This window comes from Triticum aestivum, chromosome 1A (assembly GCF_018294505.1).
Source record: "Triticum aestivum cultivar Chinese Spring chromosome 1A, IWGSC CS RefSeq v2.1, whole genome shotgun sequence".
NCBI lineage: Eukaryota > Viridiplantae > Streptophyta > Magnoliopsida > Poales > Poaceae > Triticum > Triticum aestivum.
This window is the reverse complement of record NC_057794.1, coordinates 9,844,003-9,916,091: the sequence shown is the minus strand read 5'-3', so window position 1 is coordinate 9,916,091 and position 72,089 is coordinate 9,844,003. Positions and strand designations below refer to the sequence as shown.

Here is a 72,089-nt window from a genome sequence, read left to right as displayed (position 1 = left end):
GATTCAGCTCTCTGCCTTATCCTTCTTCCTCCAGTAGAGACCCATCTCTCTTGATACCTTATGTTGGTAAGGACCTCCACACTGTTTGTATTCTGTTCAATAGAATCTGCTTGCTTATTTATGTGAAATTCGTGGAGAAATGATCAGTTTGTGGATAATTCTTGGAGAAAGATATTAGGATCGCCGGTGATTGCAAGTATATATAGTTGAACGTGAATTTTCTTCCCTTGCTTTTAGCACTTTATGGACTCTATTCGGAGTTTGTATTAAAATAAATTTGCTTGCTTCCATTTTTTGATTTGTGATGTTTTCGAAGAGAGTTGAATTATTTATCCACCTAATTAATTAGGTTTTTATAAGTTTATTTTCAATTTAGTTTTTGTATCGACTTTAAACAAAACCAAATTGCTAACATTGTATACTTATTATTTTGATTTTATTTGTGAAATAGAGTTGTATTCTATAAATCAATCCACTATTTCCCATATAAAATCATTCAAAAGTTTTGTTATCAGTCGACGCTATAAGGATTTCATTCAGAAAATCAGTATGCGTGCAATTATATTAAAAATGCTCATTGTGTATATAAAAAATATTCAACATGTTTTCTAAAAGTGTTCGTCGTGTCATATAAAAATCAATTGGTGCTCTGGTTGCTCTTTAGATGGTTTAATAAGCATGGACCGTGTTGTTGGATGAAGCCAAAGGGGTGTTGTATGAGCAGATGAGGAAACTAGTTATAAAGCAGGAGATGGCATCTGGATCAAGTAAGGCAAGTGCAATTCCTGGAGCAAAACCTGTTGCTTCCAGGGCAAGAAAAAACAAGCAATTTTTTTTATCAGCAACATCTGCAGTGTAACCTTCTACTCACATCAAGCTAACCAAGACCATACCTAAGGCACAAGAAGGTGAAGACCAGTTTGCTGAGAAGGTGAATAAGACGAGAAGTAAAACAGTCGAAGTAAAGAGAGTTCGTGAAGCGAACGGTTCTGATAGTAACAAAGATGTTGGAAATGAAGAAGATCACCCATCAACTTGTATTTTTATTGATCCTTAATTTAACGATTTGGTAAGGAATCATGTCAGGAAATCTTTTCAGAATAATCAAGTGGGGTTCAAATAATGGCGACAAACACGGTATGCGTCACTATTATGTGTTTATTAGAAATGTATTTTGATGTCTCCATTTAAGCTCAGAATAAGCTTTCTGAATGGCTCAATGTCTGGTGTCAGAAAGACGTAAGGAAGAACCATGTGCTGAAATGGGTTAGCAGCCATTGGTAAGGGCTGACCACTCAACCTGATCCGTTGGATATCTATCAGAAGGTACCCGACTTGCTAGAACACTCCCCTTCAGTTCCTCTCTCCACATCGTGCTATCCAATATCCGTCCTTAAAATTTGTTTCAAAACCGTGCGAAATGTTCTTTACATTTCATGAACACTTTTTAAAATTGTCATGACTAATTTAAACATTGTGAAAGCTTATTGTTATATGGATAACATATTTTAAAATATCATGATGCATCTATAAATCTGTGTTTTTTTATATGTTCTCAACATTTGATGAACATGTTTTTTTAATGTAAGGAACACTTTTTAAAATTGTGACCACTTAATGTTGAATGGTAAGAATATTTTTAAAATGTCAGTATTTTTTTCTAAATTGATTCTCATTTCAAATATATCACGAACATTTTTATTGGTTGTGGAAACAATTGTTTAATCTGCATGAACAAATGTGCAGATACACATTGGAGATTTTTAGCAAAAAAATGTTAAACAGGTCTCGTTCATTTCTAATAGTGGTCATATTACTTAATATTTTTTATTGTGTATATTAAAATTGTTCATCTTGTTTTTTTAAGTGTTCACTTGTAAAATCAGTTGGTTCTCCAAGTGCTCTCAAGATGGCCGAATTAGCATGGCGCGCGAATGCAGAACACTACAAATATTACATAAATTGGGAACACTTATTAGTCCCATGCTCAAACACCGAGGATGCAGAAACTAGAGACATGCCAATTAATCTGAGTGTTAGGGCCCTAGATATCTATTTTCTTATGTTGCTCTATGCAGAATTTTTTTTCTTGCCTTCTCTTCTGGTGCTCTTTGGTCTGCTCGTCTATGGCCTGCTGCTGCACTGTCTTTGCAATGATCTAATAGAAGGAAGAGTCATGTACTTGACAATGTCACCCAGGACATGCACATGTTTTGACCGGGTTCCCTATCGTGAGACAACAGAACAGAACTCGGAAAAAGAGCTTCTCCCGGTGCAACATGAAAAGAAAACTTAAGCTCAAGTGAACAAAGTCTCACAGGAATGCTCTGCCGTCTTCCTTTCTCAAAAAGAAAAAGATGCAGAAACTTCACGTAAAACGATGCATATATCCCTAGATCAGCTGTACGCATGAGCTATTTTGACAACAATTCTTTGTCTGAATTATATATTAGATGTATCAACATGAACTTCTTTGCAAGAATTAGAAAAGAAAAAAAGGTAGTAGAATCTACAATTTTTAATTAAGGACATAAGTATTCATGGATTGGTTGTCATTCATGGAGTTGATGGTGACTAAAATGAAGATGGGCTTCAACGTTGTGTCTGGCTCCGATGCAGTTGTTTCCTTTCCCCCCACCCTTCTCAGTTGCTTCCCCTCTATCCAACACTCTCTAGATCTCACCGTAATCCTCCATTAATTCGTGTGCTTACTGCACCTCCGGTCCTCCCCACCTTCCCCATCTTGCAGCGCCACCTCCTGATCCTTCCTGCCCTCTCTGAAGCCGTGGTCCACTCGTAAGGAAACTCATGCCCGTGCGTGCAGCAGATCTGGTTGTGCGTTAGGTTTCTGCACGGCTCTCTGTCTTATCCTTCTTCGTCCAGTAATGACCCATCTCTTTTGTTTTATGTTGGTTAAGACCCTCATACTGCAGGCAGTGCGCCGAAGAGCCTGTTCCCCGAGAGGCCAATGAAGGGGAGGTGGCGCAGCGAGGCGAGGGACTCGGGAAACGGGACGGCTACATGCGGCAGCTGCCTTCGCAGGGAGCGAGAGGCGGACATGGCCACCATGGCGCGTGCGGCGTCCACGAGCGGGAGGGGGCTGAGCGAGTGGATGTGCACCGGCTGGCACATGACTGTACATGCAACGGCTCACACACAGCGGTGGCTGGCTGGCTAGCTAGCCAGCACGCACGGGCGCGCAGCGACTGGCACTACGAGGAAAAGGCCTGCTAGTGGCGCACCTGTGGTGCGCCATTAGTATCTAGTATACTAATGGCGCACCACATAAAAGTGCGCCATTACTAACAATTTTTTTTAAAAAAAATTCAGATTTTTTTTCGTTTTTTTCTTAACCTCAGGTCACTATGGCTTAATCTCGGGTCAATATGCTTAATCTCAAGTCAAATCGCACTCTATGGTCAAACTCCCCGGAAGGTCACCCATCCTCACACTACTCCAGCCCGAACACGCTTACCTTCGCAGTTCTATCCAACCCCAGCACCAGCTCACTTCACAGGCACTTGTTGATATATCTATCATATCAATCCTATTAAATCTTATTGATGTCTAAGAATTTGTTCATGTTCATGAGTGTGATGAAATTTTGAAAAAATATTTTAAACTTCCCGGTCATATTACGTATCATATTTTGAAAAAAAATTCCAAATTTTTTTTGAAACCAATTTTTTTTTTTCTGTTACTAGTGGCGCACCTAGCAAATGGTGCGCCACTAGTAAGTTTGATTTTTTTTTCATTTTCCCTCTCTACATCTTAAAAGCCCCGTATCTTTCGTTTTGTTAACTTTTCGAGTAGATGATTTTTCATATAAAAAACTTTTTAATCCGAGTTCGTATGGAAAAGTTATGCCCATTTTACTAAATTCCAGAGGGATTTTGCAAATAAAGTCGAAATTCATACTTGTAAATTTTCTCAACAACTAGACCACATATCACATGGAAAACTTATTTTATTTTATTTTTTTGACATTTCCATCATTTTATTTTATTTTTTTAAACTGAAAAGGAGGTCGGGGGGGGGGGGTGCATTTAGCACCAGGGTTACTAATGGCGCACCTAATGTGTGGTGCGCCATTAATAGTTTTGAAAAAAAATAAAAAAAATTGTTAGTAATGGCGTACCAGTGGACAGTGCGCCATTACTAGTTAGTAATGGTGCACTGTCCACTGGTGCGTTATTACTAACAATTTTTTTCAAAACTACTAATGACGCACGATGGGTGTGGTGCGCCATTACTATGTCAACTAGTAATGGCGCACGATCCCATGGTGCGCCATTACTAACAATTTTTTTTCAAAACTACTAATGGCGCACCACACACCAGGTGCGCCATTAGTAATATATTACTAATGGCACACCTGTATCTGGTGCGCCACTGCTATATAGCAGTGGCGCACCACATACATGGTGCGTCATTAATGTCCATATCATCTATAGCCCTTTTCCTAGTAGTGTGGCTAGCTAGCACGCCCGCCGCAGCCAGAACACGAGATGCTGGACGATGACGAGAAGTAGTACAAGCTGTAGCCCCACGCTCCCACGCCGCCATGCCCCAAGCGTCGCAGCCTCGTGCTCCCTCCTTGAGCGCCGCAACCCCGTGCCACCGGGACGAACGGTCGTGCGTAAGCACTTGGCTGCAGGCGTGCGCGAGACCCTTGGCACTGGTCATGGTGGCGCTCGCATCAGGCTAGAGAAGGAGCGATGGCGGCGCACTGCAGCGTGGCCAACTCCAACCTAAGAAGCACCTGAGTGGCGGCGGCCATGGTTACCATCTCCGGATCGCATACCCCGGAGCTCCTCGTGTGCCACAAAGCTCCGCACTACTAGAAAAAGGCCTACTAATGGTGCACCTAATTTGGCCATTAATGGCGCATTAGTGGTGCGCCATTAGTAAAATATACTAATGGCGCACCCCAGATGCGCTATTAGTAAAATATACTAATGGCGTGCTACTAATGACGCACCACTGGTGTGCCATTAGTATCTGGTATACTAATGGCGCACCCCAGATGCGCTATTAGTATATACAATAGTGCGCCATTAGTATGCCTCCCAGGGGGCCATGTATACCTAGGTGCTTCGGCATACTAATGGCGCACGACAGCAAGATGCGCCATTAGTAACTTTGGCATACTAATGGCGCACTCTTTAATGATGCGCCATTAGTATACTTTGGCATACTAATGGCGCACTGATGTGATGCGCCATTAGTATGAATATTAGGTTTTTTTTATTTTTTTATTTTCTGTTTTTTGCACAGGTTACAAAATGTATAATTGGACAAAATATAGACAGCACACATCAACAACAGATTCATCGAATACAATAGAAGATTAGTCTCTGAATACAATTCATCATTTTAGTCTCCGAATACAAGTCATCATATTAGTCTCCGAATTGAAAAGACCGAACAAAGATAGAACATTATATTACAAGTCTCGAGACCGCGAGTTTGTCTTCACATTACAAGTCAATATCGATCATCTAAACTACCATCACATAGAAGAGAGCTGCGGTCATCACGATGAGCATCATCACGATGAAACTCATCTTCATCCGGTTCCTCCAACGCTCCCTCCCCTCTCCCGCTAGATAGCGGGCGTATCTAGATTTGGCCTCGGCCCTAGTGGCGTACCCTTTGTAACTGTTACCGCTGAATCGGTGAACCTGTCTCCGACACTCCTCCCAGTCGTCGTAGACTCCGGGAACCTTACCCTTGTACACGACATACCACGGCATCGCTATGCAGTAGCCAAACGAAACGTTAGTACCAATTCACAGACAATACATAAGCAATATATAAGTATGCAACAGAACGATCGGAAGAGAAAATCAAGACATTAATAGCATCGATTACATCTTAAGTTGAACGACTCTCGAAACCAAAGAGACATACTACAAGTTCACTAAAGTTTAATTACAACATGAGACTCAAGGGACCGGAGCGTGGATGAAGCCGCCGTCTATCGTGGGAGTCATGAAAGAACGGGCATTGTCAGCCTGCATTTGTAGGATTGTGTCGATGTCACTGTTGGATGGTTGATTTCTGAGGTAGAACTGCCCCGCGGTACGAAGGACATCTTGATGGATGATTTCCGCAAACTCCGACTGGATACGAAAGAATTCTTGTCTGATGTCCGCGTCCTGGATTGCCGATACGCTCGCGGCCCAATCTTTGAGTCTACTCGGTAGCAGAAGTTGATGATGGTCCCGTACGATTGCCCGCATGTGATGGATGGCGTAGTAGGCACCCTTCTGACCGCCAGGCGGCTGCTTGACGCAGCAGAACGTCGTATTGTGGGAGAACACGTGCTTGCCGTACTTATGAATAGGCCTGGTGAAGGTGCCTCCAGATTTGACATAGCCGGGGAGAACATCATCAAGAACCTTCTTGATATTTGTGTAGTCTACGTTCGACTGACGGTCCGGGTCGAAATACGTGGCCATGGAATATTTGGGGCTTAGGAGGATGAGCGTGCAACGTGTGTCACTGCAGAAAACACGGAATGCTAAAGAAAAACGATCGAAATCTAAGAATTCATATGTTACGGGGCGGTTGAGGGGAGGACTTACTCGGGAAAGTAAGGCACGAGGAAGTTATCCTTATCTTGGTTTGCCAGAATGACGCCTTCGAGGTAAGAACTCGCGACTTGCCGGTCCCCAGCGCTGCCCAAGATCTTGGCACGCATGTAGAAGGGGTCGACTATCACGATGTCCGGGGTCTTGTCGCGAATGATCCGCATCTCCATACTTAGCGAAAATAGCCGAACGAAGGTGTAGTGCAGCGGATGAAGGTTCAACATAGCATGGATGTCATCAAACCGCAGGACGATCGTACCCCCGATGGAGTTATCCACAAAGCCCTTGCCCTCTGGCACCTTGTCCGCGAAAACCGGGTATGCCACATCCTTCTCTCCGAGACGCCGCTTCTCCAAAGAAAGAACACTGTCATGCAGACTCCGCATAGCACCGGTTGCAGCATCGAGCATATTTCTCGGTAGCATCGGCCTACCCGCCACATGCACCCTCCTCGAGATATCCTCAGGTGAAGGTGGCCCGTCCTGAGCACGGATCGTACTCGGTGCCGGCTAGCCCGCACCCTTGTTAGTCTTTCTTTTGCGTGCCTTCTTCTTCTCCTATAATGGGACCGAGTTCTGCTCACAGACCGCCTTCTTGAGTGTGTTGGGGCTGATCATATTTCGCACCTCGCCTATCTGAGGCTTGGTGAAGTCGGCAGCTGGAGGCGTCTCCTGAGAGTTGAACTGCAGACGACGCTTGTTGCAACTTGGCTTCTCCGCGGTACCAGCTAGATCACGCACGTCTTTTGTTGGGTTGGGTTCTTGAGAAGGAGGCCCCATGAAGTCGCCATCGTACCCATGATCGGCAAAGTACTGATCGACGTTGGCAAATGTATCGTCGTCGTTGTCGTTCTGATACTGTGCCATATGCATGTTTGGATCCAGTGGCATAGGGATGTCCGGCACCGTTGCGGTGGTCTTGCCATGGGGCCGACTTGGTGCCGGCACGACTGGCGGTGTTGTCTTTGGGGTGGTGTCCCCCGCCCCCAAACAAATTTGGCTCTTCGGCCAAAGCAGGGGCCAGCTCAGGCAGGCGCTGAGGGTCATCACGTCATCATCGTCGGCCCCGACGGGTCGAATCGGAGGTAACAACTCGTCGCAGCCTGGCAGTACCCGAACCAGTTGAACCCTAAACAAGTTGGGTGGCATCTGGGTACCGTGGAACAAGGGGTTGCCCGGTTGAACGATTTTGCCCTTGGCGACATCGACCAACTCGTTGTTCACGAAGTGCAGGAGAGTGCACGGAACATCGGCGGCGCCCTGCGAAAACATGTAGGGCGTCAGGGATGCCCAGTCAAAGGCAAGGAGATGAAGTCCTCGACTGAGAGAGGCTTAATTAGTTACCGTGATGATGGCATCATGCTCGGCTAATGTCGAGGCACCGCCAACAGCGGGCGTGCAGTTGACGGAAGGGCCGCTTGCTGCAGAGGTGCCGGCTGACATACACTCGGGTGCATTAAGCTCCCGTGCCGGCATCGGAGACACCAATACCGCCTCCGCCGGAGACACCAATGGCCCCGCCATCGCGTTCTGCGAGTTGCTGGCCGTGAAGATAGGAATCGGGGGCGGCCCCTGTTGGCCGCCCGCAATCCACGCACTAATCCCCTGGATCAAGGTAGGCACAATGGCGGTGATCGTAGCTCCGAGTTGTTGTTGCACTTGCTCTTGGACAATCTCCGGAATCTGCGCCACCTGTGCCCTGAGTTCTTGAAACTCGCACGCCTGGCTTTCCGAGCTGGTCTTTTTCTCCTTTCGCCCACCAGTGTTATAGTATGACGACCATTTTGTCGACAAGCCTTTGCCGGCCACACGACCAGCTAACGTCGGCTTACTGAGCTTATCCTTGTTCTTCATTACATTCAACGCCCTATTTAGAGTGGTGTCCCAAGGGTTGCTCTTAGTCGACCCCGCGCTACTGCTTTCAGTCGCCTGCGGAAGGAATGTGAACCATTTAGAAATTTGGCTTCATTAATTAGAATGCAACCATATGGAGCTAATTACGCGGGGGTGTATTCCTTACCAGAACAAGCTCAAGCGCCCTGGTCTTCGGATCCGTGGTAAGCTCCTTTGTTTTCGGGTCCTTCTTGTACCGGGCCCTAACAAAGTTCCTGGTCTGCTTGTCACCATATTTATCGAAGATGGGCGGTAGGCCTTGCTCGGCATGGTCCGCCTCCTCCTTGTCCCATATAGGCTCCGCCACTCTGTAACCGCCGGGACCGAGTGTGTGTTCCCCTAAGTTCAGCTCCCGCATTTCTTTCCCCCACTTACTTGATTCGGAGCTTGCGGTGCTCGAGCAATTGATCTTGAAGTCGTTGTAGTCATCTTCGGTGATCGAAGGATTTTTCTCCTTGATCTTCTCATAACTCTCACCTTTCTCGATCATTCTCTTCACATTGCTTTTCCAAGTAGACAGGGCCGTGCTCATCTTTGTGAGGGCAGCATTGTTCACTTTATTCCCTTTGAGGCTTGTGTTTTCAAATTCAGCGAGGAACTTGTATCGTTCGTGCAGCTTCGTGAAGAGGAGGTTGCGCAAGTTCCGTCGGTCAGGATGCCTGAGGTTCTCGGTGTTGATCGAGACGGTGCTTCAGAAGAATGCACCCGAGCTGAAGCGAGTACCCCTTGACTATTCGTTCGGGCGCCGTTGGATTCCCGTTGGAGTCCACTTCAGTAACTTCCTCCTTGAGGGTGCGGAGCACGGTCGGGCACCGGTCCTTCCGTTGCCTCTTCGGTTGGCTGCCATCTGTGCGTGCGCCGCCATCATCAGCGGTGGCATCCTCAGCGGCACCATCAGTGGTGGCATCAGTGGGGTCATCCTCGGCGGTACCATCAGTGGTCTCAGGATCGGTGGGGAAGGCGGCGTCCTCATACAAGTGAGGTTGTTCCTCCATCTCCTGGGACAGCTCCCAGAATTTCTTGCCGCCCGAACCCCCGGCCTCATCGTTGTTGGCCATGTTTCTCTATAAATAGGAACAAAGTTTGGTCAAAAAGTTGGTTATTGTCAAGGAACAAGATCATGGTCTCATCATTTAGGGTTTGTCGACACCGAGGCATCCTAAAAGCTAAGCTTTTATCATTGAGGGTTTTTCGACGCCGAGGCACCCTAAAAGCCTAAGCTTTCATCATTTCGGTTTTTATCGACACCGAGGCACCCTAAAAGCCATGCATTAGTCACAAGTACGCCGGGGCACTTGATCCTACTTAATTAACTACTAAGATACCCCGGCCCATGCATTAGTCACAAGTACCCCATATGTCCTATTTTTAGCAAAGTCATGCTAAAATTCACGGAAAATTTCAGCATGACCTTTGCTGAAAAATAGGACATATGGAGTACCCGAATTTGCCGGAACGGAAGTTAATCGACATTCCAGCAAACTCAAGGGCCTTTGCCTAACAGTTCTGAACTCCTGCCAAAACTGAACACAACATATATATACCAAGCATCTTGCCAGCTAGTAGACCAGCTAGTAGACCATCATTTGTCAGGCCAAATTGAGGCCAAACAGAAAACCAATGTGGGCATGGCACAAAGTCCATGACCCAGAACATGAGACATACCAAGCACTAAATGAGGACAGCAACAGAAAATAGTTAAACTGTTAGGCATTATGTGTCACAGGTACTGCTACAGTTTTAAATAAGAAGATAAAAAAGAAAGCTGATGTACAAAACCTCAAAACAATGCAAAGTGTTGTGGGCTAAAAAACAATTACAGTAGACTAAAAAACAGGAATCATTATCTTCTATATGAAGCTGAACTAGGCAGACTGGAACTGATTTTGATTTTCAAGTTCCAAAGTACCATCAAAACCATTGGTTTACGTATCAAGGTTCAGTATGGACTTTTTACTTATGAAATGATTCCCCACCCCTAGCAAACAACTATCTTCAGACAACCTTCTAGCATCTGTCCATAAACCCAACAGGCACAATGTTGTGCCTGTTAACCACGTACTGATTTAATCCAACAGCAGTTCATACTATTTCCTAGTCTTAACTCCTAACTGAAAGTCTGAAACAGATTATCAAAAGTTCGGAACAATTACAGTAGGCTAGAAAATAGGAACCTATGTGAAGCTGAACTAGGCAGACTGAACTGATTTGGGTTTTCAAATCCAAAGTCTTCCACTAGCAGCATATCGTATTAAAGCACAGTAGCATCAAAACGAATAGTTCCCATATCAAGGTTTAGTGTGGATTTTAAATCTGTCCATAATAGCATCAAAGAACTGATTTGATTCAACAACTTTTACTGAAAGTCTGAAACACATTAGGAAAAGTTTCAGACCACATAAACTGTTTTTCAGACTAGTAGTTTCGAATACCCAAACTTTTACTAAATTTGGAATTTGGAGGTCACCGACCTCTTCATCCCTTTTACTGTCAAAAAACTACTAATAGCACAAGTGACATGAAAATTCAGGAGTACGAGATCACAAAGGCCATGTCATGCTTGGCAATATTTGTTTACTGAAACTAAATGAACATTTTACTGGTAGTGTACTGATAGTGTAATCTAGCTATTGTACTGATATTTCTGTTTCTTTGAACATTTTACTGTCAATAAAAATGATGTACTGCTGCTTTCGGTTAATTCAAATTAGCTAAAACCTTTTACTGTCAAATAGTGCTAATGTTTACTCTATGAAATAAACTACTCCTCCTCTCTTCTCTTCTTCAGTTAATTAGGAATAGTTTTAGAGGTAACTAACTGAAACTATTTATCATGTTGACAACAGTAGCATGTGGACCTATCATGGTGATTTCATATCAAAATAGAGGAGTACTCCTGTTCATTTGGAGAACTCATACAACAATTGTTATGCATCAAACTTGGGATCAACAACAGCAAGAATCAAGCCCAATACAGAGAGGAGAGGAGCAGCAGAAGTGGACAGCGTAGCGCTGACCTCGAGCTCTTGATTGGAGTGGGGGGAGGCGGCCGGCGAGGGATCTGTGGCTCCGGCGACGGTGGTGTGGACGGGGCGGCGTCGGGGTGGCGGGGTCGCGTCGAGGCGGCGGGGCAGCGTCGAGGCGGGGTCGAGGCGGTGTCGGGCGGCGTCGGGGCGGCGGGGCAGCGGCGTCGGGGCGGGGTCGAGGCGGCGTCGGGGCGGCGTCGGGGCAGCGGGGCAGCGTCGAGGCGGCGGGGCAGCGGCGTCGGGGTGGGGTCGAGGCGGCGTCGGGGCAGCGTCGAGGCGGCGGGCAGCGGCGTCGGGAGAGGAGAGGGGAAGGGGATCGAGGGCGAGGGCGAGGGAGAGAGAGGGGATAGGGAGGGACCGGGGAGGGAATATGGATGGGGCATGGCACAATACTAATGGCGCACCACCCCTCGGTGCGCCGTAAGTACATCCATACTAATGGCGCACCTCACCCTGGTGCGCCATTAGTATTTTTTTTCTTATAGCAATGGCACAATACTAATGGCGCACCACCCTTCGGTGCGCCATAAGTACATCCATACTAATGGCGCACCTCACCGTGGTGCGCCATAAGTAATATTTTTTTATAAGACAGTAATAATTTTTTAAAAAATATCATCAAACAGTAATGCCTGTGGAGCGGGGGAGGGTGCGGGGGGTGCGGGGGTCGGCGGCGGCGGTTGAGTAGGGGAGGGGTGCGGGGGGTCGGCAGCGGCGGTTGAGTAGGGGAATCGAGGGTGTGGGGGGTCGGCAGCGGCGGCCGGTGGACCGAGGGGTGCTCGGCGGCGAGGGGGACCGGATCTGGCAAGGTGGGATAGCGATCGAGATGGAGGGGGATCGAGATCGAGTGTCCATGAAATTTAAAAATATTCATGATAGTTCAAAAAGTGCCCATGAAATACAATCGAGAAATGAAGGCTACGATTTAAATACAATCGATCTTAGCTAGCTATCTGTTCACAATCTTCTTGCCCTTCTTTTTCGCAAATGGAGTTCTTCTGTGGAACGGACGTCCTTTAGGTAGGGTGGTCCTGCTTCTTCTTGTGGTGTATGCTGCTACTTCATCATCGTCGTCATGTTCGATCCTCGGGTGGCCGTACTTGTCGAAGTCTTGCTCATTGGCTACTCCATCCATTCCGATGATCTTCCTTTTGCCTCTCCTCACGACAACACGACTGGGCTTTGACGGGTCGGTAATGAAGAAGCATTGGTCCACTTGGGAAGCCAGTACCCATGGCTCATTTTTCGCGGTGACGTTTGCGCCCGCGGTTTTGGATTTGGCTTCGGGTATAACCATGGTGGTGAAATACCGGTCTTCTTTTAGGACGCTCTTGGCCCATCTGACACGGAAAATCGGGACCTTCTCTCCAGCGTAGCTCAGCTCCCAGATCTCCTCGATCCTTCCGTAGTATCTGTCCTTGTCGTTACCGGTGTAGGATTCCATCGTTACCCCGGAGTTCTGATAACCATCGCTCTTCATGTCCTTGGCCTCGGTGTAGAATGTGTAGTCATTGATATTGTACGCCTCATAGGTCATCAGGTTGTGCTCGGCGCCCTGTGACAAGGCGAATATGAGTTGTTCTTCCACGGAAGAATCCTCATGTAAAGGGTATGACAGAAGCTTCTGCTTGAACCAACGCATGAAACATGAGTTGTGCTCTTTGAGTATATCTCCGTCCGTCCTCTGTTGGCCTCGGTCATTGTACGTCTTCTTAATAAAGGTTTTGTGCTGTACCACCCAAGGATCGACCACGTCTATGTGTTGTAGCGCGACTAGGTTTGCTCTTTCATAGTCGGCGAGTCGACCCTCAAAGTCGACATGCATTTCGGGACGACCCTCACGGTGACCCCATCCAGCGAGCCTACCGAGGTGCCTGTTGACGGGAAGACCAACGGGGTTCTCGATGCCTAGATAATTCGTGCAGTAGGAGATGCACTCTTCAGTCAGAAAGCCCCTGGCTATGCTTCCCTCTGGACGTGACATGTTGCGAACGTATCCTTTGATGACACCATTCATCCTTTCGAACGGCATCATGCTGTGTAGGAACGTCGGCCCGAGTTGGATGATATCGTCCACGATATGGACCAGCAGATGCACCATAATGTCGAAGAATGCGGGCGGGAAGTACATCTCAAGCTCGCATAGTATCACCACGATCTCTTCTTGTAGCCTTCTGAGTTGCCTCACGCCAACAGACTTCCGAGAGATGACGTCGAAAAAGTTGCATAGGCCAAATAGGGTTTCACGGACGTGCGCGTCCATGATCCCATAGATTGCAACTGGAAGTATCTGCGTCATCAGCACGTGACAGTCGTGAGACTTCATCCCGCTGAACTTCAGCTTCGCTGGGTCTAGGTATCTGCTTATCTTGCCCGCGTAACCGTAAGGAAGTTTTACTCCTACGAGGCAGGTGAAAAACTGCTCGATCTCCTCCTGACTTAGAGTGAAGCACGCGGGAGGGTAGTCATTTCCGGTCTTCTTGGCCTTCTTGCCTTTTGCGACGACTTTTCGTGTCCTGCTTCGCCTCATCATCATCATCATCATGATCATCATATATAGCATGAAGCTCCTGCCTGATGCCCATTGATTTCAAGTCTGCCCTTGCTTTCGGCCCATCTTTGGTCCTCTCTGGCATGTTGAGCAGGGTACCAAGCAGACTCTCGCACACGTTCTTCGTGATATGCATGACATCAAGGCTGTGAGGCACACGGTGGATCTTCCAGTACGGCAAGTCCCAGAAAACAGACCTCGTTTACCATACCTTCAGCAGCGGCTCTGGCACCTTTCGCTTCTTTCCCGGCTCTGGCGCCTTTTGCTTCCTTCCCGGCAGTGGGCAGTCTTTCCAATTTTTCAACAGCTCGTCTATTTCCTCGCCGCTCCTCGTACGCGGGCGTCCTCGGGGTTCAGTTTCACCAACGAACAGATCCTTGCGTTTTGTCCACGAGTCATCGTCACGAAGCCACCTTCGATGTCCCATGAACACGGTTTTCGAAGACCCGGGATCTCTATCTAGCTAGCGATACGTTGTGTCATCCATGCACCTGACGCATCCAGAAAATCCGTGGACCACCTGCCCCACGAGATATCTGTAACCGAGATAGTCGTGCACCGTCATGAGCAGCGCGGCTCTCATAGGGAAATATTCTTTTTCTGCGGCGTCCCACGTATTGGCTGGCGTTTTCCACATCGTGTCAAGCTCCTCTTTCAGCAGCCCCAGATACAGATTGATGTCGTTCCCTGGTTGTTTCGGTCCTTCAATTAGCATACTCATGTGAATGTACTTCCTCTTCATGCACAACCAGGGGGGAAGGTTGTACATCCACACAAACACAGGCCAGGTGCTATGTGTGCTTCTCTGGCTGCCAAACGGATTGACTCCATCGGTGCTCGCGCCCAGCACGATGTTCCTTGGATCGTTCCCAAATTCTGGGTCTTCGAAGTTCAACGCTTGCCACTGGCTCGCATCCTTAGGGTGACTCAGCATCTTGTCTTTTTTATCTATCTCCGGATCATTTGCGTCATCTTCTCGCTTCTTCTCCTCCCTATCCGCGTGCCAACGCAGGAGCTTTGCTACCTTAGGGTCCGCGAAATACCGCTGCAGACGAGGAGTGATCGGAAAGTACCACACCACTTTTCGAGGAGCTTTCTTCCTCTTCTTGTATTGAGTGACGCCGCACACCGGACATATGGTAGACTCCGCGTGCTCGTCCCGATAAATGATGCAATTGTTCATGCACACATGGTATTTCACGTGCGGTAAATCCAGAGGACACACGATTTTCTTCGCCTCCTCCAAACTGGTCGGGCACTTGTTCCCCTCGGGAAGACGTTCGTGCCAGAATGACATGTTCTCGTCGAAGCATGCGTCGGTCATTTTGTGTTTTACCTTCATCTCCAGAGCCATGAGCGTTACTTTCAGGTGGGTATCCTCGGGCCTGCATCCTTCATACAATGGAGTAACCGCGTCTAACTCAAGTTGATCCATCTTGGCTTTCTCTCGGGCGGCAGCTCTTGCGTTATCCGTCTGCTTGAGAAGCAGCTCTTGAATATGAGGGTCCTGCACCCAGCCCATCGATGGTCTAGCGTCGTCTGCTCCGCCGGCATCATCATCTTCATGATCATGCCCGTCGACTGCTCCGGCATCTTCCTCATCATCATGTCCTGCATCTTCTACATGATGACTGTGTACAGCATCACCGTCGTGATCATCTCCTGGGGATTCTTCGTCTTCTCGCCCGCCCGAGCCGCGGTGGTTGTCTTGCTGCCCTTCCTCATTTCTTGCCCGGCCCCCATGGACGACTTCGTAGTCATCTTCATCACCTTGCCACCGATAGCCATCCATGAAACCACGCAAGAGCAGGTGGTCCCGCACCTGCCCGGATTCTGGGTCTGCAATAAGGCTCTTCAGCTTGCATCTTCGACACGGACATCTTATCTCCGTCTCGTTCTTTTGAAGCATCTCGGCCTTCGCGGACCTCAAAACCTATTCACGATGCCTTCGGTCATCATGCGGATCATGGTCGCCTGCGGGGTAGAGTAAAACGATATTTTAGAACCAAGAAAAAATTTGGCATGACTTTCCCTAAAAATAGGACCAAAAAGAATGCTTAATGCCAAAATTCTCGCCGAAACGGAAATGAATCAACATTCCGGCAAAATATTGGCAACTATCGAATTTAAAATACCGGTACACCTCCAAACACAAACACATATGCAACACCACAAACATATGCAACACCACAAACATATGCAACACCACGAACATACATAGATCTAGCTAGGCCATAAAAAGTGCATGTGCACATTGTTGTAGGGAGAACAACATAAATATAGCTTCCCCCCTTACTTACCTATCAAAACAAGGTAATTTAACCACTTAAATTGAATGAATCTATGGTGGAAATTAGGTGAAAAAGAGGAGGCACCCGAGACAAGGAGGAGGTGGAGAGAATGAAGTGGGGAGAAAGTGAGTGTGGGTAGGAGAGGCTGTCCAAAATATCTTGTTGCTGCCCACTTACTAATGGCGCACCAACTCTAAATGCGCCATTAGTAATCCAGGTTACTAATGGCGCACCTCCTGGTGGTGCGCCATTAGTAGTTTTGCAAAAAAAAAAATATACTAATGGCGCATTGTCCCACAGTGCGCCATTACTAGTTTAAACTAGTAATGGCGCACGGTGGAACAGTGCGCCATTAGTAGTTTTGCCAAAAAGGGAATAAAAAATATAATAAAAAAATATATTAGTGGCACACTTTCTGGCAGGTGCGCCTTTACTAGTTACAACTAGTAATGGCGCACTGTGTCTGGATGCGCCATTAGTATGTTTGGATAGGCGCACTAGTTAATTTTTTTTGATACTAATGGCGCACCCGGGGCCAGGTGTGCCATTAGTAGTTTCAACTCTAATGGCGTATCAGAAGGTGGTGCGCCATTAGTATATACTAATGACGCACCGCTTGTCTGGTGCGCCATTAGTGTCAATCCCATCTATAGCCCTTTTTCTAGTAGTGCCGCCAGCACAACGAAGGCGCTGCTCCAGAGCTTCCCTGGTGACCAGTATGGCGGAGGCACTGCGGGAGGGGTTGCGGCTGCGCACGCGTGGACGATATGCGATGGTGAAGATCTAGGCAGGGACCCAGACTCAGGTCGTGTGGTGGCTATTTTATGGGATCGGAGCGGCCATAGCGCGCTACGAGATCGTTCGTTTCTCACTATTGCAATTTTCGTATACGCCGGGTGTCGGTGTCTTCGCCGAGAGCCAAAACACGGGCACTCAGCAAAGTAAGTAACGTCGATAGATGCACTCGGCAAAGGGAATAAATAGGCAAACACATGATAATGCCGACAGCATTGCTCGGCAAACAGGCTATACTCGGCAAAGGCACTATTTACAGAGGGCCATCTGGTCACACACGGCAAAGTTTTGCCATGTGGCACATTCGGCAGCAACTAGGCACAGTCAAAGTTGCAACTCTTTGCCGAGAATGGCTCTCGGGAAAGATTTAGTCCCACCTCGCCTACCAACTAGCAAAAAGACATGTTTAAATAGTTCAATAGTCCAACGGCATTAAGCTTCGGTCTTCATTGGTAAACTTGAGTTCAGTTGTACCCTAACATTAAGCATTTTAGGGAACTCTGAATATCTACCTGATTATTGGCAAGATGAGATATATTTGTTTTCTTTTTCAGGTATTTTTTGTTTCCAACTATTAGTGCATACTAGAAACATACTGCATTCAACTCTGAATAACTGCAGCAAGTGTGGATGATGAGTTCAGTGACACTAAAAGCCTGACATTTAGCACTTTCAGTCAATAGCTGCAACCGCACAAGAAGTAGAGTATGAAATAGATAGCCAAGAATATGTGTAATATAGTATAGTACATGCATAGAGTTTCATTGGTAATGGGTTTCAGTGACACAGAGCAGCAAAGAATAAACTTGAGGTCAGTTGTACCCTAACTTCAGTTTCAATTTCAGTGACAAATTGCAGCAAGTAGGGGGCTCTGGATATGTGATACAGAGATGCAAGATCAGGTATCTGTTTTCCTTGTTTTCGTTAAGGTATTGTTTGTTTCCACAAATATATTGTTAGCAATGTGCTGCCCTACAAACATTACTAGTACAAACATTAGTCTCTGTGGAGTTTAAACTCTAAATAACTGCAGCAAATGCAAATGATGAGTTCAGTGACTAGGACATGTAGTAGAGAATCAGCTTCACTGACACAAGCCGGACATTTAGCATTTTCAATCTGTCTGAATGTTCAGACTTTTTGTACAGACTTGAAAGAGGCGCGTACTTTTCTTGACGTTTGGGCGAACCCTCGAACTAGAAGAAGAAGCAAGATTTGATTTGGAACCCCGGTTTCATACCTTTAGGAAATTCGGTGAAACCAGATGCAAAATACTCGAACAAGAAGCGAGGTTCGAAGCCAGATGCAGAGAAAAATAAGGGGGGAAACAAACTCGAAGAGATTTATTCAAGAAGAAGCAGATGCTTACTCATGACTCCGCAATGGTAGCACGGTCCCTCCTTCTTTACCATGACTCTGCAATTGTCACCGCCGACCCATTTTCGCCCTGGCGGCCGGTCTGCCGTGATTTTTCGAACATAATTCAAACAAAATACAAACATTTTATATAGTTCCACAACAAAAAAATATATCATAGTTCACAAGAAAAATAAATATATCATAGTTTACTAGCCAAATAAAAAGTTAACTATCTAAAATAAATTTTAAACAAGATATATCTATTGGTTGCCAACATGAGCCCACATATGCTCAACCAAATCATTTGCAGTTGAATGTGAGTTTCCCGATCATGCATTTGATGATGAAATTGGGTGAACTGTGCAAACATTGCCTCTCCTCCATGCTTAGGCAAAACATTGTCACCTTGAAAATGAATCCCTTGGTCATAGATACATTCGGGGTGCTCATCATCTACATTCATATTGTGCATGATCACACAAGCAATCATCATCTCCCACAACTTCTTGGTGCTCCAATTGGAGGATGGTTGTCTTTATTACAGGAGATGCATCTAAGTGGGGCAGATCCAAGGAATGCGCGGCGCCATCGTCCAGCCTCTCCACGCCAGCATGATGGGTAGGCATTGTAGCAAATAATTGTTGGACATGACATATGGCAAATGTCTAACATGTTCAGCATTTTACAACAGATATCACTTGTCAGGCAGGACCAGTGGGCATGTAGATAATGGAACATTTTATAAAAAATGCAAGTAACATCTTTTATAATCATGACCATTTATTGTTCACTAGTAAGAATTTTTTTTAAATGTCATGATTTTTTTATAAATGAATACTTATTTTAATACATCATGAAGGGTTTCATTAGTTGTGGAAACACGTGTTCAAACTGCATGAACAAATGTGCAGATGCACATTGGACATTTTTACTAAAAAGTCTAAGTAGTTTTTGTTACATTACTAAAAGTGGTCATATTATAATAAAAAATGTTCATTGTGCATATGAAAATGATCATCATGCTTTTAGAAAGTGTTCATCGTGTAATATAAAAATCTGTTGGTGCCCCATGTGCTTTCCACATCATTAAATAAGCATGGACAATGTTGTTGGATAAAAGCATTTGGGTGTTGTATGACCTGATGAGGAAATTTGTTACAAAGCAAAAGATGACATCTTGATCAAGCAAGGCAAGTGCAACTGCTGGTGCCTAACGTGGTGCTTCTAGGGCAAGGAAAAACAAGCATAATGGCTGATTAGCAACACCTGTGGTGCAACCTCCTACTCGCGTCAACCTAACAAAGATAATTCCTCAAGCTCAAATGCTGAATTTTTTTGACTTAGAAGGCTAAGAGCGGTTTGAATGAGAAGCTAAAGAAGAAGATAAGTAAATAAGTCAAAGTAAAGAGCATTCATGATGTGAATGGTTCTAGTAGTAACAAAGATTTTGAAAATGAAAATGATCACCCATCAACATATATTGTTATTGACCTTAATTTAATGATTTTGATAAATATCATGTCGATAATCCTTTCTAGAGTAGTCGAGTTTAGGCTCCAAATGGCGACAAACACGGTATGCATCACTATTATGTGTTTACTAAGAAATGTATTTTCGCATCTCAATTTAAGCTCAGATTAATCTTTTTGAATGGCTCTAGGTCAAGCAATAAAAGTGGGTTTTTCGATAGGGTTTCATCTGGTCAAAGAAATATGTTAGGAAGGAACAAGTGCTGACATGGGCCAGCAGCCATTATAAAGGTCCGCTACTCAACCAGATCCATTGGGGATCTATCAGAAGAAACCTGTCTCCTCATCAGTTTCGCCCATCGTATCATGCCATCCCATCTTTCATGAACATTTTTTTAAAACTATGGGATTTTTTTACATTTCATTAAAACTTCTATAAATTGTCCTGAATAATTTTAAAATTGTGAAAATTTATTGTTAAATGGTAAGTATGTCTTTTAAAATGTCATGAACCTTGTATAAATCCACGAACATTTTTTATTTGTTATCAACATTTGATGAACTTTTTTAAAATGTAAGGAACACTTTTAAAATCGTTGCCATTTATTTTTTAATGGTCAGAAGATTTTTTATGTCAAGAATAGTTTTTCTAGATGAATTCACATTTTTAATATATCATCAATATTTTCATTAGATGTGGAAACACTTGTTTAAACTGCATGAAGATATGTGCAGATACTGCATCATTGTTATGTGTTTATGAAGAAATGTATTGCCATGCCTCCATTTAACCACAGAATAAGATTTCTGAATGGCCCAAGGTTGAGTAATGAAGTTGGGTTGTCCGATTGAGTATCATCTAGTTTAAGTAAGACATAACAAAGAAACACGTGGTGACATGGCTCAGTAACGGCTGACTTTTCAATCTGATCTATCATAGTTCTATCAGAAGGAACCTGGCTTACTGGAATGCTCCTCTTCAGTCACCCCCACCAGCCGCATCATGCTATCCAATCCTTCATGAACAATTTTTATAAAATAGTATGAAATGTTTTTTACATTTCATTAACACCTTTTAAATTTTTCATGAATAAAATTTAAATTGTGAAAAATTTATCGGTAAATGGTAAGAACACCTTTGAAAATGTCACCAAGCTTTTATAATCTATGAACATTTTTACATGTTTTCAACATTTGATTAACCTTCTTTCAAAAATATAAGGAACACGTTTGAAAATTGTGATCATTTCTTATTGAATGGTATGATCATGTTTTAATCTTGAGATTGTTTTGTAGTTTAATAAAAAATTAAATCACGAACATTCTCAGTAGATGTGGAAACACTTATTTAAACTAAGTGAAGAAATGTGTAGATACACATTGGACATTTTTTGTAAAAATGTCTAAATAGGGTGTCTTACATTTCTAAAATTTGTCATATTACATTAAAAATGTTCGTTGTATATATAAAAAATATTCATCATGTTTTCTAAAAGTGTTCGTCGTGTAATAGAGTTGTATTATATAAATCAAAGCACTGTTTCCCATATAAAAATCATACCAATGTTTTATTATCAATGGACTCTATAAGGTTTTCATTCAACAAATTAATATGTATGTAATTATACTTAATTTCCTATCGGGTTCTATTTCTAGGCGACCTGCATATTTGAGTGTGCTCTATATCAGCATATTGCATATGTACATGTTATATCTATTTGTTAAGGGAGTGCTTTCTCACAAATCAGCTTTTTACATCCTAAAGCGCCAACTTTAGAACATCCTATGGGACCTTCCCATGCAAATTTCCATTTGAACCAAAACGTCTAATGGAATTTTCAATTTCATAAACTCTGGATTTTTTTCTGTCCCCCAGTTTTGTTGACGACACACTCCAAAATTTCATACTCGGCAAAGGCACTATTTACCGAGGGCCATCTGGTCACAGACGGCAAAGTTTTGCCACGTGGCACATTCGGCGGCAAGTAGGCATGGTCAGAGTTGCAACTCTTTTTCTCGAGAGTGGCTCTCGGCAAAGATTTAGTCCCACCTCGCCTACCGACTAGCAAAAATACATGTTTAAATAGTTCAATAGACCAACGGCATTAAGCTTCGGTCTTCATTAGTAAACTTGAGTTCAGTTGTACCCTACCATTAAGCATTTTAGGGAACTCTGAATATCTATCCGATTATTGGCAAGATGAGATATATCTGTTTTCTTTTTCAGGTATTTTTTGTTTCCAACTATTAGTGCATACTAGAAGCATACTGCATTCAACTCTGAATAACTACAGCAAGTGTGGATGATGAGTTCAGTGACACTAAAAGCCTGACATTTAGCACTTTCAGTCAATAGCTGCAACCGCACAAGAAGTAGAGTATGAAATAGATAGCCAAGAATATGTGTAATATTGTATAGTACAGGCATAGAGTTTCATTGGTAATGGGTTTCAGTGACACAGAGCAGCAAAGAATAAACTTGAGGTCAGTTGTACCCTAACTTCAGTTTCAATTTCAATGGCAAATTGCAGTAAGTAGAGAACTCTGGATATGTGATATAGAGAAGCAAGATTAGGTATCTGTTTTCCTTGTTTTCATTCAGCTATTGTTTGTTTCCACAAATATATTGTTAGCAATGTGCTGCCCTACAAACATTACTAGTACAAACATTAGTCTCTGCTGAGTTTAAACTCTAAATAATTGCAGCAAATGCAAATGATGAGTTCAGTGACTAGGATAGGCAGTAGAGAATCAGCTTCACTGACACAAGCCTGGCATTTAGCATTTTCAATCTGTCTGAATGTTCAGACTTTTAGTACAGACTTGAAAGAGGCGCGTACTTGTCTAGATGGTCGGGCGAACCCTCGAACAAGACGAAGAAGCAAGATTTGATTTGGAACCACGGTTTCATACCTTTAGGAAATTCGGTGAAACCAGATGCAAAATACTCGAACAAGAAGCGAGGTTCGAAGCCAGATGCAGAGAAAAATAAGGGGGGGAACAAACTCGAAGAGATTTGTTCAAGAAGAAGCAGATGCTTACTCATGACTCCGCAATGGTAGTAGGGTCCCTCCTTCACCACGACTCCGCAATTGTCACCGCTGACCCATTTTCGCCCTGGCGGCCGGTCTGCCATGATTTTTCAAACATAATTCAAACAAAATACAAACATTTTATATAGTTTCACAAAAAAATATCATAGTTCACAAGAAAAATAAATATATCATAGTTTACTAGCCAAATAAAAAGTTAACTATCTAAAATAAATTTTAAACAAGATATATCTATTGGTTGCCAACATGAGCCCACATATGCTCAACCAAATCATTTGCAGTTGAATGTGAGTTTCCCGATCACGCATTTGATGATGAAATTGGGTGAACTGTGCAAACATTGCCGCTCCTCCATGCTTAGGCAAAACATTGTCACCTTGAAAATGAATCCCTTGGTCATAGATACATTCGGGGTGCTCATCATCTACATTCATATTGTGCATGATCACACAGGCAACCATCATCTCCCACAACTTCTTGGTGCTCCAATTGGAGGATGGTTGTCTTTATTACAGGAGATGCATCTAAGTGGGGCAGATCCAAGGAATGCACGGTGCCATCGTCCAGCCTCTCCACGCCAGCATGATGGGTAGGCATTGTAGCAAATAATTGTTGGACATGACATATGGCAAATGTCTAACATGTTCAGCATTTTACAACAGATATCACCTGCCAGGCAGGACCAGTGGGCGTGTAGATAATGGAACATTTTGTAAAAAATGCAAGTAACATCTTTTATAATCATGACCATTTATTGTTCACTAGTAAGAAATTTTTTTAAATCTCATGATTTTTTTATAAATGAATACTTATTTTAATACATCATGAAGGGTTTCATTAGTTGTGGAAACACGTGTTCAAACTGCATGAACAAATGTGCAGATGCACATTGGACATTTTTACTAAAAAGTCTAAGTAGTTTTTGTTACATTACTAAAAGTGGTCATATTATAATAAAAAATGTTCATTGTGCATATGAAAATGATCATCATGCTTTTAGAAAGTGTTCATCGTGTAATATAAAAATCTGTCGGTGCCCCATGTGCTTTCCACATCATCAAATAAGCATGGACAATGTTGTTGGATAAAAGCATTTGGGTGTTGTATGACCTGATGAGGAAATTTGTTGCAAAGCAAAAGATGACATCTTGATCAAGCAAGGCAAGTGCAAATGCTTGTGCCTAACGTGGTGCTTCTAGTGCAAGGAAAAACAAGCATAATGGCTAATTAACAACACATGCGGTGCTACATCCTACTCGCGTCAACCTAACAAAGACTATTCCTCAAGCTCAAATGCTGATTTTTTTTGACTTAGAAGGCTAAGAGCGGTTTGAATGCGAAGCTAAAGAAGAAGATAAGTAAATAAGTCAAAGTAAAGAGTGTTCATGATGTGAATGGTTCTAGTAGTAACAAAGATGTTGAAAATGAAGATGATCACCCATCAACTTATATTGTTTTTGACCTTAATTTAATGATTTTGATAAATATCATGTCTATAATCCTTTCTAGAGTAGTCGAGTTTAGGCTTCAAATGGCGACAAACACGGTATGCATCACTATTATGTGTTTACTAAGAAATGTATTTTCGCGTCTCAATTTAAGCTCAGATTAATATTTTTGAATGGATCTAGGTCAAGCAATGAAAGTGGGTTTTTCGATAGGGTTTCATCTGGTCAAAGAAATATGTTAGGAAGGAACAAGTGCTGACATGGGCTAGCAGCCATTATAAAGGTCCGCTACTCAAGCAGATCCATCGGGGATCTATCAGAAGAAACCTGGCTCCCCATCACTTTCGCCCATCGTATCATGCCATCCCATCTTTCATGAACATTTTTTAAAAACTAGGGGAATTTTTTTACATTTCATTAAAACTTCTATAAATTGTCCTGAATAATTTTAAAATTGTGAAAATTTATTGTTAAATGGTAAGTATGTCTTTTAAAATGTAATGAAGCTTGTATAAATGCATGAACATTTTTTATTTGTTATCAACATTTGATGAACTTTTTAAAAATGTAAGGAACACTTTTAAAATCGTTGCCATTTATTTTTTAATGGCCAGAACATTTCTTTTATGTCAAGAATAGTTTTTCTAGATGAATTCACATTTTTAATATGTCATCAATATTTTCATTAGATGTGGAAACACTTGTTTAAACTCCATGAAGATATGTGCAAATACTGCATCGTTATTATGTGTTTATAAAGAAATGTATTTCCATGCCTCCATTTAACCACAGAATAAGATTTCTGAATGGCCTAAGGTTGAGTAATGAAGTTGGGTTGTCCGATTGAGTTTCATCTGGTTTAAATAAGACATAACAAAGAAACACGTGGTGACATGGCACAGTAACGGCCGACTTTTCAATCTGATCTATCGTAGTTCTATCAGAAGGAACCTGGCTTACTGGAATGCTCCCCTTCAGTCACCCCCACCAGCCGCATCATGCTATCCAATCCTTCATGAACAATTTTTTTAAAATCGTGTGCAATGTTTTTTACATTTCATTAACACTTTTTAAATTTTTCATGAATAATAGTTGAATTGTGAAAAATTTATCGGTAAATGGTAAGAACACCTTTGAAAATGTCATTAAGCTTTTATAATCTATGAACATTTTTACATGTTTTCAACATTTGATTAACCTTCTTTCAAAAATATAAGGAACACTTTTGAAAATTGTTATCATTTCTTATTGAATGGTATGATCATGTTTTAATCTTGAGACTTTTTTGTAGTTTAATAAAAAAAATTAAATCATGAACATTCTCATTAGATGTGGAAACACTTATTTAAACTAAGTGAACAAATGTGTAGATACACATTGGACATTTTTTGTAAAAAATTCTAAATAGGGTGTCTTACATTTCTAAATTTTTTCGTATTATATTAAAAATGTTCGTTGTGTATATAAAAAATAATCATCATGTTTTCTTAAAGTGTTCGTCATGTAATAGAGTTGTATTATATAAATCAAAGCACTGTTTCCCATATAAAAATCGTACCAAAGTTTTATTATCAATGGACTCTATAATGTTTTCATTCAAAAAATGAATATGTATGTAATTATACTTAATTTCCTATCGGGTTCTATTTCTAGGCGACCTGCATACTTGAGTGTGCTCTATATCAGCATATTGCATATGTACACGTTATATCTATTTGTTAAGGGAGTGCTTTATCATAAATCAGTTTTTTATTGCCTAAAACGCCAACTTTAGAACATCCTATGGGACCTCCCCATGCTAATTTACATTTGAACCAAAACATCTAATGGAATTTTCAGTTCATACACTATGGATTTTTTTCTCTCCCCCAGTTTTGTTGACGACACACTCCAAAAATCATCAAAACACTTATTTAACTTTGATGTCACAGATTGATTTTCGTTTGCCGCGTCAGTCATTAATTATTAACATGATCTCAAGTGCACAGTAGTGTTGATCTTAACTACGCAGTGTTGACCATTATTTTACAACAATAAACTTTTATGAAATTGTGAATTAAGTTATAGTACGTAAATTCTGTAATAAATAAATTGAGGATGCCATTCTACTTTATTTCAGTTTTGATGGAGAACCCACAGAGTAAATATGAAGTTGAACTTGTCGTTTATTTATGTTATTCATGACACCATCGCACTGATTTAGGACATCCAAACCATACTCACAGATTATTTTAATACTGAACCTGTTTATTTCTCCAATGTTTTGGTTGTAAGAGTGAATTGTGAACTGATAGGTCCTACGAACTGGTGGATTGGCCTGTATAGGGTATCTACGTTTTGCGGTCTATCTTCTCTTTTGTTAGAATTCTAATCGAAAACCAATACCATCTCCCCTTTTTTCCACGTACAACACACATGTGGATTAATTTCCATGCTCTCTATTTTCCCTTGTTTATCTATTTATTGTATCCTTAGAATGGATATCAAACAACACATTAGTAGTGCATTTGTGCTATACTTCGATTATGCCCAACTTTTCATCTCTCTCTTATGAAATAATTAGGTTCCCCGGAGCAAAAAAACAAACCTATTTTATGAGTGAATTCATGCACTTCAGGCTAGGGTAGTACTCTTTGTACTTATATGCCATGCCATGCAAGGGATGGTTGTATACTAACTTTATCTATATTCAATTAGTCTTATATCCATCATATTTCCAATGTGAGCCGTCCATTGCGTTTTATATGAAGTTTTGAGTTCTATGGTTGTGTAATTCCATTCATGCTTAGGATGTTTATCATAACCTGAATTGCTCTTATATCCCTCATATTTTGGCACGCCCCCATATTTTGCTAGAGTAGTGTTTGAAAGTCTGCATTCTCAGTGCAAGGGATGGTTGTATTTTTACCACCGACCTGCCGCATCCTCCCCAGGATTGCACCACTACCTCCCTGGCCCTTCTTGCCCGACCGCTCTATCAAGCCACGCTCGACCGCTACAGGAACCAAACCGATGGATCGATCTACCTCCATTCTTCATTGTGTCCATTACCTCCATATTATCTGAACTAATTTCGAATCTATTATTTATTTTTATTTTTCCGGGCTGATTTCAAATCTATTGGTGCACCCCCATGGTCTAAGCAAGCTTCAACCAAAATCACAACTCTCAAACTGTAAGCGAAGGACATAAAGAGATTTCCACAGACGGAGACCAGCACGTAGTACCTCGCAGGAGAGGAGAGGACCAGTAATGGGCTTGCCTGCCTGCAGATCGCGGAGGACGGAGGTCAAACCAGCATGCAGCCGAGGAAGGAACACATGCGACACCTGATCTGCTAACAGAAATGGAAACGACCGGCTACTCTAAGCCGATCGGTCCATCGGAGATCACAAGGAAATACCCTACTACTGCTGGAACGCCTGCTCTCTTCCCCCGTTCAGCCCCCCCACCGTGCTATTTGGATCAGATCTCGTAATTCTCCATTAATTCACGTTCTTGCAATGCGCTCTCCCCCTCCTTCTCCCACTTGCAGTGCCACCTCTCCAATCCTCCTACCCTGCCCCCTCCCTCCCTCGAAGTCGTGCTCCACTAGTAAGGAAGATCCCATACTTGCACCAGATATGGGAAAATATGTTTGGACGCTAAGTTTCTGTTTTTATCCCTTTTTTTAGAAAGGAAGTGCGTAGAGTATTCCTGTGAATTTGTTTATACGCTTCAAACCCCTCTTTATTGATCAATGATAAGGGTTAAATCCTTTACAATCATAGGGACCAAAGAAATACGTCCTCATCCATCCAAACCCAACTAACTAGGGGTACTAGTACTAGGACTAGCAAGTTCATACACTCATACTAGTACTATTTGTATCACGAGGTGTGTGCTCAAATAACCCATGAGAAAAATCACTACTTCATGCACTACATTAATAGCAAGTTTTGCTAATTCATGCCCTACATAATATCATGCTATCCAATCCTTCATGAACATTTTTTTTAAAACTATGCGAAATAGTTTTTACATTTCATAAACACTATTAGAAATTTCATAAATAATTTTTAAATTGTGAAAAATTATTATTAAATGGTAAGAATGCATTTTCAAATGTCCTGAAGCTTTTATAAATCTATGAACAATTTTTTAATGTTATGAACATTTGAAGAATAGTTTTTCGAAAATATAAGGAACACTTTTTCAAATTATCACCATTTATTGTTGAATGGTAATAACATTTTTTAAGAAGGCATGAACTTTTTTTAAATGAATTTATATGCTTTAATATATCATGAACATTTTCATTAGATGTGGGTAAACTTTTTTAACCGTGTGAACAAATGTGTAGATATACGTTGGACATTTTAAGTAAGAAAATCTAAATAGTTTTTGTTAAAACTCTAAAAGTGATGGTGTTACATTTTGAAATGTTCATTGTTCATATGAAAAAATGTGCATCATGTTTTCTAAAAGTTTTCTGTAATATAATAACCAGTTAGTGCTCCAAGTGATTTCTACATGGTCGAAAAAGCATGGACCATCTTCTAGGATAATTTCAATAGGTTGTTGAATGACCAGTTGAGGAAATTAGTTATAACTAAGGAGATGATATCAGGATCGAGGAAGGAAAGTGCAACTCCTGGTGCAAAACTTGCTGCTTCTAGGGCAAGGAAAAATAAGCAAAATGTCTAATCAGGAACATCTACTATCTAACCTCCTACGTGCATCATCCTAACCAAGACCATTTCTAAGGCTCAAATGCTGAAAAACTTGATTGAAAAGGCAGAAGCCGAACAAGATGAGAAGTAAAATAGTCAAAGTAAAGAGTGTTCATGAAGAAAATGTCTCTGGTAGTAACAAAGATTTCAAAATTAAAAGGACCACCCATAAAGTTATATTGTTGTGCATCATTCATTTAATGATTTTTATAAGGATCATTCTAGATATCTTTTCAGGATAATCAAGTTTAGGATTTAGATTGTGACAAATACGATAAGTTTCATTATTATGTGTTTATTAATAAATGTATGTCCATGTCTCCACTTAAATTTATAATAAGATTTCTCAATAGCTCAAGGTAGAGCAATGAATTTTCATTTTATAATTGGGTTCCATATGGTTTAAGAAAGACGCGAGGGAGGAGCATGTGCTAACATGGGTCAGCAACCATTGGTAACAGTCGGCTATTCAAACCAATCCATCGGATATTTATCAGAAGGGACCTCGCAAGCTGGAATGCTCTGCTTCAGTTCCTCCTCCTGCATCGCGCTATCCAATCCATTTAAACAATTTTATTCAAACTGTGTGCAATGTTGTTTATATTTCATGAATACTTTTAAAAAATTGACATGAATAATTTTTAATTAGTGAAAATTTGTTGTTAAATGGCAAGAACGTCTTTTAAAATTTGATGAAGCTTTTATAATCTATGAGCATTTTTATATGTTATAAACATTTGATGGGCATTTTTACAAAAAATGGATGGAACACTTCCTAAAATTCTGACCATTTAATGTTGAATGGAAAATATATTTTCTTTAAATGTCACGAATGTTTTTTCTAAATGATTCACATTCTTCAATATATCATGAACATTTTTGTTGGCTGTGGAAAGACTGGTTTAAAGTCCATGAACAAATGTATAGTGATGCTAATTGTTTTTGTTACATTTTGGTAAAGAAAATCAAAATTGTTTTTGCTACATTTCTAAAAGTGGTAACATTGTATTCAAAAATGTCCATTGTGTGTATCAAATATGTCCTTCATTTAAAAAAATCACCGTGTAATATGAAAATCAGTTGGTTAAAGACATATAAATAACGCTTGAAGCTCTTGAGGTAGACAACAATGTGAAAACTTGATGGTAGGGTTCACCATTTCCTCTACAACAGAGGTGAAATAGTAGACAAAGGCAATGGCAAATTAGTCTGAATGCTGATGAAGACATTGATTGATGATGACCATGATATGTCGTTCTTGACCTGCCATTTGTAGTGAATATTTCTAGCATTTTATACCTTGTATGTCTTTCTATCTTCTATTTCCATTGAGAACATGAATTTGTGGTAATTGGAATATTAGTTTCGGGCTGGCCATCTAAGAGGCATTGCTTATGTTGTAACTGGATAGGTTTGAAAGGAATTCTTTCGTAATTCATAACTATGCTTTTGATGGGTGGAGAGCCAATGTTAAGTCCATGTGGGAGCTTCCCCGTGAATGCTTTGTATGCTAATTGTTTCTTATTTAAGGTCGGTGCTTGATGAGTTTTCTTCGTGAGTTTTTACGGAGAGTCGGAGACAAATTTCTAGAGATTGTAAATCAAATAGTAGCATTGTTGTGTTTGTCCATTCCATCCAGATGCCAAGGCATGTGCATGCTTGATTGTTCGGAATTCTGGTGCCAATTTCCTCTCCATTTGTTTGTGTTGTACAAATGGATGCCTAAGCCTTTCTACTAAATTAGTTAGGTATATATGAGAAATGATGTTCTACCATGCTCAGGATATCCCATGCATGTATCCACCAGCCATTGTTACTTTGAGGTTTGTGCAACAAATTTTGTTTTCTTTATAATAAACTCATGTAACTGCAATTTAGCGCCATGTGCATTGTGTGCTAGGGAAGTGTTTTAACCATGTGTAGTTATTATTTAACTATGCTGGGAGAATTCTGCTTGTAAAGAAAATTTTATCTCCAACTGGTTGATGATTTTAGGTAACATCTTATTTCCTCATCCAATCTGACCCTCCAATGGCTCAGTAGCAGCATCTTCCATCGATCTATCCTACAACATCGAAGCGGAGGAACCCACCTCTCTGTCTCTTATCCTTCTTCCTCCAGTAAAGACACATCTCTTTTGATACCTTACGTTGGTAAGGACCCCACACTGCTTGTATTTTGTTCAACAATATATGCTTGATAATTTATGTGAAATTCTTGGAGAAATGATTAGTTTGTGGATAATTCTTGGAGAAATATATTAGGAGCGCCGATGATTGCAAGTATATATAGTTGAACCTGAATTTTCTTCCCTTGATTAAGACATATTTTTTGTTTTGGGATTTTGATGTACACATATTTTTCCATACCAAGTAATATTATAGAAAATACAGTGAACGTATAAAATGGTAAATTTCTACATGATCAACTCTATATTTATCTATGTATTAATTATCAAAGTTTTATAGTATTAGTTCAAGCATCCTTCTTAATCTCTGCATTTATATTGCTTTGCCAATATAGAGATATTAAACACCAAAGAAAGAACACCTTCATATGATGCTTTCTTTGAATTGTTGTAGATTCAGTACAGAATTAAATATGAATATGATGGTTTATGTGGAGAATATGAGAGCATAATATATTAGGATAGTGTCCTGTGTAAATATAGATCCAGTGATTTTACGGTTGTATCTATTTATGTTATGTTCCGATATTTTAAACTGGCCTTCTATGTGCCCCTCATGTTTTAGCGTGTTCTGTGTCCTATAGTGCGCAGGGCGATAATTTTAGTTTTGCGTGGTTATAATATAATCCCAGTCTTGCTAACTTCGCATGGTTATTTATAATAAGCTCTTGTAACTGCGATTTGGCGCTGTGTGCATAGCATGCTAGGGCTGTATTTGAACTCTCTGCAGTTATTAGTTAATTAAGTTTGCAGAATTCTATTTGTAAAAAAAATCTTATACTGCAACCGATTGATGATTTTAGCTAAAAAAATATGTCCTCATCCAGTCTGACCCTCAATTGGCTCGATTGCAGCGCCTTGCATCGATCTATATCCTAGAACAACGAAGCGGAGGGATTCAATTCTCTGCCTATCCTTCTTCCTCTAGTAAAGACCTATCTCTTTTGATACCTTATGTTGGTAAGGACCCCAAGACTGCTTGTATTTTATTCAATTGTATTTTCTTGCTTATTTATCTGAAATTCGGTTTTATTTTTTTCACGCCACTTTGGAATTTGGTTAGGGATTCAATCGGATTGCTATTTGGCCTATAAATATATTTTCACATTAAGGTCTTTATGGACTCTACTTGGAGTTTGTATTAATATTAATTTTCTAGCTTCCATTTTGTTTTGATTTTTGATGTTTTTAAAGAGAGTAGAATTATTTGGCCTCCTAATTAATTTGATGTTTTATGATTTTATTTTTAATTAATTGATTTAAGGGTTTTATGTCGACTTTAAACAAAACCAAATTGCTAACATTGTATACTTATTATTTTGATTTTGTTTGTACAATAGAGTTGTATTCTATAAATCAAACCACTATTTCCCATATAAAAAATCATACCAAAGTTTTATTATCAGTGGATTCTATAAGGTTTTCATTCAAAAAATGAATATGTGTGTAATTATGCTTAATTTCCTATCAGGTTCTATTTCTAGGCGACCTGCATATTTGAGTGTGCTTTTATCAGCATATTCCATATGTACATGTTATATCTATTGTTAAGGGACTGCTTTATCAGAAATCTGTTTTTACAGCCTAAATCGCCAACTTTAGAACATCCTCTGGGACCTGCCCATGCAAATTTACATTTGAACGTAAACGTCTAATGGAATTTTCAATTTAATACACTATGGATTTGTTTTCTCTCCCCCTGTTTTGTTGACGACACACTCTAAAAATCATCAAAACGCTTATCTAACTTTGATGTCGCTTATTATTTTCTATCTGCCCCGTTATTCATTAATTATTAACACGATCTCAAGTGCACAGTAGTGTTGATCTTAACTATGCAGTGCTGACCATTATTTTACAAGAATACACTTTTATGAAATTGTGAATTAAGGTATAGTAGGTAAATTCTATAATAAATCAATTGAGGATGCCATTATACTTTATTTCAGTTTTGATGGAGAACCCACAGAGTAAATATGAAGTTTAACTTGCCGTTAATTTATGCTCATCGTGACACCATCACACGGATTCAGGACATCCGAACCATACTCACATATTTTTTTAATACTGAACCTATTTATTTCTCCAATTTTTTCGTTGTTAGAGTGAACTGTGAACCGATAGGTCCTGCTAAGTGGTGGTTTGGCCTGTATAGGGTATCAACGTTTTGCGGTCTGTCTTCTCTTTTGTTAGAATTCTAACGGGAAACCAATTCCATCTCCCCTTTTTTCCACGTACAACACACATGAGGATTAATTTCCATGTTCACTATTTTGCCTCGTTTATCTATTTATTGTATCCTTCGAATGGATATCAAACAACACATCAGTAGTGTATTTGTGCTATACTTCTATTATGCCTAACTTTTCATCCCTTGCTTATGAAATAATTAGGTTCCCTAGAGAAAAATAGCTACCCTGTTTTATGAGAGAAATCATGCACTTCAGGCTAGGGTAGTATCTATATTCAATTAGTCTTATATTCATCATATTTCCAATGTGAGCCGTCCATTGCGTTTTATATGAAGTTTTGAGTTATATGGTTATATAATTCCAGTCATGCTTAGGATGTTTATCATAAGCTGAATTGCTCTTATATACCTCATATTTTGGCATGCCCCCATATTTTGATAGAGCAGTGTTTGAAAGTCTGCATTCTTAGTGCAAGGGATGGTTGTATTTTGGCTGCCGACCCTCTGCATCCTTCCCCCGCTTGCACCACTACCTTCCTGGCCCTTTTTGCTCTGCCACTCCATCAAGCCACGCTCGACTGGTACGGGAAGCAAACCGATGGATCCTTCTGCGGCCATTCTTCATTGTGTCCATTACCTCCATATTGTCTAAACTAATTTTGAATCTATTATTTACTTTTATTTTTGTGGGCTAATTCCAAATCTATTATTGCACCCCCATGGTCTAAGCAAGCTTCAACCAAAATCGAAACTCTCAAACAATAAGCGAATGACAAATTGAGATTTACGCGGACGGAGACCAGCACATTACTACCTCGCAGGAGAGGAGAGGACCAGCAGTGGGCCTGCCTGCCTGCAGATCACGGAGGAGGGAGGTCAAACCTGCATGCAGCCGAGGAAGGAACACGTGCGATACCTGATCTGCTGACGGAATTGGTAACGGCCGGCTACTCTAAGTCGATCGGTCCATCGGAGATCACAAGGAAATACCATGTTGCTGCTAGAACGCATGCTCTCTTCCCTCCCCCCTTTCATTCCACCCCCGCCCCGTACCCTTTGGATCGGATCTCGTAATCATCCATTAATTCGCGTGCTTGCAGCGCACCCTCCCCTTCCTTCTCCGATCCTCCTACCCTGGCCCCTCTCTCCCTCGAAGCGATGCTCCACAAGTAAGGAAGATCCTGTGCTTGCACCAGTTATGGTGAAATATGTTTGTATGCTAAGTTTTTGTTTTTATTCCTTTTTTAAGAAATTAAGTGCGTAGAGTATTCCTGTGATCTTGTTTTTACACTTCAAACCCCTCTTTATTGATCAGTGATAAGGGTCAAATCCTTTACAATCATAGGGATCAAAGAAGTAGGTGCCTCGTCCATCCAAACAAAACTAGCTATAGGTACTAGTACTAGGACTAGCAAGTTCATGCAGTCATACTAGTACTATTTGTATCACGAGGTGTGTGCTCAAATAACCCATGAGGAAAATCACTAGTTCATGCACTACACTAATTGCAAGTTTTGCTAGTTCATGCCGTACATAATATCATGCTATCCAATCCTTCATGAACATTTTTTTCAAAACTATTCGACACATTTCATAAACACTTTCAAAAAATTCATGAATATTTTTAAATTGTGAAAAAATATTATTAAATGGTAAGAATGTATTTTCAAATGTCATGAAGCTTTTATAAATCTATGAACAATTTTTATATGTTATGAACATTTGGTGAATACTTTTTCAAAAATGTAAGGAACACTTTTTCAAATTACCACCATTTTTTGTTGAATTGTAAGAACATTTTTTAAGAAGGGGTGAACTTTTTATAAAATGAATTCACATTCTTTAATAAATGATGAACATTTTCATTAGATGTGGAAAAACTTGTTTAAACTGCATGAACAAATGTGTAGATATACGTTGGACATTTTAAGTAAAAGAATCTAAATAGTTTTTGTTAAACTTCTAAAAGTGATCGTGTAATATAATAATCAGTTAGTGCTCCAAGTGATTTCTAAATGGTCGAAAAAGCATGGACCGTCTTCTAGGATAATATCAGTAGGTTGTTGTATGACCAGTTGAGGAAATTAGTTATAAATAAGGAGATGACATCTGGATCAAGCAAGGCAAGTGCAACTCCTGGTGCCCAACCTGCTGCTTCTAGGGCCAGGAAAAATAAGCAAAATGTCTAATCGGGGACATCTACTGTGTAACCTCCTACATGCATCAGCCTAACCAAGACCATTTCTAAGGCTCAAATGCTGAAAAACTTGATTGAAAAGGCAAAGAGCGGTTTGACTGAGAAGCCGAAGAAGATGAGAAGTAAAACAGTTGAAGTAAAGAGCGCTCATGAAGAGAATGGCTCTTGTAGTAACAAACATTTCATAATGAAGAGGACCACCCATAAAGTTATATTGTTGTTCATCGTTCATTTAATGATTTTTATAAGGATCATTTCAAAATATCTTTTCAGAATAATCAAGTTTAGGCTTCACTAGTTCACAACAACACAAGCTATAGAATACACCAAACGGTAGCAGTGGCACATACACCTTGTCAGTCTTCACCTTTCTTAGCTCCTACACCTTGCAAAGCTCTCCATCTTGGTTGCTAACATCATCTTGTCCTCCATCACTTCCAGGAGGAAATCAATTCTGACAATTGTTTATCAAACTGAAGAAGTAAAAGAATTTCGTCAATATTCAAAATGTTGAAAAAAGCTTTAAATCAATGTACCTCAGTTGCATAAGGGTGATATGTATACACGTGATCTTCTAATAAGCACCTTAATTTGTCTGAATTAAACACCTAACCAGCCAATGCATGAGTAAGGAAAATTTTAGAATACGCAAATTGCTATGATAGAGATGGTCAAATTCATGTGGAATGGGGTACAACTGAGAGGGCTTGTTTGTTCACCAACCTCACTGATTTGTTCGTCCAACTTGTCATTTATTCTTCCCATTTTCGAACCCTATCCATCCCACGCTATGGCCATGTTTGAGCAGTTAATAATTCCGATGATGTCGGGATGGTTATTTATAACAAATTTATGTATCTGCAAATGTTATTGTATGTTTCATATTTCCGCGCGCCACCTATTGCTTCCTAAGGTAGTGGCCGTTGTTCGCAACAATCTAGCCGGCAATTTGACTTGTCATGATGCGAGCAGATGATTCTATGAGGAGCGGATCATCAACAAGTCAAGATCAGAGAAGCACGGAAGACGGAGTGTCAAGATTAAGGGGAGATTGTTAGTAGTAATCTTGTCTAGTAGTAGACTAGTTAGTCCGGCTTGGTGTCTTGGTTGTAGACGCGTGATAGGAGTTGAGTAGGTGTCCATGTAGGACTTCATGTCATGTCGTGAGTACTAGTCTAGGTTGGGTCCGACTAGGATTATATGCACATGGCCGTGAGTCTTTTGTATCACGTGCGAAAAGGAGAAAATAAAAAGAGGGAAAAGAAAGGCACGACGTGCCTTTGGCAAAAGTTTTTGTGTGCGTGTGTTCGTCTACATTGATGTGATCAACTCTGTGGGCGAGTTCCAACAAGTGGTATCAGAGCTAGGTCGATTTGAAGCTGCGCTTGCCCCGGGGTGGCAACCCGACTAGCGCCTCGGGGCAGGCGATGTTGTCGTTGGGTGGTGCAGCGACGAGGAGGATCATGCGATCGTCGTTCGGCGGAGCGACATGGAGGGAGACGACATGCTGTCGTCGGGAAGGCGGTGGAAGACGATCGTTGACAGGAGCAATGGTGCCGTGGTGCGGTGTCGGAAAGTCGTCAAGATCATCGTCCGCGTGAGTTTCATGAGTCAAGGAGTCGTGCGAGTCAACACGTCTCGGTCAGTTGGTCATCATCATTGTGTCAGCGTCGTCATGTCCAAGTGCTCGTCTCTGTGAAGAGGCGTTGAAGATGAATCGTGCTCCGGTCGTCTATGTGTCTCGACGAGAGGATCAAGTTCAAGTATGTGGGGGCGGTAAACCATTGAAGGTGAGTCTCTTCAATGAGGCCATGTCTCTCTACATGAGGCTGGAGTGCATGGTGTAGTGCACAGGGTGCTGTGATTCACAAGGAGTCGGCATGTATCTTGCTAGGGTGGATGGTGAAGTTTACCGGGTGGGGTTTTTCACAAGTTACTGGTGAGGCTGAGTAGTCCAAGGCATATTTGAGGTGGTCCGTAAATTCAGCAAGTCAAAATTGGAGGGGAGAATGTTGACAACAATCTAGCCGACAATTTGACTCGTCGTGCTGCGAGCGGATGAGTCGACAAGGAGTGGATCATCAACAAGTCAAAATCAGAGAAGCACGGAAGACGGAGTGTCAAGATTAAGGGAAGATTGTTAGCAGTAATCTTGTCTAGTAGTAGACTAGTTAGTCCGGCTTGGTGTCTTGGTTGTAGACGCGTGATAGGAGTTGAGTAGGTGTCCATGTAGGACTTCATGTCATGTCGTGAGTAGTAGTCTAGGTTGAGTCCGACTAGGATTATATGCACTTGGCCGTGAGTCTTTTGTATCACGTGAGAAAAGGAGAAAATAAAAAGAGGAAAAAGAAAGGCACGACACGTGCCTTTGGCAAAAGTTTTTGTGTGCGCGTGTTCGTCTACTTTGATGTGATCGATCTTGTGGGCGAGTTCCAACAGCCGTTTACTGTGTCGAAATAAATTCAGTAATTCTAGGGTTGTATGTACGTATGTTAAGTTCCAGTATCTTTAATTGGCCTTTTATCACTCATATTTTGGCGTGGTCTGCATGTTTGAAGTAAAGCAATATTTTGAGTTATCCATGGTTACAATTCTGGTCATGATGGGGGCGCATGATTATTTATGATAAGCTGCTATAACTTTGATTGGCGCCTAGCGCATTGCGTGCTAGGACAGTTTTTAATTCTGTGCAGGGTTTTCTTTCTAAAAAAACAGTTTCTATAACTACATTATTTTGATGATTTTAGGTAACATTTATTTCCTTTTGGTTATGGCTTTTGAAGGTTATTGTATGGTGACGTGCTCAGCGCTGATTGGTGGATAACATCGGAGTCCTCCGAGGTGAAATATCTTTTTCCTAATCCATCGTTCGGTGTGTCTGTTTGTACTTGCTGAGGTGCTGTGAAATGGAGTGCAGCAAGGATGCGGCCCTTGTTGCAAAGGAGGCTGCGGAGAGGAAGTTTGAAACTATGACTACCATCTTCAAACATTCTACTTCCAGGGCAAGGAAAAGGAAGCAGAATGTAGGATTAGAAACATCCGCAGTGCACCATAACGTCCATATGCCGTTCCAAGCAAACGAGGCACCAATGCCGCAAACTGAGAATGTTCATGCAGTACAAACTGAGAATCAAGATGGAAGCAGTGCTAGAAATATTCAGTGGAGTCCAGTATGTGTGGCAGGTGAAAGTATTCTGGCTTCTAGCAACACTGGAGCCACAGAGTTTCAACATGTTAATGGTGGGTGCAATGGGAAACTGCAACCTCCTACCAACATCATCCTAAGCAAGTCCTTTCGTAAGGATGAAATGAGAAAACTTTTGATTAAAAAAGCAAAGAGTGGTTTAACCGAGAAGCTGAGGAAGAATAGAACTAACAAGAATGATTCGGGTACAAACACAGATGCTGAAAAAGAAGAGGATCACCCATCCACATATATTGTTCCTGATCCTCATTTTCATGATTTTGATAACGATTGTACCGAGGAATCTTTTCAGAGTGGTCAAGTTTGGGCTTCGTATGGTGACAAAGATGGCATGCCTCACTCTTATGTGCTCATTAATAAACGTCTGTCCTTATCACCATTTAAGCTCGGAATAAATTTTCTCCACGGCGCAAGGACGAGCAATGAATTTGGGTCTTTCGATTGGGTTTCTTCTGATTTAAGAAAGACGTGTGGTGATTTCAGGATTGGCATGTATGAAACCTGCAGTGCATTGAACGCATTCTCTCACTAGATTACATGGGATAAAGGTCCTCGTGGGATAATCAGCATTTTATCCATGGAAAGGCGACATATGGGCCGTGTACCGAAACTGGTCACCTGATTGGAGTGGAAATACTCCTGATAATGTGATGCAAGTCTATGATCTGGTTGAGGTTCTGGATTCAGAACGGTTTTTGGATTTATGATGCTGAGCACGACATTTCTGTCGCCGCATTGATCAAGGTTGTTGTATTCAGAATGGTTTTTCGACGCTGCCCGGAAGGGTATGCCATCAAGAGGATTATGAAAGTAGAGATGCTTCGGTTTTCACACCAGGTTCTTTTTTACAGGATGACAGAGGAAGAAGCTCCAGATGTGCCCATGGGTTGCTATGAGATAGACCCAGCTGCTCTTTCTAAAGAGCTCCTTGAGGAGATCATAGAGGCAGTGGAGGAGGGTAACGAGATACCAGGGGAAGAAGCTATTTAGTGCCGACAAAGATGGTTGTGAGCTACCCCGAGCTGCCACCTCCGATCAACTTCAAAGGAAAACTGAAACAGCGGAGAAAGGCAATGCTGATGAAAACATTGATTGATGCTGATCATTAGATGCCTTTTATGTTTCTTGATACCTGCCATCTGTACTGAATATTTGTTGGCATGTTGTAACTTGCATGTTTTCCTAACTTTTGTTTCTCTTAAACATGAATTTTGTTGTAATTGAACTAGTACATATGGGGCTAGCCATTCTGTGTTGTAATTGGGTAGCTTGGACATTTAGTAACTAGCTCTACTTTTTATCAGTGGAGAACCAAAGTTAAGTTTGTGCGAGCTTCTCTGTGAATGATATTCTACCATGCATGGGACATCCTGTACATTTATCCGCCATCTGTTGTTACTTTGATATTCATGCCACGCTTTCTAGGTTGCCACAAAAAATGTTTTGTTTCTTAGTGTTAAATATTTCACTGTGGTAATTTTTCTTCCCTTGCTTTTAGCTCTTTATGGACTCTATTTGGACTTTGTATTAAAATAAATCTGCTTGCTTCCATTTTTTTATTTGTGATGTTTTAAAGAGAGTTGAATTATTTATCCACCTAATTAATTAGGATTTTATAAATTTATTTTGAATTTAGCGATTTAAGGGTTTTGTATCGACTTTAAACAAAGCCAAATTACTAACATTATGTACTTATTATTTTGATTTTATTTGTGAAATAGAGTTGTATTCTATAAATCAAACCACTTTTTCCCATATAAATATCATTCAAAGTTTCTCTTATTATTGGAGTATACAAGGATTTCATTCAAAAATCAATATGCATGCAATTATATGTAATTTCCTATCTGGTTCTACTTCTAGGCGACCTGCATTTTTGAGTGTGCTCTTTATCCAATCCTTCATGGACATTTTTCCAAAACTGTGCGAAATGTTTTTTATTGCATTTCGTAAACACTTTTTAAAATTTTCATGAATAATTTTTAAATTGTGAAAAAATATTATTAAATGGTAAGAATGTATTTTCAAATGTCATGAAGCTTTTATAAATCTATGCACATTTTTTATATGTTATGAACATTTGGTGAATATTTTTTCCAAAAATGTAAGGAACACTTTTCAAATTGTCACCAATTAATTTTATGAGTCGATTGTGGTTGTCTTGGTGTTATGACACATCACGTTCCCTCCTTGTGTGGTCTCTCAAGGTTTCGGCTTTCTGGCCACGGTGGCTAGATCTAGATGGGATCTGGCCCTCGTAGCCGGTTGTCCTCCGCGTGTGGAACGACATTTGTATTAGTCGATTTGGTCGTCTTGGTGTTATGACACGTCGGTTCCACCCTTTTGTGGTCTCTGATGTGTCGGCTTTCTGGCGGCGGTGACTAGATTTAGATGGGATTTTGCGCCCGTAGCCGGTTGTCCTCTACGCGTGGAACGGCATTTGTATCAGTCAATCATGGTCGTCTTGGTGTTATGGCACGTCGGTTCCCCCCTTGTGTGGTATGTCAAGGTGCCGGCTTTCTGGCGGTAGTGGCAGGTTGTTCTTGGATACCGGGGCGGTGGCCTTGGGCGGTGATGCCACTCGTTATGCTTGGTGGTAAGCGGCGTTGCAATAGTGGCGGTGTCTCCCCTTGGCAATGTGGGTAACAACGGGCAGAATGGCGGGTGATACCAATGTCGGCGTAACATAGCTAGTGGTTGCTCCAAGTATGTCTCTGGAGGCCTTGCGGTGGCGGCAGCAGCCCCTCACTTCGCGGGTTGGATTGGCAACCTTGCTTCCGTTTGTGCCATGTGTGAGGGCCCGAGCAGAAGCGCATCGTTTCCGCGCCAGCGTCGGCGACGATTGTGGGTGCTGCTTCCCTTTAGGGGTCGGTGGTTGTCGGTTCCATCACGTTGTCTTGGCTTCAGGTAGCTAGAACCCTTGTCCATCCTCTCAGGCTCGACGAGGCGCCCCTACATCCAAGAAAAGAGATCCTCCATGCTGCCCTGCAATGCACCGCATGGAGCAATGGGCCTGCATGCAGCCGAGGAACCCAAGCGACATAAGCTGACTGGCGGAAACGGCTGACAAAGAAACGTGCTGCTCACTTCTCTTCTCCCCCGCCCCGTGATCAGATCAGATATGTGATAATTCGCATGATTTCACTGCCGCTACCGCTCCATCCCCCCCCCTTGCAATTGCAGTGCACCTTCTCACCCTTTCTACCCCTCTCTCCATCCCGTGCTTTCACTGGTAAGCTAGGAAAAGATCCATGTTTGCAACAGATCTGGGGTGTATGCGCGCAGATGCAATACCATAAGATATGCCTCCATTCTCCATTGTGTCGATTACCTCCATGAATATTATATGACTTCATTTCAAAGCGGAGGAATCAATCTGACCTTCCTTTGGCTCGGTTGAAGTGCCTTCCATCGATATATCATACAACATCGAAGCGGAGGAACCCAACTCCCTATCTCTTACCCTTCTTCCTCCAGTAAATACACATCTCTTTTGATACCTTATGTTGGTAACGACCCCCAGACTTCTTGTGTTTTGTTCAATATTATATGTTTTGCTTAATTATGTGAAGTTCTTGAAGTATGATTAGTTTGAGGATAATTCTTGGACAGAATATTAATACCTCCAGTGATTGCGAGTATATATACTTGAACCTGATTTTTCATTCCTTGCTTAAGGTATAACCTGCGTGTGGAAGCACACAATTGCGCGCCCAGAGTCCCTGTATATGTATTTTTTGTTTTAGATTTTTGAAGTACACATATTTGTCCATACTAAATAATGTTATTGAAGAATACCCTGAATGTATAACATGGTAATTTTTTACATGAATAATTTTCTATTTCTCTATGTATTAGTAGTCAAAGTTATATTGTATGACTGCAAGCATCCTTCTTAATCTCTGCAATTATATTTACATTGTTGAATGTCTCCATATGTGATGCTTTCTTTTAATTATTGTAGATTCAGTATGGAATTAAATCTGAATATTGATTGTTTATACCGTATGATATTAAGATAGTGGTATAACAGATTCAGTACAGAATTAAATCTGAATATTGATGGTTTATACCGTATTGCGGTTGTACCTATTTATGTTAGGTTCCTGTATTTTAATTTGGCCTTCTATGCGCACATCGTGTGTTTGGCGTATTCTGTATCGTATTGTAGGCAGGGCGATATTTTTAGTTTTGTGTGGTTATAATATAATTCCAGTCTTGCGATCATGGCATGGTTATTTATAATAAGCTCTTGTAACTGCGATTTGGTGCCATGTGCATTTCATGCTAGGGCAGTGTTCGAATTCTGTGCAGTTATTAGTTAACTATGTTGGCAGAATTCTGTGTCTGAAAAAAAATTGTATATCTGCAACCGGCTGATGATTTTAGGTAATATTTCAATTCCTCATCCAGTCTTGCCCTCCATTGGCTCGGTTGCAGCGCCTTCCACCGATCTACATCCTACAACAACGAAGAGGGATTCAGCTCTCTGCCTTATCCTTCTTCCTTCAGTAGAGACCCATCTCTTTTGATACCTTATGTTGGTAAGGACCTCCAGACTGTTTTTATTCTGTTCAATAGAATCTGCTTGCTTATTTATGTGAAATTCGTGGAGAAATGATCAGTTTGTGGATAATTCTTGGAGAAAGACATTAGGATCGCCGGTGATTGCAAGTATATATAGTTGAACGTGAATTTTCTTCCCTTGCTTTTAGCTCTTTATGGACTCTATTCGGAGTTTGTATTAAAATAAATTTGCTTGCTTCCATTTTTTGATTTGTGATGTTTTTGAAGAGAGTTGAATTATTTATCCACCTAATTAATTAGGTTTTTATAAGTTTATTTTGAATTTATTTTTTGTATCGACTTTAAACAAAACCAAATTGCTAACATTGTATACTTATTATTTTGATTTTATTTGTGAAATAGAGTTGTATTCTATAAATCAAACCACTATTACCCATATAAAATCATTCAAAAGTTTTGTTATTAGTCGACGCTATAAGGATTTCATTCAAAAAATCAATATGCGTGCAATTATATTAAAAATGATCATTGTGTATATAAAAAAAATATTCAACATGTTTTCTAAAAGTGTTCGTCGTGTCATATAAAACTCAATTGGTGCTCTGGTTGCTCTTTAGATGGTTGAATAAGCATGGACCGTGTTGTTGGATGAAGCCAAAGGGGTGTTGTATGAGCAGATGAGGAAACTAGTTATAAAGCAGGAGATGGCATCTGGATCAAGTAAGGCAAGTGCAATTCCTAGAGCAAAACCTATTGCTTCCTGGGCAAGAAAGAACAAGCAATTTTTTTTATCAGCAACATCTAGAGTGTAACCTCCTACTCGCATCAAGCTAACCAAGACCATACCTAAGGCACAAGAAGGTGAAGACCAGTTTGCTGAGAAGGTGAATAAGACGAGAAGTAAAACAGTCAAAGTAAAAGAGAGTTCGTGAAGCGAACGGTTCTGATAGTAACAAAGATGTTGGAAATGAAGATGATCACCCATCAACTTGTATTGTTATTGATCCTTAATTTAACGATTTGGTAAGGATCATGTCAAGAAATCTTTTCAGAATAATCAAGTGGGGTTCAAATAATGGTGACAAACACGGTATGCGCCACTGCTATGTGTTTATTAGAAATGTATTTTGATGTCTCCATTTAAGCTCAGAATAAGCTTTCTGAATGGCTCAATGTCCGGTGTCAGAAAGATGTAAGGAATAACCATGTGCTGAAATGGGTTAGGAGCCATTGGTAAGGGCTGACCACTCAACCTGATCCGTCGGATATCTATCAGAAGGTACCCGACTTGCTAGAACACTCCCCTTCAGTTCCTCTCTCCGCATCGTGCTATCCAATATCCGTCCTTAACATTTGTTTCAAAACCATGCGAAATGTTCTTTACATTTCATGAACACTTTTTAAAATTGTCATGACTAATTTAAACATTGTGAAAGCTTATTGTTATAAACATTGTGAAAGCTTTTATAATCTATGAGCATTTTTTATATGTTATAAACATTTGATGGACATTTTTACAAAAATGGATGGAACACTTCCTAAAATTCTGACAATTTAATGTCGAATGGAAAATATATTTTCTTTAAATGTCATGAATGTTTTTTCTAAATGATTCACATTCTTCAATATATCATGAACATTTTTGTTGGCTGTGGAAAGACTGGTTTAAAGTGCATGAACAAATGTATAGTAATGCTAATTGTTTGTTTTACATTTTGGTAAAGAAAATCAAAATTGTTTTTGCTAGATTTCTAAAAGTGGTAACATTGTATTCAAAAATGTCCATTGTGTGTATCAAATATGTCCTTCATTTAAAAAAAATATCACCGTGTAATATGAAAATCAGTTGGTTAAAGACATATAAATAACGCTTGAAGCTCTTGAGGTAGACAACAATGTGAAAACTTGATGGTAGGGTTCACCATTTCCTCTACAACAGAGGTGAAATTGTAGACAAAGGCAATGGCAAATTAGTCTGAATGCCGATGAAGACATTGATTGATGATGACCATGATATGTCGTTCTTGACCTGCCATTTGTAGTGAATATTTCTAGCATTTTATACCTTGTATGTCTTTCTATCTTCTATTTCCATTGAGAACATGAATTTGTGGTAATTGGAATATTAGTTTCGGGCTGGCCATCCAAGAGGCATCGCTTATGTTGTAACTGGATAGGTTTGAAAGGAATTCTTTCGTAATTCATAACTATGCTTTTGATGGGTGGAGAGCCAATGTTAAGTCCATGTGGGAGCTTCCCCGTGAATGCTTTGAATGCTAATTGTTTCTTATTTAAGGTCGGTGGTTGATGAGTTTTCTTCGTGAGTTTTTACGGAGAGTCGGAGACAAATTTCTAGAGATTGTAAATCAAATAGTAGCATTGTTGTGTTTGTCCATTCCATCCAGATGCCAAGGCATGTGCATGCTTGATTGTTCGGAATTCTGGTGCCAATTTCCTCTCCATTTGTTTGTGTTGTACAAATGGATGCCTAAGCCTTTCTACTAAATTAGTTAGGTATATATGAGAAATGATGTTCTACCATGCTCAGGATATCCCATGCATGTATCCACCAGCCATTGTTACTTTGAGGTTCGTGCAACAAATTTTGTTTTCTTTATAATAAACTCATGTAACTGCAATTTAGCGCCATGTGCATTGTGTGCTAGGGAAGTGTTTGAACTCTGTGTAGTTATTATTTAACTATGCTGGCAGAATTCTGCTTGTAAAGAAAACTTTATCTCCAACTGGTTGATGATTTTAGGTAACATCTTATTTCCTCATCCAATCTGACCCTCCAATGGCTCAGTAGCAGCGTCTTCCATCGATCTATCCTACAACATCGAAGCGGAGGAACCCACCTCTCTGTCTCTTATCCTTCTTCCTCCAGTAAAGACACATCTCTTTTGATACCTTACGTTGGTAAGGACCCCACACTGCTTGTATTTTGTTCAACAATATATGCTTGATAATTTATGTGAAATTCTTGGAGAAATGATTAGTTTGTGGATAATTCTTGGAGAAATATATTAGGAGCGCCGATGATTGCAAGTATATATAGTTGAACCTGAATTTTCTTCCCTTGATTAAGACATATTTTTTGTTTTGGGATTTTGATGTACACATATTTTTCCATACCAAGTAATATTATAGAAAATATAGTGAACGTATAAAATGGTAAATTTCTACATGATCAACTCTATATTTATCTATGTATTAATTATCAAAGTTTTATAGTATTAGTTCAAGCATCCTTCTTAATCTCTGCATTTATATTGCTTTGCCAATATAGAGATATTAAACACCAAAGAAAGAACACCTTCATATGATGCTTTCTTTGAATTGTTGTAGATTCAGTACAGAATTAAATATGAATATTGATGGTTTATGTGGAGAATATGAGAGCATAATATATTAGGATAGTGTCCTGTGTAAATATAGATCCAATGATTTTACGGTTGTATCTATTTATGTTATGTTCCGATATTTTAAACTGGCCTTCTATGTGCCCCTCATGTTTTAGCGTGTTCCGTGTCCTATAGTGCGCAGGGCGATAATTTTAGTTTTGCGTGGTTATAGTATAATCCCAGTCTTGCTAACTTGGCATGGTTATTTATAATAAGCTCTTGTAACTACGATTTGGCGCTGTGTGCATAGCATGCTAGGGCTGTATTTGAACTCTCTGCAGTTATTAGTTACTTAAGTTTGCAGAATTCTATTTGTAAAAAAAATCTTATACTGCAACTGATTGATGATTTTAGCTAAAAAAATATGTCCTCATCCAGTTTGACCCTCAATTGGCTCGATTGCAGCGCCTTGCATCGATCTATATCCTACAACAACGAAGCGAAGGGATTCAATTCTCTGCCTATCCTTCTTCCTCTAGTAAAGACCTATCTCTTTTGATACCTTATGTTGGTAAGGACCCCAAGACTGCTTGTATTTTATTCAATTGTATTTGCTTGCTTATTTATCTGAAATTCGGTTTTATTTTTTTCACGCCACTTTGGAATTTGGTTAGGGATTCAATCGGATTGCTATTTGGCCTATAAATATATTTTCACGTTAAGGTCTTTATGGACTCTACTTGGAGTTTGTATTAATATTAATTTTCTAGCTTCCATTTTGTTTTGATTTTTGATGTTTTTAAAGAGAGTAGAATTATTTGGCCTCCTAATTAATTTGATGTTTTATGATTTTATTTTTAATTAATTGATTTAAGGGTTTTATGTCGACTTTAAACAAAACCAAATTGCTAACATTGTATACTTATTATTTTGATTTTGTTTGTACAATAGAGTTGTATTCTATAAATCAAACCACTATTTCCCATATAAAAAATCATACCAAAGTTTTATTATCAGTGGATTCTATAAGGTTTTCATTCAAAAAATGAATATGTGTGTAATTATGCTTAATTTCCTATCAGGTTCTATTTCTAGGCGACCTGCATATTTGAGTGTGCTTTTATCAGCATATTCCATATGTACATGTTATATCTATTGTTAAGGGACTGCTTTATCAGAAATCTGTTTTTACAGCCTAAATCGCCAACTTTAGAACATCCTCTGGGACCTGCCCATGCAAATTTACATTTGAACGTAAACGTCTAATGGAATTTTCAATTTAATACACTATGGATTTGTTTTCTCTCCCCCTGTTTTGTTGACGACACACTCTAAAAATCATCAAAACGCTTATCTAACTTTGATGTCGCTTATTATTTTCTATCTGCCCCGTTATTCATTAATTATTAACACGATCTCAAGTGCACAGTAGTGTTGATCTTAACTATGCAGTGCTGACCATTATTTTACAAGAATACACTTTTATGAAATTGTGAATTAAGGTATAGTAGGTAAATTCTATAATAAATCAATTGAGGATGCCATTATACTTTATTTCAGTTTTGATGGAGAACCCACAGAGTAAATATGAAGTTTAACTTGCCGTTAATTTATGCTCATCGTGACACCATCACACGGATTCAGGACATCCGAACCATACTCACATATTTTTTAATACTGAACCTATTTATTTCTCCAATTTTTTCGTTGTTAGAGTGAACTGTGAACCGATAGGTCCTGCTAAGTGGTGGTTTGGCCTGTATAGGGTATCAACGTTTTGCGGTTTGTCTTCTCTTTTGTTAGAATTCTAACGGGAAACCAATTCCATCTCCCCTTTTTTCCACGTACAACACACATGAGGATTAATTTCCATGTTCACTATTTTGCCTCGTTTATCTATTTATTGTATCCTTCTAATGGATATCAAACAACACATCAGTAGTGTATTTGTGCTATACTTCTATTATGCCTAACTTTTCATCCCTTGCTTATGAAATAATTAGGTTCCCCAGAGCAAAATAGCTACCCTGTTTTATGAGAGAAATCATGCACTTCAGGCTAGGGTAGTATCTATATTCAATTAGTCTTATATTCATCATATTTCCAATGTGAGCCGTCCATTGCGTTTTATATGAAGTTTTGAGTTATATGGTTATGTAATTCCAGTCATGCTTAGGATGTTTATCATAAGCTGAATTGCTCTTATATACCTCATATTTTGGCATGCCCCCATATTTTGATAGAGCAGTGTTTGAAAGTCTGCATTCTTAGTGCAAGGGATGGTTGTATTTTGGCTGCCGACCCTCTGCATCCTTCCCCCGCTTGCACCACTACCTTCCTGGCCCTTTTTGCTCTGCCACTCCATCAAGCCATGCTCGACTGGTACGGGAAGCAAACCGATGGATCCTTCTGCGGCCATTCTTCATTGTGTCCATTACCTCCATATTGTCTAAACTAATTTTGAATCTATTATTTATTTTTATTTTTGTGGGCTAATTTCAAATCTATTATTGCACCCCCATGGTCTAAGCAAGCTTCAACCAAAATCGAAACTCTCAAACAATAAGCGAATGACAAATTGAGATTTACGCGGACGGAGACCAGCACATTACTACCTCGCAGGAGAGGAGAGGACCAGCAGTGGGCCTGCCTGCCTGCAGATCACGGAGGAGGGAGGTCAAACCTGCATGCAGCCGAGGAAGGAACACGTGCGATACCTGATCTGCTGACGGAATTGGTAGCGGCCGGCTACTCTAAGTCGATCGGTCCATCGGAGATCACAAGGAAATACCATGTTGCTGCTAGAACGCATGCTCTCCTCCCTCCCCCCTTTCATTCCTCCCCCGCCCCCTACCCTTTGGATCGGATCTCGTAATCCTCCATTAATTCGCGTGCTTGCAGCGCACCCTCCCCTTCCTTCTCCGATCCTCCTACCCTGGCCCCTCTCTCCCTCGAAGCGATGCTCCACAAGTAAGGAAGATCCCGTGCTTGCACCAGTTATGGTGAAATATGTTTGTATGCTAAGTTTTTGTTTTTATTCCTTTTTAAGAAATTAAGTGCGTAGAGTATTCCTGTGATTTTGTTTTTACACTTCAAACCCCTCTTTATTGATCAGTGATAAGGGTCAAATCCTTTACAATCATACGGATCAAAGAAGTAGGTGCCTCGTCCATCCAAACAAAACTAGCTATAGGTACTAGTACTAGGACTAGCAAGTTCATGCAGTCATACTAGTACTATTTGTATCACGAGGTGTGTGCTCAAATAACACATGAGGAAAATCACTAGTTCATGCACTACACTAATTGCAAGTTTTGCTAGTTCATGCCGTACATAATATCATGCTATCCAATCCTTCATGAACATTTTTTTCAAAACTATTCGATACATTTCATAAACACTTTCAAAAATTCATGAATATTTTTAAATTGTGAAAAAATATTATTAAATGGTAAGAATGTATTTTCAAATGTCATGAAGCTTTTATAAATCTATGAACAATTTTTATATGTTATGAACATTTGGTGAATACTTTTTCAAAAATGTAAGGAACACTTTTTCAAATTACCACCATTTATTGTTGGATTGTAAGAACATTTTTTAAGAAGGGGTGAACTTTTTATAAAATGAATTCACATTCTTTAATATATGATGAACATTTTCATTAGATGTGAAAAAACTTGTTTAAACTGCATGAACAAATGTGTAGATATACGTTGGACATTTTAAGTAAAAGAATCTAAATAGTTTTTGTTAAACTTCTAAAAGTGATCGTGTAATATAATAATCAGTTAGTGCTCCAAGTGATTTCTAAATGGTCGAAAAAGCATGGACCGTCTTCTAGGATAATATCAGTAGGTTGTTGTATGACCAGTTGAGGAAATTAGTTATAAATAAGGAGATGACATCTGGATCAAGCAAGGCAAGTGCAACTCCTGGTGCCCAACCTGCTGCTTCTAGGGCCAGGAAAAATAAGCAAAATGTCTAATCGGGGACATCTACTGTGTAACCTCCTACATGCATCAGCCTAACCAAGACCATTTCTAAGGCTCAAATGTTGAAAAACTTGATTGAAAAGGCAAAGAGCGGTTTGACTGAGAAGCCGAAGAAGATGAGAAGTAAAACAGTTGAAGTAAAGAGCGTTCATGAAGAGAATGGCTCTTGTAGTAACAAACATTTCATAATGAAGAGGACCACCCATAAAGTTATATTGTTGTTCATCCTTCATTTAATGATTTTTATAAGGATCATTTCAAGATATCTTTTCAGAATAATCAAGTTTAGGCTTCAATAGTTCACAACAACACAAGCTACAGAATACACCAAACAGTAGCAGTGGCACATACACCTTGTCAGTCTTCACCTTTCTTAGCTCCTACACCTTGCAAAGCTCTCCATCTGGGTTGCTAACATCATCTTGTCCTCCATCACTTCCAGGAGGAAATCAATTCTGACAATTGTTTATCAAACTGAAGAAGTAAAAGAATTTCGTCAATATTCAAAATGTTGAAAAAAGCTTTAAATCAATGTACCTCAGTTGCATAAGGGTGATATGTATACACGTGATCTTCTAATAAGCACCTTAATTTGTCTGAATTAAACACCTAACCAGCCAATGCATGAGTAAGGAAAATTTTAGAATACGCAAATTGCTATGATAGAGATGGTCAAAATCATGTGGAATGGGGTACAACTGAGAGGGCTTGTTTGTTCACCAACCTCACTGATTTGTTCGTCCAACTTGTCATTTATTCTTCCCATTTTCGAACCCTATCCATCCCACGCTATGGCCATGTTTGAGCAGTTAATAATTCCGGTGATGTCGGGATGGTTAATTATAACAAATTTATGTATCTGCAAATGTTATTGTATGTTTCATATTTCCGCGCGCCACCTATTGCTTCCTAAGGTAGTGGCCGTTGTTGGCAACAATCTAGCCGGCAATTTGACTTGTCGTGATGCGAGCAGATGATTCGATGAGGAGCGGATCATCAACAAGTCAAGATCAGAGAAGCACGGAAGACGGAGTGTCAAGATTAAGGGGAGATTGTTAGCAGTAATCTTGTCTAGTAGTAGACTAGTTAGTCCGGCTTGGTGTCTTGGTTGTAGACGCGTGATAGGAGTTGAGTAGGTGTCCATGTAGGACTTCATGTCATGTCGTGAGTACTAGTCTAGGTTGGGTCCGACTAGGATTATATGCACATGGCCGTGAGTCTTTTGTATCACGTGAGAAAAAGGAGAAAATAAAAAGAGGGAAAAGAAAGGCACGACGTGCCTTTGGCAAAAGTTTTTGTGTGCGTGTGTTCGTCTACATTGATGTGATCAATCCTGTGGGCGAGTTCCAACAAGTGGTATCAGAGCTAGGTCGATTTGAAGCTGCGCTTGCCCCGGGGTGGCAACCCGACTAGCGCCTCGGGGCAGGCGATGTTGTCGTTGGGTGGTGCAGCGACGAGGAGGATCATGCGATCGTCGTTCGGCGGAGCGACATGGAGGGAGACGGCATGCTGTCGTCGGGAAGGCGGTGGAAGACGATCGTTGACAGGAGCAATGGTGCCGTGGTGCGGTGTCGGAAAGTCGTCAAGATCATCGTCCGCGTGAGTTTCATGAGTCAAGGAGTCGTGCGAGTCAACACGTCTCGGTCGGTTGGTCATCATCATTGTGTCAGCATCGTCATGTCCAAGTGCTCGTCTCTGTGAAGAGGCGTTGAAGATGAATCGTGCTCAGGTCGTCTATGTGTCTCGATGAGAGGATCAAGTTCAAGTATGCGGGGGCGGTAAACCATTGAAGGTGAGTCTCTTCAATGAGGCCATGTCTCTCTACATGAGGCTGGAGTGCATGGTGTAGTGTACAGGGTGCTGTGATTCACAAGGAGTCGGCATGTATCTTGCTAGGGTGGATGGTGAAGTTTACCGGGTGGGGTTTTTCACAAGTTACTGGTGAGGCTGAGTAGTCCAAGGCATATTTGAGGTGGTCCGTAAATTCGGCAAGTCAAAATTGGAGGGGAGAATGTTGACAACAATCTAGCCGACAATTTGACTTGTCGTGCTGCGAGCGGATGAGTCGACAAGGAGCGGATCATCAACAAGTCAAGATCAGAGAAGCACGGAAGACGGAGTGTCAAGATTAAGGGAAGGTTGTTAGCAGTAATCTTGTCTAGTAGTAGACTAGTTAGTCCGGCTTGGTGTCTTGGTTGTAGACGCGTGATAGGAGTTGAGTAGGTGTCCATGTAGGACTTCATGTCATGTCGTGAGTACTAGTCTAGGTTGAGTCCGACTAGGATTATATGCACTTGGCCGTGAGTCTTTTGTATCACGTGAGAAAAGGAGAAAATAAAAAGAGGAAAAAGAAAGGCACCACACGTGCCTTTGGCAAAAGTTTTTGTGTGCGCGTGTTCGTCTACTTTGATGTGATCGATCTTGTGGGGGAGTTCCAACAGCCGTTTACTGTGTCGAAATAAATTCAGTAATTCTAGGGTTGTATGTACGTATGTTAAGTTCCAGTATCTTTAATTGGCCTTTTATCACTCATATTTTGGCGTGGTCTGCATGTTTGAAGTAAAGCAATATTTTGAGTTATCCATGGTTACAATTCTGGTCATGATGGGGGCGCATGATTATTTATGATAAGTTGCTATAACTTTGATTGGCGCCTAGCGCATTGCGTGCTAGGACAGTTTTTAATTCTGTGCAGGGTTTTCTTTCTGAAAAACAGTTTCTATAACTACATTATTTTGATGATTTTAGGTAACATTTATTTCCTTTTGGTTATGGCTTTTGAAGGTTATTGTATGGTGACGTGCTCAGCGCTGATTGGTGGATAACATCGGAGTCCTCCGAGGTGAAATATCTTTTTCCTAATCCATCGTTCGGTGTGTCTGTTTGTACTTGCTGAGGTGCTGTGAAATGGAGTGCAGCAAGGATGCGGCCCTTGTTGCAAAGGAGGCTGCGGAGAGGAAGTTTGAAACTATGACTACCATCTTCAAACATTCTACTTCCAGGGCAAGGAAAAGGAAGCAGAATGTAGGATTAGAAACATCCGCAGTGCACCATAACGTCCATATGCCGTTCCAAGCAAACGAGGCACCAATGCCGCAAACTGAGAATGTTCATGCAGTACAAACTGAGAATCAAGATGGAAGCAGTGCTAGAAATATTCAGTGGAGTCCAGTATGTGTGGCAGGTGAAAGTATTCTGGCTTCTAGCAACACTGGAGCCACAGAGTTTCAACATGTTAATGGTGGGTGCAATGGGAAACTGCATCCTCCTACCAACATCAGCCTAAGCAAGTCCTTTCGTAAGGATGAAATGAGAAAACTTTTGATTAAAAAAGCAAAGAGTGGTTTAACAGAGAAGCTGAGGAAGAATAGAACTAACAAGAATGATTCGGGTACAAACACAGATGCTGAAAAAGAAGAGGATCACCCATCCACATATATTGTTCCTGATCCTCATTTTCATGATTTTGATAACGATTGTACCGAGGAATCTTTTCAGAGTGGTCAAGTTTGGGCTTCGTATGGTGACAAAGATGGCATGCCTCACTCTTATGTGCTCATTAAGAAACGTCTGTCCTTATCACCATTTAAGCTCGGAATAAATTTTCTCCATGGCGCAAGGACGAGCAATGAATTTGGGTCTTTCGATTGGGTTTCTTCTGATTTAAGAAAGACGTGTGGTGATTTCAGGATTGGCATGTATGAAACCTGCAGTGCATTGAACGCATTCTCTCACTAGATTACATGGGATAAAGGTCCTCGTGGGATAATCAGCATTTTATCCATGGAAAGGCGACATATGGGCCGTGTACCGAAACTGGTCACCTGATTGGAGTGGAAATACTCCTAATAATGTGATGCAAGTCTATGATCTGGTTGAGGTTCTGGATTCAGAACGGTTTTTGGATTTATGATGCTGAGCACGACATTTCTGTCGCCGCATTGATCAAGGTTGTTGTATTCAGAACGGTTTTTTGACGCTGCCCGGATGGGTATGCCATCAAGAGGATTATGAAAGTAGAGATGCTTCGGTTTTCACACCAGGTTCCTTTTTACAGGATGACAGAGGAAGAAGCTCCAGATGTGCCCATGGGTTGCTATGAGATAGACCCAGCTGCTCTTTCTAAAGAGCTCCTTGAGGAGATCATAGAGGCAGTGGAGGGGGGTAACGAGATACCAGGGGAAGAAGCTATTTAGTGCTGACAAAGATGGTTGTGAGCTACCCCGAGCTGCCACCTCCGATCAACTTCAAAGGAAAACTGAAACAGTGGAGAAAGGCAATGCTGATGAAAACATTGATTGATGTTGATCATTAGATGCCTTTTATGTTTCTTGATACCTGCCATCTGTACTGAATATTTGTTGGCATGTTGTAACTTGCATGTTTTCCTAACTTTTATTTCTCTTAAACATGAATTTTGTTGTAATTGAACTAGTACATATGGGGCTAGCCATTCTGTGTTGTAATTGGGTAGCTTGGACATTTAGTAACTAGCTCTACTTTTTATCAGTGGAGAACCAAAGTTAAGTTTGTGCGAGCTTCTCTGTGAATGATATTCTACCATGCATGGGACATCCTGTACATTTATCCGCCATCTGTTGTTACTTTGATATTCATGCCACGCTTTCTAGGTTGCCACAAAAAATGTTTTGTTTCTTAGTGTTAAATATTTCACTGTGGTAATTTTTCTTCCCTTGCTTTTAGCTCTTTATGGACTCTATTTGGACTTTGTATTAAAATAAATCTGCTTGCTTCCATTTTTTTATTTGTGATGTTTTTAAAGAGAGTTGAATTATTTATCCACCTAATTAATTAGGATTTTATAAATTTATTTTGAATTTAGCGATTTAAGGGTTTTGTATCGACTTTAAACAAAGCCAAATTACTAACATTATGTACTTATTATTTTGATTTTATTTGTGAAATAGAGTTGTATTCTATAAATCAAACCACTTTTTCCCATATAAATATCATTCAAAAGTTCTCTTATTATTGGACTATACAAGGATTTCATTCAAAAATCAATATGCATGCAATTATATGTAATTTCCTATCTGGTTCTATTTCTAGGCGACCTGCATTTTTGAGTGTGCTCTTTATCCAATCCTTCATGGACATTTTTCCAAAACTGTGCGAAATGTTTTTTCTTGCATTTCGTAAACACTTTTTAAAATTTTCATGAATAATTTTTAAATTGTGAAAAAATATTATTAAATGGTAAGAATGTATTTTCAAATGTCATGAAGCTTTTATAAACCTATGCACATTTTTTATATGTTATGAACATTTGGTGAATATTTTTTCCAAAAATGTAAGGAACACTTTTCAAATTGTCACCAATTAATTTTATGAGTCGATTGTGGTTGTCTTGGTGTTATGACACATCACGTTCCCTCCTTGTGTGGTCTCTCAAGGTTTCGGCTTTCTGGCCACGGTGGCTAGATCTAGATGGGATCTGGCCCTCGTAGCCGGTTGTCCTCCGCGGGTGGAACGACATTTGTATCAGTCGATTTGGTCGTCTTGGTGTTATGACACGTCGGTTCCACCCTTTTGTGGTCTCTGATGTGTCGGCTTTCTGGTGGCGGTGACTAGATTTAGATGGGATTTTGCGCCCGTAGCCGGTTGTCCTCTACGCGTGGAACGACATTTGTATCAGTCAATCCTTGTCGTCTTGGTGTTATGGCACGTTAGTTCCCCCCTTGTGTGGTCTGTCAAGGTGCCGGCTTTCTGGCGGCAGTGGCAGGTTGTTCTTGGATGCCGGGGCGGTGGCCTTGGGCGGTGATGCTACTCGTTATGCTTGGTGGTAAGCGGCGTTGCAATAGTGGCGGTGTCTCCCCTTGGCAATGTGGGTAACAACGGGCGGAATGGCGGGTGATACCAATGTCGGCGTAACATAGCTAGTGGTTGCTCCAAGTATGTCTCTGGAGGCCTTGCGGTGGCGGCAGCAGCCCTTCACTTCGCGGGTTGGATTGGCAACCTTGCTTCCGTTTGTGCCATGTGTGAGGGCCCGAGCAGAAGCTCATCGTTTCCGCACCAGCGTCGGCGACGATTGTGGGTGCTGCTTCCCTCCAGGGGTCGGTGGTTGTCGGTTCCATCACGTTGTCTTGGCTTCAGGTAGCTAGAACCCTTGTCCATCCTCTCAGGCTCGACGAGGCGCCCCTGCATCCAAGAAAAGAGATCCTCCATGCTCCCCTGCAATGCACCGCATGGAGCAATGGGCCTGCATGCAGCCGAGGAACCCAAGCGACATAAGCTGACTGGCGGAAACGACTGACAGAGAAACGTGCTGCTCAGTTCTCTTCTCCCCCGCCCCGTGATCAGATCAGATATGTGATAATTCGCATGATTTCACTGCCGCTACCCCTCCATCCCCCCCTTGCAATTGCAGTGCACCTTCTCACCCTTTCTACCCCTCTCTCCATCCCGTGCTTTCACTGGTAAGCTAGGAAAAGATCCATGTTTGCAACAGATCCGGGGTGTATGCGCGCAGATGCAATACCATAAGATATGCCTCCATTCTCCATTGTGTCGATTACCTCCATGAATATTATATGACTTCATTTCAAAGCGGAGGAATCAATCTGACCTTCCTTTGGCTCGGTTGCAGTGCCTTCCATCGATATATCATACAACATCGAAGCGGAGGAACCCAACTCCCTATCTCTTACCCTTCTTCCTCCAGTAAATACACATCTCTTTTGATACCTTATGTTGGTAACGACCCCCAGACTTCTTGTGTTTTGTTCAATATTATATGTTTTGCTTAATTATGTGAAGTTCTTGAAGTATGATTAGTTTGAGGATAATTCTTGGATAGAATATTAATACCTCCAGTGATTGCGAGTATATATACTTGAACCTGATTTTTCATTCCTTGCTTAAATAATGTTATTGAAGAATACCCTGAATGTATAACATGGTAATTTTTACATGAATAATTTTCTATTTCTCTATGTATTTGTAGTCAAAGTTATATTGTATGACTGCAAGCATCCTTCTTCATCTCTGCAATTATATTTACATTGTTGAATGTCTCCATATGTGATGCTTTCTTTTAATTATTGTAGATTCAGTACGGAATTAAATCTGAATATTGATTGTTTATACCGTATGATATTAAGATAGTGGTATAACAGATTCAGTACAGAATTAAATCTGAATATTGATGGTTTATACCGTATTGCGGTTGTACCTATTTATGTTAGGTTCCTGTATTTTAATTTGGCCTTCTATGTGCACATCGTGTGTTTGGCGTATTCTGTATCGTATTGTAGGCAGGGCGATATTTTTAGTTTTGTGTGGTTATAATATAATTCCAGTCTTGCGATCATGGCATGGTTATTTATAATAAGCTCTTGTAACTGCGATTTGGCGCCATGTGCATTTCATGCTAGGGCAGTGTTCGAATTCTGTGCAGTTATTAGTTAACTATGTTGGCAGAATTCTGTGTCTAAATAAAAATTGTATATCTGCAACCGGCTGATGATTTTAGGTAATATTTCAATTCCTCATCCAGTCTGGCCCTCCATTGGCTCGGTTGCAGCGCCTTCCACCGATCTACATCCTACAACAACGAAGAGGAGGGATTCAGCTCTCTGCCTTATCCTTCTTCCTTCAGTAGAGACCCATCTCTTTTGATACCTTATGTTGGTAAGGACCTCCAGACTGTTTGTATTCTGTTCAATAGAATCTGCTTGCTTATTTATGTGAAATTCGTGGAGAAATGATCAGTTTGTGGATAATTCTTGGAGAAAGATATTAGGATCGCCGGTGATTGCAAGTATATATAGTTGAACGTGAATTTTCTTCCCTTGCTTTTAGCTCTTTATGGACTCTATTCGGAGTTTGTATTAAAATAAATTTGCTTGCTTCCATTTTTTGATTTGTGATGTTTTTGAAGAGAGTTGAATTATTTATCCACCTAATTAATTAGGTTTTTATAAGTTTATTTTGAATTTATTTTTTGTATCGAGTTTAAACAAAACCAAATTGCTAACATTGTATACTTATTATTTTGATTTTATTTGTGAAATAGAGTTGTATTCTATAAATTAAACCACTATTACCCATATAAAATCATTCAAAAGTTTTGTTATCAGTCGACGCTATAAGGATTTCATTCAAAAAATCAATATGCGTGCAATTATATTAAAAATGATCATTGTGTATATAAAAAAATATTCAACATGTTTTCTAAAAGTGTTCGTCGTGTCATATAAAACTCAATTGGTGCTCTGGTTGCTCTTTAGATGGTTGAATAAGCATGGACCGTGTTGTTGGATGAAGCCAAAGGGGTGTTGTATGAGCAGATGAGGAAACTAGTTATAAAGCAGGAGATGGCATCTGGATCAAGTAAGGCAAGTGCAATTCCTAGAGCAAAACCTATTGCTTCCTGGGCAAGAAAGAACAAGCAATTTTTTTATCAGCAACATCTAGAGTGTAACCTCCTACTCGCATCAAGCTAACCAAGATCATACCTAAGGCACAAGAAGGTGAAGACCAGTTTGCTGAGAAGGTGAATAAGACGAGAAGTAAAACAGTCAAAGTAAAAGAGAGTTCGTGAAGCGAACGGTTCTGATAGTAACAAAGATGTTGGAAATGAAGATGATCACCCATCAACTTGTATTGTTATTGATCCTTAATTTAACGATTTGGTAAGGATCATGTCAAGAAATCTTTTCAGAATAATCAAGTGGGGTTCAAATAATGGTGACAAACACGGTATGCGCCACTGCTATGTGTTTATTAGAAATGTATTTTGATGTCTCCATTTAAGCTCAGAATAAGCTTTCTGAATGGCTCAATGTCCGGTGTCAGAAAGATGTAAGGAATAACCATGTGCTGAAATGGGTTAGGAGCCATTGGTAAGGGCTGACCACTCAACCTGATCCGTCGGATATCTATCAGAAGGTACCCGACTTGCTAGAACACTCCCCTTCAGTTCCTCTCTCCGCATCGTGCTATCCAATATCCGTCCTTAACATTTGTTTCAAAACCATGCGAAATGTTCTTTACATTTCATGAACACTTTTTAAAATTGTCATGCCTAATTTAAACATTGTGGAAGCTTATTGTTATATGGATAACATATTTTAAAATATCATGATGCATCTATAAATCTGTGTTTTTTATATGTTCTCAACATTTGATGAACATGTTTTTTTAATGTAAGGAACACTTTTTAAAATTGTGACCACTTAATGTTGAATGGTAAGAACATTTTTAAAATTTCAGTATTTTTTTCTAAATTGATTCTCATTTTAAATATATCACGAACATTTTCATTGGTTGTGGAAACAATTGTTTAATCTGCGTGAACAAATGTGCAGATACACATTGGAGATTTTTAGCAAAAAAATGTTAAACAGGTCTCGTTCATTTCTAATAGTGGTCAGATTACTTAATATTTTTTATTGTGTATATTAAAATTGTTCATCTTGTTTTTTTTAAGTGTTCACCTGTAAAATCAGTTGGTTCTCCAAGTGCTCTCAAGATGGCCGAATTAGCATGGCGCGCGAATGCAGAACACTACAAATATTACAGAAATTGGGAACACTTATTAGTCCCATACTCAAACACCGAGGATGCAGAAACTAGAGACATGCCAATTAATCTGATAAGCTTTCTTGTATGGAGTGGTGGTCGCACCGATTTGGTTAGGGCCCTAGATATCTATTTTCTTATGTTGCTCTATGCAGAATTTTTTTTCTTGCCTTCTCTTATGGTGCTCTTTGGTCTGCTCGTCTATGGCCTGCTGCTGCACTGTCTTTGCAATGATCTAATAGAAGGAAGAGTCATGTACTTGACAATGTCACCCAGGACATGCACATGTTTTGACCGGGTTCCCTATCGTGAGACAACAGAACAGAAGTCAGAAAAAGAGCTTCTCCCAGTGCAACATGAAAAGAAAACTTAAGCTCAAGTGAACAAAGTCTCACAGGAATGATCTGCCGTCTTCCTTTCTCAAAAAAAAAAAATTAAAGATGCAGAAACTCCACGTAAAACGATGCATATATCCCTAGATCAGCTGTATGCATGAGCTATTTTGACAACAATTCTTTGTCTGAATTATATATTAGATGTATCAACATGAACTTCTTTGCAAGAATTAGAAAAGATAAAAGGTAGTAGAATCTACAATTTTTAATTAAGGACATAAGTATTCATGGATTGGTTGTCATTCATGGAGTTGATGGTGACTAAAATGAAGATGGGCTTCAGCGTTGTGTCTGGCTCCGACGCAGTTGTTTCCTTTCTCCCCACCCTTCTCAGTTGCTTCCCCTCTATCCAACACTCTCTAGATCTCACCATAATCCTGCATTAATCCGTGTGCTTACTGCACCTCCGGTCCTCCCCCACCTTCCCCATCTTGCAGCGCCACCTCCCTGATCCTTCCTGCCTTCTCCGAAGCCGTGGTCCACTCGTAAGGAAACTCATGCCCGTGCGTGCAGCAGATCTGGTTGTGTGTTACGTTTCTGCACGGCTCTCTGTCTTATCCTTCTTCCTCCAGTAATCACCCATCTCTTTTGATTTATGTTGGTTAAGACCCTCATACTGCAGGCAGTGCGCCGAAGAGCCTGTTCCCCGAGAGGCCAATGAAGGGGAGGTGGCGCAGCGAGGCGAGGGACTCGGGAAACGGGACGGCTACATGCGGCAGCTGCCTTCGCAGGGAGCGAGAGGCGGACATGGCCACCATGGCGCGTGCGGCGTCCACGAGCGGGAGGGGGCTGAGCGAGTGGATGTGCACCGGCTGGCACATGACTGTACATGCAACGGCTCACACACAGCGGTGGCTGGCTGGCTAGCTAGCCAGCACGGACGGGCGCGCAGCGACTGGCACTACGAGGAAAAGGCCTGCTAGTGGCGCACCTGTGGTGCGCCATTAGTATCTAGTATACTAATGGCGCACCACATAAAAGTGCGCCATTACTAACATTTTTTTTAAAAAAAAATTCAGATTTTTTTTCGTTTTTTTCTTAACCTCAGGTCACTATGGCTTAATCTCGGGTCAATATGCTTAATCTCAAGTCAAATCGCACTCTATGGTCAAGCTCCCCGGAAGGTCACCCATCCTCACACTACTCCAGCCCGAACACGCTTACCTTCGCAGTTCTATCCAACCCCAGCACCAGCTCACTTCACAGGCACTTGTTGATATATCTATCATATGAATCCTATTAAATCTTATTGATGTCTAAGAATTTGTTCATGTTCATGAGTGTGATGAAATTTTGAAAAAATATTTTAAACTTCCCGGTCATATTACGTATCATATTTTGAAAAAAAATTCCAATTTTTTTTTTGAAACCAATTTTTTTTCTGTTACTAGTGGCGCACCTAGCAAATGGTGCGCCACTAGTAAGTTTGATTTTTTTTTTCATTTTCCCTCTCTACATAAAAGCCCCGTATCTTTCGTTTTGTTAACTTTTCGAGTAGATGATTTTTCATATAAAAAACTTTTTAATCCGAGTTCGTATGGAAAAGTTATGCCCATTTTACTAAATTCCAGAGGGATTTTGCAAATAAAGTCGAAATTCATACTTGTAAATTTTCTCAACAACTAGACCACATATCACATGGAAAACTTATTTTCTTTTATTTTTTTGACATTTCCATTATTTTATTTTATTTTTTTAAACTGAAAAGGCGATCGGGGGGGTGCATTTAGCACCAGGGTTACTAATGGCGCACCTAATGTGTGGTGCGCCATTAATAGTTTTGAAAAAAAATAAAAAAAATTGTTAGTAATGGCGCACCAGTGGACAGTGCGCCATTACTAACTAGTAATGGCGCACTGTCCACTGGTGCGTTATTACTGACAATTTATTTCAAAACTACTAATGGCGCACGATGGGTGTGGTGCGCCATTACTATGTCAACTAGTAATGGCGCACGATCCCATGGTGCGCCATTACTAACAATTTTTTTTCAAAACTACTAATGGCGCACCACACACCAGGTGCGTCATTAGTAATATATTACTAATGGCACACCTGTATCTGGTGCGCCACTGCTATATATAGCAGTGGCGCACCACATACATGGTGCGTCATTAATGTGCATATCATCTATAGCCCTTTTCCTAGTAGTGTGGCTAGCTAGCACGCCCGCCGCAGCCAGAACACGAGATGCTGGATGATGACGAAAAGTAGTACAAGTCGTAGCCCCACGCTCCCACGCCGCCATGCCCCAAGCGTCGCAGCCTCGTGCTCCCTCCTTGAGCGCCGCAACCCCGTGCCGCCGGGACGAATGGTCGTGCGTAAGCACTTGGCTGTAGGCGTGCGCGAGACCCTTCGCACTGGTCATGGTGGCGCTCGCATCAGGCTAGAGAAGGAGCGATGGCGGCGCACTGCAGCGTGACCAACTCCAACCTAAGAAGCACCAGAGTGGCGGCGGCCATGGTTACCATCTCCGGACCGCATACCCCGGAGCTCCTCGTGTGCCACAAAGCTCCGCACTACTAGAAAAAGGCCTACTAATGGTGCACCTAATTTGGCCATTAATGGCGCATTAGTGGTGCGCCATTAGTAAAATATACTAATGGCGCACCCCAGATGCGCTATTAGTAAAATATACTAATGGCGTGCTACTAATGGCGCACCACTGGTGCGCCATTAGTACCTGGTATACTAATGGCGCACCCCAGATGCGCTATTAGTATATACAATAGTGCGCCATTAGTATGCCTCCCAGGGGGCCATGTATACCTAGGTGCTTCGGCATACTAATGGCGCACGACAGCAAGATGCGCCATTAGTAACTTCGGCATACTAATGGCGCACTCTTTAATGATGCGCCATTAGTATACTTTGGCATACTAATGGCGCACTGATATGATGCGCCATTAGTATGAATATTAGGTTTTTTTATTTTTTAATTTTCTATTTTTTGCACAGGTTACAAAATGTATAATTAGACAAAATATAGACAGCACACATCAACAACAGATTCATCGAATACAATAGAAGATTAGTCTCTGAATACAATTTATCATTTTAGTCTCCGAATACAAGTCATCATATTAGTCTCCGAATTGAAAAGACCGAACAAAGATAGAACATTATATTACAAGTCTCGAGACCGCGAGTTTGTCTTCACATTACAAGTCAATATCGATCATCTAAACTACCATCACATAGAAGAGAGCTGCGGTCATCATGATGAGCATCATCACGATGAAACTCATCTTCATCCGGTTCCTCCAACGCTCCCTCCCCTCTCCCGCTAGATAGCGGGCGTATCTAGATTTGGCCTCGGCCCTAGTGGCGTACCCTTTGTAACTGTTACCGCTGAATCGGTGAACCTGTCTCCGACACTCCTCCCAGTCGTCGTAGACTCCGGGAACCTTACCCTTGTACACGACATACCACGGCATCGCTATGCAGTAGCCAAACGAAACGTTAGTACCAATTCACAGACAATACATAAGCAATATATAAGTATGCAACAGAACGATCGGAAGAGAAAAGCAAGACATTAATAGCATCGATTACATCTTAAGTTGAACGACTCTCGAAACCAAAGAGACATACTACAAGTTCATTAAAGTTTAATTACAACATGAGACTCAAGGGACCGGAGCGTGGATGAAGCCGCCGTCTATCGTGGGAGTCATGAAAGAACGGGCGTTGTCAGCCTGCATTTGTAGGATTGTGTCGATGTCACTGTTGGACGGTTGATTTCTGAGGTAGAACTGCCCCGCGGTACGAAGGACATCTTGATGGATGATTTCCGCAAACTCCGACTGGATGCGAAAGAATTCTTGTCTGATGTCCGCGTCCTGGATTGCCGACACGCTCGCGGCCCAATCTTTGAGTCTACTCGGTAGCAGAAGTTGATGATGGTCCCGTACGATCGCCCGCATGTGATGGATGGCGTAGTAGGCACCCTTCTGACCGCCAGGCGGCTGCTTGACGCAGCAGAACGTCGTATTGTGGGAGAACACGTGCTTGCCGTACTTACGAATAGGCCTGGTGAAGGTGCCTCCAGATTTGACGTAGCCGGGGAGAACATCATCAAGAACCTTCTTGACATTTGTGTAGTCTACGTTCGACTGACGGTCCGGGTCGAAATACGTGGCCATGGAATATTTGGGGCTTAGGAGGATGAGCGTGCAACGTGTGTCACTGCAGAAAACACGGAATGTTAAAAGAAAAACGATCGAAATCTAAGAATTCATATGTTACGGGGCGGTTGAGGGGAGGACTTACTCGGGAAAGTAAGGCACGAGGAAGTTATCCTTATCTTGGTTTGCCAGAATGACGCCTTCGAGGTAAGAACTCGCGACTTGCCGGTCCCCAGCGCTGCCCAAGATCTTGGCACGCATGTAGAAGGGGTCGACTATCACGATGTCCGGGGTCTTGTCGCGAATGATCCGCATCTCCATACTCAGCGAAAATAGCCGAACGAAGGTGTAGTGCAGCGGATGAAGGTTCAACATAGCGTGGATGTCATCAAACCGCAGGACGATCGTACCCCCGATGGAGTTATCCACAAAGCCCTTGCCCTCTGGCACCTTGGCCGCGAAAACCGGGTATGCCACATCCTTCTCTCCGAGACGCCGCTTCTCCAAAGAAAGAACACTGTCATGCAGACTCCGCATAGCACCGGTTGCAGCATCGAGCATATTTCTCGGTAGCATCGGCCTACCTGCCACATGCACCCTCCTCGAGATATCCTCAGGTGAAGGTGGCCCGTCCTGAGCACGGATCGTACTCGGTGTCGGCTGGCCCGCACCCTTGTTAGTCTTTCTTTTGCGTGCCTTCTTCTTCTCCTGTAATGGGACCGAGTTCTGCTCACAGACCGCCTTCTTGAGTGTGTTGGGGCTGATCATATTTCGCACCTCGCCTATCTGAGGCTCGGTGAAGTCGGCAGCTGGAGGCGTCTCCTGAGAGCTGAACTGCAGACGACGCCTGTTGCAACTTGGCTTCTCCGCGGTACCAGCTAGATCGCGCACGTCTTTTGTTGGGTTGGGTTCTTGAGAAGGAGGCCCCATGAAGTCGCCACCGTACCCATGATCGGCAAAGTACTGATCGACGTTGGCAAATGTATCGTCGTCGTCGTCGTTCTGATCCTGTGCCATATGCATGTTTGGATCCAGTGGCATAGGGATGTCCGGCACCGTTGCGGCGGTCTTGCCATGGGGCCGACTTGGCGCCGGCACGACTGGCGGTGTTGTCTTTGGGGTGGTGTCCCCCGCCCCCAAACGAATCTGGCTCTTCGGCCAAAGCAGGGGCCAGCTCAGGCAGGCGCTGAGGGTCATCACGTCATCATCGTCGGCCCCGACGGGTCGAATCGGAGGTAACAACTCGTCGCAGCCTGGCAGCACCCGAACCAGTTGAACCCTAAACAAGTTGGGTGGCATCTGGGTACCGTGGAACAAGGGGTTGCCCGGTTGAACGATTTTGCCCTTGGCGACATCGACCAACTCGTTGTTCACGAAGTGCAGGAGAGTGCACGGAACATCGGCGGCGCCCTGCGAAAACATGTAGGGCGTCAGGGATGCCCAGTCAAAGGCAAGGAGATGAAGTCCTCGGCCGAGAGAGGCTTAATTAGTTACCGTGATGATGGCGTCGAGCTCGGCTAATGTCGAGGCACCGCCAACGGCGGGCGTGCAGTTGACGGAGGGGCCGCTTGCTGCAGAGGTGCCGGCCGACGTACACCCGGGTGCATTAAGCTCCCGTGCCGGCGTCGGAGACACCAATGCCGCCTCCGCCGGAGACACCAATGGCCCCGCCATCGCGTTCTGCGAGTTGCTGGCCGTGAAGCTAGGAATCGGGGGCGGCCCCTGTTGGCCGCCCGCAATCCACGCACTAATCCCCTGGATCAAGGTAGGCACAATGGCGGTGATCGTCGCTCCGAGTTGTTGTTGCACTTGCTCTTGGACAATCTCCGGAATCCGCGCCACCTGTGCCCTGAGTTCTTGAACCTCGCGCGCCTGGCTTTCCGAGCTGGTCTTTTTCTCCTTTCGCCCACCAGTGTTATAGTATGACGACCATTTTGTCGACAAGCCTTTGCCGGCCACACGACCAGCTGACATCGGCTTACTGAGCTTATCCTTGTTCTTCATTACATTCAACGCCCTATTTAGAGTGGTGTCCCAAGGGTTGCTCTTAGTCGACCCCGCGCTACTGCTTTCAGTCGCCTGCGGAAGGAATGTGAACCATTTAGAAATTTGGCTTCATTAATTAGAATGCAACCATATGGAGCTAATTACGCGGGGGTGTATTCCTTACCAGAACAAGCTCAAGCGCCCTGGTCTTCGGATCCGTGGTAAGCTCCTTTGTTTTCGGGTCCTTCTTGTACCGGGCCCTGACAAAGTTCCTGGTCTGCTTGTCACCGTATTTATCGAAGAGGGGCGGTAGGCCTTGCTCGGCACGGTCCGCCTCCTCCTTGTCCCATATAGGCTCCGCCACTCTGTAACCGCCGGGACCGAGTGTGTGTTCCCCTAAGTTCAGCTCCCGCATTTCTTTCCCCCACTTACTTGATTCGGAGCTTGCGGTGCTCGAGCAATTGATCTTGAAGTCGTTGTAGTCATCTTCGGTGATCGAAGGATTTTTCTCCTTGATCTTCTCATAACTCTCACCTTTCTCGATCATTCTCTTCACATTGCTTTTCCAAGTAGACAGGGCCGTGCTCATCTTCGTGAGGGCAGCATTGCTCACTTTATTCCCTTTGAGGCTTGTGTTTTCAAATTCAGCGGGGAACTTGTATCGTTCGTGCAGCTTCGTGAAGAGGAGGTTGCGCAAATTCCCTCGGTCAGGATGCCTGAGGTTCTCGGTGTTGATCGAGACGGTGCTCCGGAGAATGCACCCGAGCTGAAGCGAGTACCCCTTGACTATTCGTTCGGGCGCCGTTGGATTCCCGTTGGAGTCCACTTCAGTAACTTCCTCCTTGAGGGTGCGGAGCACGGTCGGGCGCCGGTCCTTCCGTTGCCTCTTCGGTTGGCTGCCATCTGTGCGTGCGCCGCCATCATCAGTGGTGGCATCCTCAGCGGCACCATCAGTGGTGGCATCAGTGGGGTCATCCTCGGCGGTACCATCAGTGGTCTCAGGATCGGTGGGGAAGGCGGCGTCCTCATACAAGTGAGGTTGTTCCTCCATCTCCTGGGACAGCTCCCAGAATTTCTTGCCGCCCGAACCCCCGGCCTCATCGTTGTTGGCCATGTTTCTCTATAAATAGGAACAAAGTTTGGTCAAAAAGTTGGTTATTGTCAAGGAACAAGATCATGGTCTCATCATTTAGGGTTTGTCGACACCGAGGCATCCTAAAAGCTAAGCTTTTATCATTGAGGGTTTTTCGACGCCGAGGCACCCTAAAAGCCTAAGCTTTCATCATTTCGGTTTTTATCGACACCGAGGCACCCTAAAAGCCATGCATTAGTCACAAGTACGCCGGGGCACTTGATCCTACTTAATTAACTACTAAGATACCCCGGCCCATGCATTAGTCACAAGTACCCCATATGTCCTATTTTTAGCAAAGTCATGCTAAAATTCACGGAAAATTTCAGCATGACCTTTGCTGAAAATAGGACATATGGAGTACCCGAATTTGCCGGAACGGAAGTTAATCGACATTCCAGCAAACTCAAGGGCCTCTCGGGTGGACAAGGCAAAAAAGGACACGATGGTCGGAGACATGACCTTTGCCTAACAGTTCTGAACTCCTGCCAAAACTGAACACAACATATATATACCAAGCATCTTGCCAGCTAGTAGACCAGCTAGTAGACCATCATTTGTCAGGCCAAATTGAGGCCAAACAGAAAACCAATGTGGGCATGGCACAAAGTCCATGACCCAGAACAGGAGACATACCAAGCACTAAATGAGGACAGAAACAGAAAATAGTTAAACTGTTAGGCATTATGTGTCACAGGTACTGCTACAGTTTTAAATAAGAAGATAAAAAAGAAAGCTGATGTACAAAACCTCAAAACAATGCAAAGTGTTGTGGGCTAAAAAACAATTACAGTAGACTAAAAAACAGGAATCATTATCTTCTATATGAAGCTGAACTAGGCAGACTGAACTGATTTTGATTTTCAAGTTCCAAAGTACCATCAAAACCATTGGTTTACGTATCAAGGTTCAGTATGGACTTTTTACTTATGAAATGATTCCCCACCCCTAGCAAACAACTATCTTCAGACAACCTTCTAGCATCTGTCCATAAACCCAACAGGCACAATGTTGTGCCTGTTAACCACGTACTGATTTAATCCAACAGCAGTTCATACTATTTCCTAGTCTTAACTCCTAACTGAAAGTCTGAAACAGATTATCAAAAGTTCGGAACAATTACAGTAGGCTAGAAAATAGGAACCTATGTGAAGCTGAACTAGGCAGACTGAACTGATTTGGGTTTTCAAATTCCAAAGTCTTCCACTAGCAGCATATCGTATTAAAGCACAGTAGCATCAAAACGAATAGTTCCCATATCAAGGTTTAGTGTGGATTTTAAATCTGTCCATAATAGCATCAAAGAACTAATTTGATTCAACAACTTTTACTGAAAGTCTGAAACACATTAGGAAAAGTTTCAGACCACATAAACTGTTTTTCAGACTAGTAGTTTCGAATACCCAAACTTTTACTAAATTTGGAATTTGGAGGTCACCGACCTCTTCATCCCTTTTACTGTCAAAAAACTACTAATAGCACAAGTGACATGAAAATTCAGGAGTACGAGATCACAAAAGCCATGTCATGCTTGGCAATATTTGTTTACTGAAACTAAATGAACATTTTACTGGTAGTGTACTGATATTTCTGTTTCTTTGAACATTTTACTGTCAATAAAAATGATATACTGCTGCTTTCGGTTAATTCAAATTAGCTAAAACCTTTTACTGTCAAATAGTGCTAATGTTTACTCTATGAAATAAACTACTCCTCCTCTCTTCTCTTCTTCAGTTAATTAGGAATAGTTTTAGAGGTAACTAACTGAAACTATTTATCATGTTGACAACAGTAGCATGTGGACCTATCATGGTGATTTCATATCAAAATAGAGGAGTACTCCTGTTCATTTGGAGAACTCATACAACAATTGTTATGCATCAAACTTGGGATCAACAGCAGCAAGAATCAAGCCCAATACAGAGAGGAGAGGAGCAGCAGAAGTGGACAGCGTAGCGCTGACCTTGAGCTCTTGATTGGAGTGGGGGGAGGCGGCCGGCGAGGGATCTGTGGCTCCGGCGACGGTGGTGTGGACGGGGCGGCGTCCGGGGTGGCGGGGTCGCGTCGAGGCGGCGGGGCAGCGTTGAGGCGGGGTCGAGGCGGTGTCGGGGCGGCGTCGGGGCGGCGGGGCAGCAGCGTCGGGGCGGGGTCGAGGCGGCGTCGGGGCGGCGTCGGGGCAGCGGGGCAGCGTTGAGGCGGCGGGGCAGCGGCGTCGGGGTGGGGTCGAGGCGGCGTCGGAGCAGCGTCGAGGCGGCGGGCAGCGGCGTCGGGAGAGGAGAGGGGAAGGGGATCGAGGGCGAGGGCGAGGGAGAGAGAGGGGATAGGGAGAGGCCGGGGAGGGAATATGGATGGGGCATGGCACAATACTAATGGCGCACCACCCCTCGGTGCGCCATAAGTACATCCATACTAATGGCGCACCTCACCCTGGTGCGCCATTAGTATTTTTTTTCTTATAGCAATGGCACAATACTAATGGCGCACCACCCTTCGGTGCGCCATAAGTACATCCATACTAATGGCGCACCTCACCGTGGTGCGCCATAAGTAATATTTTTTTATAAGACAGTAATATTTTTTTTAAAAATATCATCAAACAGTAATGCCTGTGGAGCGGGGGAGGGTGCGCGGGGTGCGGGGGTCGACGGCGGCGGTTGAGTAGGGGAAGGGTGCGGGGGTCGGCAGCGGCGGTTGAGTAGGGGAATCGAGGGTGCGGGGGTCGGCGGCGGCGGCCGGTGGACCGAGGGGTGCTCGGCGGCGAGGGGGACCGGATCTGGCGAGATGGGATAGCGATCGAGATGGAGGGGGATCGAGATCGAGTGTCCATGAAATTTAAAAATATTCATGATAGTTCAAAATGTGCCCATGAAATACAATCGAGAAATGAAGGCTACGATTTAAATACAATCGATCTTAGCTAGCTATCTGTTCACAATCTTCTTGCCCTTCTTTTTCGCAAATGGAGTTCTTCTGTGGAACGGACGTCCTTTAGGTAGGGTGGTCCTGCTTCTTCTTGTGGTGTATGCTGCTACTTCATCATCGTCGTCATGTTCGATCCTCGGGTCGCCGTACTTGTCGAAGTCTTGCTCATTGGCTACTCCATCCATTCCGATGATCTTCCTTTTGCCTCTCCTCACGACAACACGACTGGGCTTTGACGGGTCGGTAATGAAGAAGCATTGGTCCACTTGGGAAGCCAGTACCCATGGCTCATTTTTCGCGGTGACGTTTGCGCCCGCGGTTTTGGATTTGGCTTCGGGTATAACCATGGTGGTGAAATACCGGTCTTCTTTTAGGACGCTCTTGGCCCATCTGACACGGAACATCGGGACCTTCTCTCCAGCGTAGCTCAGCTCCCAGATCTCCTCGATCCTTCCGTAGTATCTGTCCTTGTCGTTACCGGTGTAGGATTCCATCGTTACCCCGGAGTTCTGATAACCATCGCTCTTCATGTCCTTGGCCTCGGTGTAGAATGTGTAGCCGTTGATATCGTACGCCTCATAGGTCATCAGGTTGTGCTCGGCGCCCTGTGACAAGGCGAATATGAGTTGTTCTTCCGCGGAAGAATCCTCATGTAAAGGGTACGACAGAAGCTTCTGCTTGAACCAACGCGTGAAACATGAGTTGTGCTCTTTGAGTATATCTCCGTCCGTCCTCTGTTGGCCTCGGTCATTGTACGTCTTCTTAATAAAGGTTTTGTGCTGTACCACCCAAGGATCGACCACGTCTATGTGTTGTAGCGCGACTAGGTTTGCTCTTTCAAAGTCGGCGAGTCGACCCTCGAAGTCGACATGCATTTCGCGACGACCCTCACGGTGACCCCATCCAGCGAGCCTGCCGAGGTGCCTGTTGACGGGCAGACCAACGGGGTTCTCGATGCCTAGATAATTCGTGCAGTAGGAGATGCACTCTTCGGTCAGAAAGCCCCTGGCTATGCTTCCCTCTGGACGTGACATGTTGCGAACGTATCCTTTGATGACACCATTCATCCTTTCGAACGGCATCATGCTGTGCAGGAACGTCGGCCCGAGTTGGATGATATCGTCCATGATATGGACCAGCAGATG

The 72,089-nt window shown here is 42.0% G+C and overlaps 2 pseudogenes; both read left to right on the top strand.

Annotated features, from left to right (window-relative positions):
- The first annotated feature begins 38,674 nt into the window (after nucleotides 1-38,674).
- LOC123180757 (uncharacterized) lies at nucleotides 38,675-39,963 on the top strand (annotated as a pseudogene).
- A 13,783-nt stretch (nucleotides 39,964-53,746) lies between these two features.
- Nucleotides 53,747-55,035, top strand: LOC123180008 (uncharacterized; annotated as a pseudogene).
- The last annotated feature ends 17,054 nt before the right edge of the window (nucleotides 55,036-72,089 follow it).